Below are 72,089 nucleotides of genomic sequence, written 5' to 3' on the forward strand. Positions count from 1 at the left end.
AGGACTGCTTTGCTGCCTGGAGCCTGCCTTGAACCTTCAGAGTTCATCTCTGCTGAGGAGCCCTGCATCTTCACCTGCACCCAGGACTTCCAGAAATGACTACAAGAACTAGTTTTGCTGTTTTTCTGTTCAGAGCCACGGGGATATAACAAACTCCCACCATCTTGTACCTGCAGCTGGACCCAGCCTGAGTGAGTTTTGAACCCCCAAGAGGTCTCCGTCCAATCCTGCGACCTTGGTTGTCATGCTAAAGGTGCCTAGGTGTCAATTTTCCAGAATGGAGGACTTGCTATTTTGACCCTTACACTTTAAAAGTCCATACCCCTGGTTATACTAATTGGATTTTGATGGTATTAGGGTCAAATAGTTTATCAACATTTTCTCTTATCTTAATTAGTTTTTCGGTGGCAAGCTAACCAGGGTTAAGCACGGGTTAATACAGTAACGTTTTGTGTTTTAGCCTGCAAGGGATTGTGGCTGTTGCTTGACCAGGGGTTCACACACCAGTCAACCAACAGCCCAATGTCTCACAAATCTGACCAAGTCTGATGTAAAACAAACATACGGCAACGCCGAAAGGGAAGAATGGCCAAGAGAAAGTGAATTTAGCATTGAACCTAGTGAAAGTGACATCCCGGAAGTATGAGTAGGCCGTTTAACATTTGGCAGGAACCAAGGCCAATAAATCAGGAAAGAAACCACTAAAATTGGCAAAAAGATTCAGGGAGAGAAAGAGGAAGAGGAAGAGGCAGATATTGAGGAAGAGGATGCAGAGGAATAAAACAAGGAGAGTACAGCACAACAAAGGCAACAAGCCCCAAGGGATTCACAATCAGGGACCCAAAGATGGGAACATGGCAGAATAAAAAAATGTTGTACATCTATCTGACTGTACACTTGTAATGAAGAGCTTAGAGTTCTGAAACTAGGCCTTTTTTTGTCACTACTAATTCTTGTGAGTATGCCCAATGTTTCTTAGACTTGTACAAATTCACCAGGAAGTTAAAACTCCATTAGTGATACTGTTTGAAAAAGCATTCTTTCCATGTGATGACAACTAGTGTGAAACCCATTAATTTAACTATTAGTGACATCGATCTGCTTCATACTCTTGCTGAACGTGACCCTGAAAAAGATACTACAAGGGACAAGTTTCTCAATTTGGGCGATATGGATAATGACTTGGAGTTGAGTTGTCCAAGTGGTTTAAAGGCCCAATTCCCCTTATTCCTACCTTATCCTGTGATGCAATTGATGCCTTTGAAGCAGTGACCACGCAACAGCTAACAATTTGAGCTAAAACCAACTAAAGAAGAAATAGGTTGAGGGGTGACAATCTTGGCCTAAAAAAAAAGAACAACTGTAAAAAGTCTGCAGCCTGATAGCAATATTGTGATCATACAGACAGTCAGACAAAGGAGGCAACATTGTCATCCTATCCAAAGACATGTATTTGAAGGAGGATTATTAACAGTTGAATGTTAGAGACTGTAATGAAAATGTACAAAAAGTGAGATTTCAAAAGCCAATCATGTCTACTCTGGCAAATTGAGTTATTGGAGAGCAAGAAGTCTCTTTGAGTGGGAAGAATACAAATGGCTAGTGTTCAACCATCCTAAGAATCCCATTCTGTGGTTACTTCTGAAGACTCATAAGAATAAGACCAATCCCCTGGGAGACCTATTGTGTCCTCAATGGATTACGTGCTGGAAAACACATCTAAATATGTAAACGTTTTGCTACATCCATTCGTTTCAGAACTCCCTTCATGTATACAGGACACCAAAGATTAGCTGACATGCATTGATGGTATACACTGGGAACCAGACTTTGTACTGTACTGGTCACCCTTGATGTGAGAAGTCTTTACATTAGCATTGACCAGGAGGTAGACATATTGGCATGTAGAAACTTTCTTAAATCTAGATCAATCTCATTCCTTTTTTAAATAATGAAATGATTCTGGGAATTATTGGACTTTGTCTAAAACACAACTTTTTTCTGTTTGATGACAAGTGCTTTAGACAGAAGCAGGGAACAGCAATGGGTACTTGTTTTGGCCCTAGCTTCACAAACGTATTCCTAGGTTGGTGCGAAGAACAGCTATAGGCTCCCTAGATGCCTTTAACTTTCATGTGGTCCAATGGATCAATGTCATTGGTGACATCTCCATGATATAGAAGGGTAAAATTGAAGCTGAGGACTTTATAAATCTTCTGAATGTTAATGGGCTGATCTAAAAATCATGAGTATAATGAGTAAAACCTCCATCGATTTCTTAGACATCAATGTAAAAATCACCAAACACAGCATAACAGTATAACAACAAGCCTACATAGGAAAGCCACTTTAGGGAACACACTATTGCGTGCTCAGAACAACAACCCCAAACACCTCTTCCACAGTATCCCCTATGAGAGCTATTCAAAGCTTGTTGCAATTATAGTACTGAGGAAGGCTTCCAAAAGGAGAGTAGAACCATGCTGAGTAGGTTCAGGACAAAGGAATATACTATTTTTATACTACAGGCAGCAGTAGAAAAAGCTAGCTGGACTACTAGACAAGAACTTTGGATCCTCAAAAGAACGGATGACAGTGATAATGATAGTAGGAATATAAGATTCATTTTTAATAACAATTCCAAATATGTGAGACACATTCTGGGACAAAACTAATGGATCCTACGTAATGAGGAATGTCTCAATAATGTGATTAATGACCACCCATGATTACATACAGATGGAGGGTAAGCTTAAAAGATAGACTAAGCACCAGTGCCATCCAGGTAAACACATCATGAATGTCCAAGATAAGGAAGAGCTTCTATGTGTTATGGCAAATGCAAAGCTTGTAAAAACAGTCAATGCATAAGTAAATTTCCCTCACCCCTTCTAGGCGAAGAACCCTATATTGAGAAATATATGATCTGTGACTGAATTTACAGTAAATGTGCTTACCTGCCCCTGTAAAAAGTGGTATGTGAGGAATACTATTCATCCAGTTAAGAAAAGAGTTTTGGAGCATCTGAGGGCCATCACTCATGGAGACAGACACTACCCCGTAGCAAGACAATTTGCCTAATTCCATGACAGTGAGACTAGTTTTCCTAGCTTTATTGCCATCGACATGATTAACCCTACAGCTTGTAGTGCTGACAGGGGATTGGCTCTGTGGGAATCTGTCTCTCTCTATATTGTACCCTAAAAAGAAGCACACCATGCAGGGAATCCACTGGATCCCCAGTTGGTTTGCAGTGGCAAAAGTATATAGGACTAATGCTCTATTTTGTGATAGTGTGGGCACACAGTTAGGCATATCACAGAGTAGTGGTAAGCATTTGTTGTACTCACAGAGGCAATAAATGAAACACAAACTCGAAGAATAAATTCAAGACCAGATTAGAAAAATAAGAGTTATTTTTATATCTATATTTGAAACCCAAGAACTTCATTATAAGGTAAGGTCATTTTAAGCATAAATACTTTTTAGCTGCAAAAAATCAACACAGTGCAAGTTCAGAGTTGTTCAATGTTCATCTATGGAAGAAAAACAATGTCAGTAAATTAGTTGAGTACTGCTAATTGCAGGACTAATCTCCTGTGTTTCAGGTATCTAGTGGGCAAGGTCCAAGACAGCACCCACACTACACCCTCAGTGACACAGGGGTGGCCATGTGCAGGGTGCAAAACAGCATCGGGTGCCCAGTGCTTTCCTGTGGGGATCAGTCACTGTGAAAAGAGGCTGCAGGCTTGGACTGGGTGTCCTCTTTGGGTGAGCCACAGAGTGAGCTCAGGTCTTGCAATGCTTGGGGAGGTAGGGACACTAGTGGTCCTCCTCTACTTGGCCTGGGGCATCCTGGTGCAGAGGGTTCTTGGGCCATCAGGTATCATGCCAGTGGTGGTTGCGATGGAGGGGGGCTGACAGAAGAGGCTGCAAGCATGGACTGGGGGACCAGTCCAAGGGAACGAACAAGTGGGCTCACACCTCACGAGCAGGAGGGAAGTGGTGACACCAATGGTTCTCTTCTTCTCTTTCTGGCGCGTCCAGGTGGAGAGGTGCAGTGGACCATCAGGGTTACTGGCATCTGCAGTAGTTGAGGGGGGCCTGCACAAAGAGGCTACAGACGTTGGTGTGAAGGTCGCAGTGGGGAAACCCACGATGGACTTGTCTGCTGGAGAGGCTGGGGACCAGGATGGCACCATTGGCTCACTTCAACTTGGGCTGGGGGGGCTCGGGTGCAATGGTGCTATCCAGGGGTGGCTTTGGTGGTCTGGAGTTCTCTTCAGTGGTTCTTTGGTGCCTGCAAGGATGCAGGGGAGCAGCCCTGCTACCCCATGAGTGTTCCTTATGCTGGGATGAAGGCAGGCAGTCTTCCTGGGCTTTTGGAAGTTTCAGCAGCTGGAGGATGAGGCGTCTTTCTTGCAAATATTGAAGCCCACAGGCAGGCTGGCAGGGTTGGCATTGAGTCGGTCATGGATCTTCTGTTCCTGACTTTTGCATCTCTGGAGTGTCCTTCTTCTTCAGGTCAGCAGGGATCTGACTCGTAGGGTTCAGGGGTGCCACCTAAATACTCAATTTAGAGGCATTACTGGGAGTGACAGGTGGCAGCCAATGGGCTGCCCATCTTTAGGGTGGCTACACCCTTTCTATAACCACTCCAGCTAGGCAGTGGGCATAACTGTGACCCTAGTGCTCTAATTCTTACCAAACCAAGATGGAGGTATTTAAAAGGTAGTGTCCACTTCACCTCATCCACCTTAGGGGGTGGGACAGGCATGTAGTGGGCACATCTCCTAATTTGCCAAGGAGGATCAAGGACCCCAAAAACCTCACACAACACAATGTGACAGAACTTAACATAGAGTACTGGCCATCAATGTGGCGCCATGTACATACCACTGACATGCAACAGACTGCAACAACAGGCACATTATAGCCTGTGAGGAGGGAAAGGATGGTGTCTAACAGTATCAATTGTGCCTATGAGATTCTTGCTGCTCCGCTGGTGAGCCATAGAGCTGTCAATACATGGGTAGGACCTTATCAACTAGCCTCTCCAGCTCCTCCGGGGGCCTTTCACCTGCTGGACGTGGCATGGTTGCTCCCAGAGGCGACAAATAGCAGCTCAGGTCATAGAGGTGTAGCTGGCAGCAGTGTCAGGAGTCAAGTCAGTGAATTTTCACAACCTGGCGGTCACGTTAAGGAACAACATTAGCCTACAGCTGTGTCTGCCGTAGTTGCAACCACCTACCGTCCTGATTACTTTTGCCTGCGGTTGCAGGAGGTTCCTAATGTCCAGTGAAGTAGATCAGCATCCACCAATATGGTGCCCTGAATTGCAGTAGTAGGCTTTATAAACTGCGTCCCACCTACAACATATGTTTTGTTGCTTTCCAAACATCCTTATTCTGTCTTGTAGGTCCTTCTACTCAACCACCATTCGGTTTATTGCAGGGCACAGATGTCATTTAACAGCAGTCCATGTGCCACCACCGCTGACAGTCATTGTAGCAGCCGGAATATACAGTCACATTTCCAGAAACAATTGTGTAGCACTTCATTGAGTTTCGTCCAAATCCATGCTGTGGGCCCTTGTTAAAAAACAAGTGTAGTTGTCAGCAGTGATGTGTATCCAGTCAGAAATGCTTCGTCACATGATATTGTTGGCATGCATAATGTATGTTGCTGTGGACACACTGACTAATGTTACAAATCATGTCTTGTCACACATAGGTACCCTGGAAGAGGAAGGATGCAACAACCTCATGTCTACCGTCTACTGCTAGACCTATTATTATGTTATACCACCTGGCTAGGCAAACAATAGTGGACTTATGCTATCAGTTGGAGCCAGATCTGATGCCAGCTACTAGTTATCCAACCAGCATACCACCCCTGGTACAAGTCATGTCAGTACTGCACTTCCTAGCCACAGGGTCCTTCCAACATACAGTGGCCCTATATGTTGGCATGTCCCAATCTATGCACAGTCTGGTGTTGAAGGATTTCCTCCCAGCAATAGTGAAACACATTGCCAGCAATATCAGGTTCCCCCGACATGAGGACATAGGCAGTGTGAAGGCTGACTTCTATGGTTTTGGCCACCTTCCATGGGGTGGGGACCATTAATGGCACACATGTGGCTTGGTGCCACCTCAGGCCACTAAACAAGTCTATTGCAACAGAAAGAACCTACATTCCGTCAACATGCAAGTTGTCTGTTGGGCAGATCTCTACATCTCACATCTGTGCCCATTATCTGGGTTCAAACCCTGATTCCTACGTAACGTGGAAATAGCACCATACACCAGCTGATTTCATAACTGCACCCAGAGAGGGCCTGGCTGTTTGGTAAGTCACATCTGTCCTGACTGTGGGCCTCATTTCAACCTCGGCGGTCTTTTAGCAAGACCGCTGAAGTACCGCCGTGCTGATGACTGCCAGTGCAGGCAGTTTTCCGCACAATGTATCATGACTGCTGGCAGCCCTCCGCCCTTTTCCAGACGGAGAGCCGCCAGCAGCCATACTGGCGGTCGGCGGTGAAGTGGAGGCTGCTCCACCTCCACCGCCACATCATCAGAACACCGCCCACCAAATCACAACCCAGGATTGGGTGTGGCTGTGTTCTGGTGACGGAGAACTGGCGGCGGAGCAGCCCCCATGGATCCCGTTCCCTCCCGGAGGATCACCGGACCAGGTGAGGTGATCGTCCATTAGGGGAGGAGGGTGGGGGTTGTTGTGTGCGTGCATGGGGGTGCGTGTGCGACTGTGCGGCAGAGGTCACAATGGTTCACAGGAATCTTCTAGAACATCTGGAGGTGAAAGCAACTGATGACTCCTCACAAGTAGACTTCAGACATGCATGCCTCCATGCATGATAGGGTGTACAAAGTAACGTTACAGTTAGAAGGAGACATTGAGCGCACAATTGACGCAATCTTTTGGGACTGCGTCATAAACATATATGATATTCTACTGGACGAAAGCGATTGACCACCTGAATTTGTCCATACCTGCCCTTATGGGGAAGATGTTATCAAACCTTCTTTCTCGCCCTTGCTCCCAAGGAGCTTGCAGAGTCCTATGCCATCGATTGGGCATTGGCGCAGGCATCTGTGTTATATCGCAACCACGTAGGATAGGATAAAGACTCCCCCTATCATGTAATCCCAATTAAAAATCAACCACAACCACAAAATCTGATTAAACGTGATGCAAAAGCACCTGTGTGGGAAATCCTCACACAGCCTGAGTACCAGGGCATAATCAAACCCTGTGTCTTGCCAATTAATAATCCCTTATTCCCAGTAGATAAACTGGACCATTTGTACAGACTAGTTTTAGACTACAGACATTTAAACAGTCATACATGCACATATGCTACACAAAACTCACATAGCACAGCACTCATGAACCACATAGTGTGCAAAAAATACAAAACAACACTGGACATTTCCAATGGTTTCTTCTGCCAAAAATAGCACCTGAGAGTAGAGATTTAACAAGTTTCAGCACACTCGGCTCCCAGAACAAATTCTGTTGTTTACCTCGGGATACAAGAACAGTCCAGGACTGTTCACAGCTCAAGTGACTTCAATATTGCATGACATAGACCCTGAAGCATTGTCCTATGTAGATGACATTATCTCACGGATGATGAATTACTGCAACATTTAAGACCGGTAGCCCGCATTGTTGTAGGATTTGCCGAGGTCAGCAATAAATTCAACTTAAAAAAAACAAAAATAGCCTTCCTTAGCGTCCTTTTTTTGGGATATGAGTTATCAAGTGAAGGAAAGAACCTAGCGCCTCAATTCTTGGAAAAATGCACACAGTTACAACCTCCAAATACAATTAAAAAACTCCAATCCCTATTGGGTTTTCTCAGTTTTGGCAGAACTTACAATCCAGCGTATGCATCACGCATAAAACCTTTATATTACTTAACACGTCTTGATTTTTCAAGTAAATTTTGGACAGTTGAACACACGTGCATTCTCAGAGCTTTGCAAGCAGACATGCTTGCAGCACAACACACAAGGGACAACAAAAAACATTTGGTCATCAGAATAGTTGCTGGTGCCATTGGTTTCACCTATGTAACTTTTAATGAGGGTCAGACAGTCCTGATTGCATACAAATCACATTTGTATTCAGCAACAGAACAACACTTTGCTCCCACTGAGAAAACTCTCACTGCTGTTCAGATGGCCATCATTAAAGAAAGACCACTAGCCTAAGGCAAATGCATTATTGTTGTTTCCCCAATCCTTGTCCTTGAGGCTGTTACCAAAGCCAGCATACCTAACGCTAAAGCATTACACCCACGTTGGATTCAATGGGCAACGTCTTTGACAGCCACTGATGTTGACTACATTTTTGACCCAAAATTACAAACTCAAGAATTTTTGCAATATGAACTAGAATACCCAGTTCCAGAAAATACACTGCCTATTGATCAATATCAAAGAGTCATGTACACCGATGACTCAGCACAACCTGCAATTGGCACCAAGCATCAATATTCCACTGCTTGTGCAGTCGTAAGTGGCTACATGGAGAATAATCAATTTTGTCCCCAACATACATTCACGCAAACCCTAGGGGATTGCACAGCACAATTAGCACAGCTAAAGGCTCTGGTGATGGCACTGGAATATATGGATCTTGCACAATTAACACTGATTGTTTGTGATTCGTACTATTGTCTCCAGTCCTTCAATGAATACCTGCATTACTGGTGCCAGAATGGGTTCAGGGATTGCAAAGGCAACACCATCAAAAACAGGCTTCTGTGGGGCAAAGTAGTGGATCTGAAGGAAACGCTACCAAACGTCCATGTTGGACATACACTTGGACACCAGCGCGTTGAAATACACTTTGCTGGAAACACACTGGTAGATGAAGCTGGCAAATATGCAGTGGCTACAGCTGCTGTTGCTGCAGTAACCTGTTCTAAAACTAAACCGGACGATGACATGGGCTGCCATGAAAGCCACGACTGAAGGCAGGCCCTATCCAAAAACATTTCCTGCTAAATATTCCTACCGAATGGAAGGCTGCCTTGATGCCGAAGAAAAGAAACCAGGCATGGGGGTTTGAGTAATTCCCAACAAAGATGTAATATTAGAGTTGATTAAAGCAGCGCATGAGGGGATCATATTTGCCCATGCTGATATGGTGGCTACAATAGCATTATTGCGAGCACATTATTGGTGGCCCGGTCTATACATAAAGGCCAGTAAGTACGTCCTTTTTTGTGACATTTGCAGACAAATTAAGGGTTCCACGGTCAAACGCCCACCGCAGACACCACTCCTAATTTTTTTAAAAACATTACAATGTGTGTACTTGGACCATTGTGGTCCCCTAACACAGGACAGTGCATACAAATACATCTTAGTCGCTGTTGACTCTTGCTCCAGATTTCTATGGGTGTGGCCACAATGCTTAGCTAATGCTCAGACTGTTATTAAAAATTTGTGAGTCTTTATCGGTACATATGCAGTTGCGTCTTTCCACTCGGGCCAGGGCCCTGCTTTCGCCTCAAGGGCATTCAGGGATGCCACGGCTTCATTAGGGGTCCAACACCATTACTCGTCTCCATTTCATCCCAAGGTAAATAGTGCCATGGAGCGACAAACCCGTGATTTAAAGCAGTCCATAATAGCCAGACTCTTAGGTACGGATTGTAGTTGGCTTAAGCACCTGTATGGAGTCCAGAGAGCATTTAACAATCTGCCTAGAAGGTCCCTGGGGGGGTCGTACTTCATACGGGTGCATGTTCGGAACTCAAATGTATGTTCCAGATCTTGATGGTCCTGGCGTGGAGGCGGCAGAAACACCTTTTGACATAAATGAACATGTCACTGTCTTGCAGAAATTACAACAGTTCCGTGACGAAAATGCTTCTGCCAGTGCTGCTTCCACAGGAACTAGCGATGTACCATTAATACCTACCGGCTGGATTCCAGAAGTTGGGGATCTAGTACGTGAAAAGGTCACTGTTAAAAAGGAGTTTGGTCCTTCTTATCGGTCACCGGTCCCAGTCTTGGGAATACACGGTACCAGAACTGTCATTCTACCGCCGTTGGCTGGTGCTAAAGAAAATCGCTTTATATCTATCGACAATGTCAAGTTACACCATGTGGCCGATCCTGCACAGCAGACCATGAGGAGCAGCCAGTAGTTCCGGAATTCCTCTCAATACTGGTCAAGACGTCCCTCTACAAGTTTTAAGCAGAAATGCTGACACCTTCCCGAACTTGGGGAGGGTAGAAAATGATCTTGCATTAGTTCCACTAACATCTGTTACAACAAACAATACTGAAAGTACTGATCGGTTTGACACAACTACAATATAAACGGATGGCATAGTTTACTATGAATGACCGCAGGAGACCCCTACCAGTTCCCCTCCTACAAATACGCCTCCAGCTTTTGAACGAACTGCTTCTGGATACTTTGCCAACGTCAACGACACCTTCTCGGGCTAATTTTCCTCTTCTACATCTGAACTGCCAAAAACATGTAAGCTGATAAACTGGCTTAAATTATTTTTTTTTCCCATGGAACTATCTCTGGCTTTCCTTGCTGTATTAGCTTTCCTCCTATTGATTGGCTTTGTTATAACATTCTTTTTATTAATACATGGTCAGTTTTTTCCTGAAAGATCAACAGTCGAACTGGTGGATGAGGTCCTAAAACCCCATTTTTCTTCTCACATGGTCCGCTATACCAATTCCTGATGGGATTTTTTGGGATAAAGTCACATTTGATATGTACGGCCCTAGAGAGGTCATTCAAATACCATATGTGTTTAAACTTTCAATCAACGATGTAATAATACCTGTAGTTGGTTCTGATGACTCGTGTCAGTGAAAACTGTTGATTCTATGTTGACTGAATTGCAGTATTTGACTGTATTTGAAATTGAAGATGTTTATCAATCTAAAGAGAATTATGGTGATATGTTTTGCTATAATAATTATGGGCACCATTTCATTCACAGAGCAAGTATCCCAAAGATTATTTTTAACTACACACAATAGGAACATTGTCCAAGTCCACCACAAGGGAGTTCTAAAACGTATTCTGTAAAGTTTGCATATTTTGCTGGGCACAATGTTAAAAATGCTGAGTCATATTATTTTAAATTGCCATCAGTGGAAAATGTACACATATTATTGACAGATATGAAATTCATTTATTTGGATTCCTTTGTTTCCCCGTTGGCTATAGAAGGCTATAAATATTGGCTGAAGTCGATTGACTTAAAAAGTGTGTGGGGAACTAGAAAATGGCAAATAAGGGGGAAGGAAGCTTTATTTAGAGCATGCCTGATACCTGTTCAAATGATATTTTTAAATGAAACTGCACAACAAACTAGTTGTTTAGGCTTAGCAAAAATTATGGATTTGAATGCGCCCAGTATTCCTGCCCCTGCAAAATTTTACAAATGGCAAAAATATATAAATGTAAAAGAAGATCAGCTCGATGAATGGGCCCAAAATGGCACGTTTAATGCTTCACTGTCACGTCCTGGTGGGTGTTTATTGTGTCCAAAAGATACCAATGGGTTTCATAAACGCTTTATAAACTCCACAGGGGGTTTTAGAACTAGTAGGCCAGACCCTCGCTATATGTCATCCGAACATGCGGGTATAATAACAACTTACAGTGTAGGGAAACTATGTCAGCAATGTTGAAGAGTTCCTCACTAGATGCTCTTAGAGAACACCTCAGTCTCCTGTCTATTAACACTGATTTACAGAGCTTCCTGTCACACTCCAGAAAACAACGCAGAAAGTACTTCTTGTACGCAATATATAATGAAATTTGGAAGCTTTCTCAACAAGAAGCCGCTGCCTGGTTAAGGTAAATAGACCAGAAAAACTTACAGGAGGCATTAGCTGTTGTAGATAATGGGATTAAACCCTCTCCGACCGGCTATACACCTTACACAACATTGTTTCTTCTGCAATAGACATAATACAAAGTGATATGTCTTCTCTTCACCATGGACAGAGTAAACTAAGGTCCATTATGCAGTTGGGTTGACACTTCAAACACTGATGGCAGGTTGCAGTCCCTGGCAACACATTAGCACAAGGGATATATTCTCCACATTTAATTTAACACAACAACAACAACTAATGGCTAAAAAAGAAGCAAAGTATGTCATGTTAAGTATAGAAAAGTTGCCTTTTACTGTGTCTGAAATGCCATCTGCTGAGTGGTTAATACACGGGGTCATTAATCTGCCTATTTCAACACTTCAAATCACCTCCTGTTTAAAACACATTCCAGTAGGTAGATATGAAAGGCTGGGAGATAGTTACATCCATGAGGTGTGGGAGCTGCCCTTTTCGTACAAATGTCTCAGTGGAATGAAAGAGGTCTTTCTTAGCGATAGTGAATGCAAGACATCTGTCAGCCACTCAATGGTTTGTAAACAGATGTCCTTGCATGGGGCGTGCAACACTTCGGCAGTGAACTTTGCTTGTTATCTGAAGGGAGTTCCAGTCCCCTTGATTAGACCTGCATTCCAGGTGCTTTCAAATGGCAGCTGTGTCCTCCTCAATAGAGAAAACTGTTGTGGGATGCGAGCCGGAATAATTAATGTTGTTTTAGTCTCCAAGGTTGTTACATGCTGCGGGAAAGTAGCTGAGATTTGGCCCCATATTGCTACTTGCAATGTGAATTTTGACAAGTTGAGCAGACTCAAGGCTGTATTGTTCCAAAAACATGAGGTGCTCATATCTGCACGCGAGACCTACACACTTCAGGTGGCAAGGTCATCAGCAGAGATACAGTCATTTTTAAGTACTAACTTTCCGAGACACTTTGGTGAGCTTGTGGGACGAATATTTAATGAGTCCAGTACTACTGGAATCGCAAAAAGTTTTAAGGATGTTGGTTCTGGTTTCGTTCACACCTTCTCCTCTATATTCGGTTTAATACCATCGGCCACCCACTCAATATTCTCCATTATTTTGGGGGGATTTCCAATAACTTTGGCTATAATAGGTGGCATCTTGCTATTGCTACTTTTTCTGCGCAATGGCTGTCCAGCCACAACAAGGAGGACTGAAAGCACTCCCACCAGCGCAGCTGTGTCATGAACCCATGATACAGTACTTTGGAGCAACAATTGGAGTGTGACTGGTCTCTGTCATTCAGACCGGCTTTGCATTGTGTGCAGCCCATGTTTTGGTGCCTCTGGTGCTCCTTCGAACATGCACTGAAAGTTTGTCTTTCTACGCAGTGCTTGCTTTCATTGGACGCTGATCTGTTGATGTTCTCGCTGAGGGCTCATTACCAGATAGGCGCATTGAGGGTGCATTTGCTTTGGGAAGCTGCTTATGAGTTGCCCTTCATGGAGGATGCAGCCTGGACTCATTATGGGGGATGATGTCTTCCCAAGGGAACCTGAAGGGCAGAACTAGAACTTAGCATGCTGTGCTCTAACATAGCCTAGGTTGGAGTTATTTTAATAATTTTAGTGATAATTTGGTAGTGTTATTTTTATGCTTCACTCTCCTTGTCACAATTCTAATCCTGCCATGCTTTATCATCCTGGTTATTACAGTACATGCTTTATTATCTAAGATGCAGTTGCTTTATTAAAATCTTATTGAAGCATATACTGCCTTTGACTGCCCATGTATATGTGAGACTAATATAACTGAGAAAAACGGATGCGATGGACCATGATTTCCCTGAGGAATCAAATGTGTCATGCACTCTGCTGCCGAATCATCCCTACTCTCTGGTGGAGATGAGGCACTGCTAGTTAGCCAGAGCAAAACCCAGATTAGGCTGACAGGTGTCACCTGTAGTGGGTTAAACTCAGTCCCCCACACTGCAGGTGATGCTGCCACTCAGATCCAGTAGTCTCATTAGAATAATGAGAGCCTACGCGACACATGCGCCTATTCACGCACTTCAAGCTACCGCGTCAAATGCATGTCTTCTCAGCTTCAATTCTGCCACTAAAATGGGACTGATATCTCTGAACTACAACATGATTGCTAATCACAAAACAGTATGTCATTTCCCTTCACTGTTTCATGGATTGGGAAAGTTTAAGACCATGAATGTCAAACTTCATATCAACAAGGATATTCATTCTGTTGCTCAATGATATGCACAAATTGCACTTAATTTACAAAACGCTGTTGAGAAGAAGCTTGAAACATTACTAAAGCATGATATTATTGAGCGATCTACTGGTCCAGCTCCATGGGTTTTGCCCATAGTGGTAGTACCCAAAAAGGACAGTGAAGGAGCTGTATGCAATGGTATTATTATACGTCAAGCTAACAAGGCAATTGAATGAGAACAACATCCCAGTCCGCACATTGCTGACATGATCACGCGGTTAAATGGTGCCAAAGTCTTCTGAACAAAGGGTATCATCATTTGGAACTTGAAAAAAATTGCAGGAACATTACTACCTTTTCTACTAACGTTGGTCTCGTTTTGGTGTGTCATCAGCTGCAGAACCTTTTCAAGATGTCATTCAACGTATAATACAGCCTGCCACAAATGCTTTCAATTACAGTGATGACATATTAATCTTTGGTGCCACACAAAAAGAACAAGATAAAGCCCTTAGACAAGTTTGTTGACTACTTGCTGATGCAGGTCTAATCTTGAATGCAGAGAAGTGTGAGTTCCACAAAATAAAGTCAAATTCTTTGGCCACATCTTTTGTGATCAATGTATGATGCCGGATTGAGCTAAAGTACAAGTCTTGTCAGGTCAAATGCTACTATGTTACATACTTTCATTGGCTTGGCCAGTTACTGTTCTAGATACATACATGACGAAATGTTCCATTTTACTACTCACACAAATGTGAACAATGTTTCAGGAAAATCAAACATTTAATTGAAAACACAACTGAAATGACCTACTGTGATCCGAAGCTTTAAGCAGAGGTTGTTGTTAATGCAAGCCGGTCAGGCTAGGCATGAACCTTGCCCAACACAATGGACACCCAAAGGCTTGAAGGGATATTGTGGCATGCAAGCAGAAGTTTGTCATAAACTGAACGTGCCTATTCGTTACTTGAAAAAGAAAGTTTAGCAGTCGTGGACTTGTGTACATTGCCACATATACCTAGACTAAAAACCTTTCACTCTTGTAACTGGCCATCAAGCATTGCTTACTATTTGGCAACCCAAAAGCCAAGGTGTCTCCCAGAATTGATCCATCGTATTTGTGACTACAGGAATATGAGTACACTATCATGCATCCATTTGGGAAAGATCGAAAGCCTGCTGACTACTTTTCACGAGTGCCAGTACAGTGTCATGGTACACCTTACAAAGTGCCTGAAGCCTACATTAACTTAATCATAAAGTGAAACACCTCTACTGCTTTTTCTTTGGAGAAATTCTTACTGCAGGGTCAGTGACATGTTGATACTGAAGGACATCATTGCACATCAGTCCTGGAAACAACACACTTGACCTCGATGAACGGTCCATTACTCAAGAAGGGATTGTCTTACGAGGTTCCAGAACTGTCATACCAGAGGGTCTGCGACAACAAGCAATTGAAGTAGCTCAGAAAGGACATTGTAGAATTGTTGCCACTAAATGAGCTCTCTGAGACCTAGCTTGATGACAGAGTTGAAAGGGTTGTCCTTTGTGCAGTTGCTTATCTCCCAAAGTCACTCAACATATCGTGAACATGTCAGATTTACCAAAACAAGTATGGGAGAGAATTGCTGTTGATTTCTTTGGTTTTCTTGACAATGGACATCACCTGAAGGTGATTATGGATGAATACTACAGATTTCCAATAGTAGAAGATTTCTCATCTATTACTCAAGAAAAAGCAATTGAGAGATTAGATGGCATTGTTGTAATATGGGATGTCCCTTCAATTCTAAAGTCTGACAGTGGTCCACCTTAACAGTCAAGAAGTTTTAGACTTTCTTACTCATCTCAGTGTAAAGCATCAGAAAATCTCACCTTTTTGGCCACAAGCAAATAGTGCTGTTGAACAGTTTATAAGCTCACTTAAAAAGACTGTTCAGCATGCTATATTGTAGAAGCTTAATCTGAAATCAGCTCTCCATGCTACTCTTTGAGTTTATCAGTTGACTCTTCATTCAATGACAGGTTAAAGTCCTTCCACACTGATGTTTGGAGGAGACATTATGACCAAGTTACCACAATGGGCCAACAAGAGATCTACAACTGATGATGAACTTTGTCAAAAAGATTTAAACAAAATATAAAAGTATTTCCTGACACAAGTTGATGTGCCAAAAACATTACTTTCAATAAAGGAAATTGAGTAGCAGTGCAACAACAAGGAAAATGTAATTCTGATGCTCCCTTTGATGCTGAACCCTTTGAAGGTGTGACTAGCAAACAACACATTGTGACTGCTTGCCTTCCTAGAAAGTCCATTACGCAAGTCTCTTCGCACTTCAGGCACCAGTAGGTAGTTTTAGTTAGGACCTAATTTCCATTGAAAAAGTATTGTTTGACTTGCCTATATCTTTGGCACCATTTGAAAAATCTTCAAGAACGTTTCCAGCACCTTCTAGGGTCTTGTTGTGCCTAGAAGTTTTCAGATGATCTGTCAATGAGGGGCTGTGGAAAAGAAAGGTAAAAAAGTGCATTTCCCATATTAATTCCCATAGCCTCTTTAAACATGGCCGCAGCCCGAAGCTCTGGCATAGGGTTGGTGTAGTTAAAGGGGGACTCAACGAAAGGAATGAGAACAAGGTCTTGGAACAGGGGGAAATAGGAGTACCCAACAGAGACTCCATCAATGTGATTAATCTCTCTAATCTGGTACTCACAATCGATGGTCTGTCACTTCTCAGTAAAGGATTAGGTTTTTGCCCAGGAGATTTTGGTGATTTCCAGAGAACTAAAATTGACTTTTTCAAGTTTATTCGACGTCTCAAACTGAGAAAGTTTTTTGCCAATCACCCTGACCGCACAGGCACTAGCACCGTCTTTGTTGGTCATAATGACGACCAACATTTGTCCATTATGGATGTACAAGATACGGCCACTCTCCTGTCTATTGCGGATAGTGAACAGGATCCTAACACTATAACACGTATTCTATCAGATCTGGATATCCCATCTGACTCACTCCCGAGTGGTTTGAGGAGGAAATCAGATTGGATACCGACATTAACTAAGGACAACTGTGTGGATACTTTCTTTAGATTGGTCTGGCATGATTTAAATAAATTAGAGTTACACAATAAATCTCGCCAACATGTTTGGCATCAAAACCTTACTCAGATAGAAATGCAGTACTTAAAATCTTTACAGAATAATGAGGAGATTACCATCAGAGAGGCAGACAAAGGAGGCAATATTGTGATTATGAACACCGCAGATTATGACCAAGAAATATATACCCAACTCACAGATGCTTCCTGCTATGAAAAGATAGCTTTTGACCCTATCCCTGCTCTCGCCAATAAAATTAATAAGCTTATACACGATGGTTTGGATCGATCACTACTCAAAGAAGAGGAATATTTGTACTTACGGGTACACAGACCCAGAAATCCCTGTATATACATATTACCCAAAATTCATAAAAATCCCACTTCCCCCCCAGGGAGACCTATTGTATCAGGGATTGGTGGACCAACTGAAAAACTGTCAGAATATGTTGACATTTTTTTACAAACTATTGTGGGGAACTTACCATCATATATTAGGGATACGAAACATATTCTTAGCATACTAACAGATGTTACCTGGGAGCCAGGTATGACTCTAGTTACACTTGATGTAACCTCCTTATATACTAGTATTATTCATGAACAAGGCAAAGAAGCGCTACGTCATTTTCTTTACAAGAGATCAGCAGGTCTATATGGCCATACACAAATGTTGATCGATATGGTTGATTTGATCTTAAACAACAATTTTTTCCTTTTTAAAAATGACTGGTACCGCCAAAAACGTGGTGTAGCCATGGGATCTAAATTTGCACCATCCTACGCTAATCTATTTATGGGATTTTTTTAACATAAAAAGATCTGGAGCACCGAAGGGAGTAAATGGGTCTCAGATATACTATATTGGGGTAGATACATCGATGACTGCCTTATGATCTGGACAGGTGACCTACAAGAACTGGATAACTTCATAAACTATCTTAATAACAATGACTACAATATTCGATTCACTTCAGAACATAGTGATTCCAGCATTTCGTTTTTGGACGTAGAACTTTTTATTTTTAACAACAAGATTGAGAGTAGACTTTACAGAAAAAGTACCTCTTGCAATTCTATCTTACATGCAAGGAGTGCACATCCAGTCCATCAAATCAACTCTATACCGTTTGGCGAAATGATAAGAGCCAGACGGAATTGTAGTCTAGATGAGGATTTTGACGCATGTATAGAAGACATGGCCATGAGATTTAAAGTACGGGGTTACTCCACCCGAGTGATTGACAGAGCCCGTACTAGAGCCAAGCGTGTAAAGAGGTCTGATACATTGGGTAAAAAATCTAGAACTAGAGACTCTACAATCCGCTGTGTCACCAGTTACACCAAAACTGCCAATCTGTTACGTAAATGTATGAATAGACATTGGTACATCCTAACAGCAGACCCTACTCTCAAAAGAGTGGTTCCGGATACCCCGGTGTTCACTTATAGAAGAGGCAGAACTCTCAAGAACTTTCTATGTTACAATTATCGCAATAAACCCAATCCAATTAATTGGCTTACTAGCCGTGGTAAAGGTTTCTTCAAATGTGGCCATTGTGGAATGTGTAGATGGACCAGGTCTGGGATCACCACATTCACAAGCTCTACTGGGGTACAATACAACATTGACTATAATATCACATGTGACACCAATTTTGTCATCTACATGATCATCTGTAAATGTGGTCTTTATTATATAGGTAGCACCATCAGACCTCTGCGAATTAGGGCGAGTGAACATTTCAGAGCCTTACGACATGAAGACGAGAGATACCCTATAGTAAGCCATATTCGGCATTGCCGCAAACAGAATGATATATGTAGTTTCGAATTTTTTGGCTTTGACCGTATCAATAAAGATCCTAGAGGAGGCAACAGAGAGTTAGCCCTCAGAAAAAGGGAATGCCAATGGATCTTAAAACTCAGAGCGGTAGAAGATGGACTGAATACAAATTTTGAAATGGAGTACTTTCTGGGTGAATAGGATATTGATTAAAGTTGTACATATATATTTATTCACTGCTCTGTATATCATATTCCCCAATTTTGTTCTTTTTATGTTGATTTCCTCACTAACTTTCTTCTATGCTGAACTGTGTCCATATTTATTGGAAAATATGTTGTATCTTGCCCAACGGGGCACATTGTATATATGATGTTTCATCAATTTGTCTATGAACAATATGTAAACTTCTCTTTAGGGTCACACTATGGACTAACTTGGATGTATCATAGTAGATTATCAATAATACTGTTATATATTGACTACTAGTAACGTATTCTCTCAGAATTTGCACTTTTAGGTTATACACCTTGTGATTCTTGATTATTGTGTGTCCCTTACAACCAACGATTTTTGACATTTCATTCACTTGTTGTAATATCTTGTCTCTGATTTTCCCTCATTATTCTCGTGCCATATTAGGTAGTGGTTATTATATCATTACACTTTCTTTTCATTTCTAGGCTAGATATTGGGCTGAAGTCACTATCAGCCGCTCTTAAGGCTAGGCAAACCCGGAGTCTGCTTTAATTGTTTTTAGTGGGCTCCAACGTTAACGATGTCCCAAATAGATTAGTATTTGTTTAAGCAGGTTGTCTCTCTTCTTTTATATTGTTTATAGTTATTTGCTAGTGTTAATTTCTAATGGTCGTATCTTTACTATTCTGCAAGTGTTAGATACTAATTTTGGGCTCAGAAATAGGTTTTATTTGTTCGCTTACATATAATTTATATATTTACTTTATATCAACTCCCTTTCAAGATGGCGCCTGTTCTTTCACCAGCGCGCTGACTGTAGTCCCTCTTCTATGTTATCATTAAGAACGTGATCACAAACAAAAGCGCTGGTTCTTAGACGCTCGTTCTACGAGGATAGATCTCGGTTACAGGGAACGCCGTGCAATGATCTGACCACGGCTACGATGTTCCCATAAAGATACTAGCATATTTGATTAAGGTGAGCGTTCCTGAGGGGTGTTGTGTACTCAACTACTCGAGCATAACGTTGAGTAGTTTTTCTATTGAGTTGTTTCCTACTATATTCGGAATGATGGCATTCGTTTCCTCTATTTCGTTTCCAGATTATATATTAGGATTCCTGCAGTATTATACTGGGATGTGATAATTAACTGCGTTCATCATACGAGGTCAGTGTTAGACCGGATTGGTTATTATTAGACGTGGTGGCACGAATAATTCTACTAGACATCATATTATTATTAGTCATCACAATAGTCACTCGCACTTATTGCCTTTATAGATTTCCTAGACCACGATAAGAGTACCGTTAACACAGGCCGTACCTGACTTTAAGGTATGTCTCAACTCTGATGGGGTTCACAGTTCCGATATTATCATAGGTTTGGACACATTTTCGCGCAATATCATATCGGGTTATCTATTATTATAGGACTGGTACTTTATATCTATATCTATCTATGTTTATTTGTTGATCTTCCTGATACTTTGATAATGTATATCTGTGGGATAATAGGTCTTTCTCTCTCTTTCCTTTTTTCTCTCATTCTATATATACATATGCTTTGTTCTACATTCCTTACATCTCATTCTGGTGACGTTCATATTTATTTATAACTCTCTTCACACATCATCACTTGGTGATATAATTCCTATATGGTTGAGTATTGACTAGTTATGAGAACTTGACTCAAGATGTTTGACCCTTTATAAATGGATTGCAGCATATTTTCTATTGTCCAAATTTTGGGAGATTAAGTCACATATAGCATGTTTTGACTTGCACAAATTTCATGATAACTTCTGCTCTTAACTTGTCTGTCTGAGATGACATGTACTTAGATACAAATGTGTTCTCAATTTTACAGCCCTGATGAAGTCCGTGAGAGGGATCTCTCATTGGACGAAACACGTGTTGGCTGTGGAGGCTAATTGTACATGATTTCAAGGACATTTCCCTATTATGATTGAACTACTTCAAGAAATAAATTTATCCTGAACCAGAGCCTGGCGTGATTGCCTTTCACACAGAGGATTTATTACATCACCATACTCTTAAAACTTTACTCTTGTGAGTGCTCTGACAGCTGTTTGTTGTTACTGTCAGTTTCCTTTGAAACATTGGAGGAGTCAGGAAGATCCTCCTGTCATGAGCACCATGACATAAATAATCTGTGAACTCGACTGTATGGACTTACTGTGAGCGCCCGTTACCTATGTCCTTCTTCCTAGCGGCTTTTTTCTAATTTAGTAGTTAAAGGGGGTTAGCCGCAGGCCAGGCCCTGCAGCCAACCCCCACCATGCATGGCCAAAGGCCGTGTGTGGCACAGGGTTGGGTGGTTATAAGAGGTTGGCCACAAGGCCAAGGTGGTTCTATTAACCTATAGCAGTTAAATATACTTTAAGTTAAAAAAAACACAGAAATTCACTGGCCAAAGGCCGTGTGTGGCACAGAGTTAGGTGGTTATAGGAGGTTGGCTTCAAGGCCTGGGGGGTTGTATTAACCTATAGTAATTAAATATACTTTATGTTTTAAAAAAAATAGAAATTCACTGAAAATAACAAAGGTTACAGTGACGTTATAGTTAGGAAATAGATTTCTTTTAAACTTAGCAATTCAGCAGTTATAGTTAAAGTAATTTCAAGTAACTATAACTTGTGCCCTCACTATGCACTACTAATCACCCCATATATTACAGTATAACTGCTGAATTTTTATAGTTTTGTATGTTGAAAATGTGAGCCTAACTATAGTATCCCTGTAACCCTTGTTTTTTTAAGTGAATTTCTATGGTTCTTTTTAAATCTATTTAATAACTATAACATTCCCGTAACCTTTGTTGTTTTCAGTTAATATATATATATATATATATATATTCTTGTGACTTTCCACAGACAAAAAACAATCACATCCACCCCATCAGTGCCACTGCCTGGAAAAACAGGCTGTGGCTGGAACTTTTCTTACTGTACAAGACTGTAATCTGCTGAACCCAGGCTTTCATTTTATTTTTCTCTGATGCTCTGATGTGTTTTCTCCAACTCAGGGAAGAATCTTGCTTGCTTGCTCATGTTTGGAGGTAACTGAAAATCCTCCAGTTTGTGGAGAGAGCTATAAATACAGTACAAGTTGAGTTGGCAGTCCTCACACAGCATATATTAAAACAATGCTTTTCACTTGTAAAATAAAACTCCAAAACTAGTAATGACTGAATGATGCAAAAATGTGAAACCTATTTTTGAAACCAAACTTTGATGCTATTTAACCCCTTCAATGAAAATGCTTTACTCCATTCCCTGCTCCCCTGCTAAAACTATTTCAGATTTGTTCATGCTCTTGTTTGAGCTCTATGGCATTTTCTACAAATTAAATAAATACAACATTCTACTGTTTGTACCCACATGTTTATGCAAAGAAAATATACACATATCCTAAAGATGTGCTATTCCAATAAAATGTCAAAAAAATGTTGTGCACAAAGTTTGCCTTTTTTCTGACATGGCTATAAAATGTTTAGTATATTAAACATGCCCTATTTCAACCTTTCTAAAGTAGATTGAATCTATGGGTGTGTGACATCACAATGGACTGTAAAAAAAGAAGTAAAAACAGAAATAGGCTGTCAGTCTTCTAATTAATGCAAACAATGAACCATGAAAAGGTTGCCACAAACCTGATTCTCAAAGGTAAGAGAGGGCATTGTGCAGCACACATAGAAAGAGGAAAATGCCTCAGAGGATTGTTTCAGTGCAGTAAGGTGCCTCTTCCAACGCAAAACAACTTGTCTACAATGTAGGCACCCTTGCACCACGATGCAAGTGTGCCTGCATTGGCACTAGGCAACACATTGTGTGACAATGCAAGGAAAGGATGAGAATGCGCCATATTATGCTGAATGTGGTGCATTCCTGCCTTTCCCTTTTACGCAGAGCAGCAAGGTGGCCTGATGTGCTGCGTGAAATATTGATAAATCTACCCCAATGTGTTTCCAGTTTGCACATTATGCGTGGTTAGCATTTCTTTTCAGGTTATCGCACAGATACCTGTTCACCTTTTGGGGAAGGGGCAAACGAGTAGGTGCACTTAGCCAGGGTTGAGGAATACACTGAAACAGTGATTAAAATAATAAACATGAGTAATGAAAGGGATGCAAAGTTAGCAGCTCGAAGTTATTTCCATTGCTTTATGCTGCTCTCGTATCTGCTAATCACGTTCAATTTGTTGAAGCTGTCAATTTTGTACCTAGCCTTGCAATTTGGGCAGTTCCTGTAATCTCGCGAGGTCAGGGAACTGTCAGCCAATCCAAGTAGAGGAAAAGATTGATGATCTGGACCTCTCGCTCTCTATCACCCGCCCCTTCCAGCTCCCTGACTCTCTGACTCCCTCTTTATTCATTGCGTGCGGAGCGTGAGCTGTTTAGGGCTCCGCCACTTAATTAATAGCAAGTCCTTCCCGATCAATGAGGTGCACAATCTTTAATTCATTGACATGTCCTGAACATTATCGCCACTCAAAAAACACTTAGGGGCTATTAGTCTAAACTTCCGATCAAACACTGTCACGAACAAATCATACCAGCGCAAAACACACAAGTCCGCAAAACGTTCTGGGCTGTGCATGTTTTAAGATGCATTTCACGTTCTTCAACATATATAAAGGCCCAGAATGAACTAGTAGCCGCTAAAGTGCAACACTGGGGAGCACAGCGAAATAGCGAGAACGAAACAGGACTCATCTTGTCTCCAGAGCTTACTATAAATGGCCCTGTGCCGAAGAGGTACTTAAGCTCCTTGTTATGTTGTGCTTGTTTTATAAGCAAGGCGATTAGGAGACTTTTACATGACTGTACAAGCGCCCAATATTTCTGTATTGAGTCCCTAGGCAAATATAAAATCTCGTTCGCGGTACATATTTTTAAATGGTAGAGATACACCGAGAACAAGCTGTATGTACGGAATGAATGAAATAAAAATGATTCTGCATATAGATATCGGTAAAGCAGAAAAAAGCAGACAATGTTTGCATTGCAATAGAGATAACACCGGTCTTAGCGGGCAAAATGCCATTTGTTTGGGGGCGACAATCATTGCTGGCAATTGATTTATACACGCTCACTGAAACTACATGAACAAACACATACGTTCATACATACGATTATATCGAGCAGGAACAATAAAGAAACGGGGGGAAGGCAATGGATTGAACAGGTAGGAAAATGGTCTCAGCTTGCTAAGAGTGTTGACACCATCAGATAGTTTGAAATTTGGAATGGCATCAGTCTGCTAGAAATTTGGAATGCCACTGTCAGTCACAATGGAGTAGTTATCAATAGTGAGCAGGTGCGTGGTGTCATGGTAACCTCGCTAGCTGTTGGGCGTTCAGTTGGCGCTGCAGGAACCATAGGGTCATAGTGCCTAACTTCACCTGAAGTGATGTGAATGCGACTTCTCCAGAAGCCTGTTATAAGGGCTTAGGGCCATATGTACGAACACTTTTTCCCATAGACACAGAATGGGTAAAAACCTTTGCTACATCTGGCCCTAAGTTCCATACTGTTAGAAATGGGGTTTTTGGTTGGCAGTCAGGTTACCCTCTGTCCAAGCAAAATCCCTCACTCTAGTCAGGGTAAGTCACACACTATCCAAGATTATCCTGTGCCCACCCTCTGGTAGCTTGGCACGAGCAGTCAGGCTTAACTCAGAAGGCAATGTGTAAAGTATTTGTGCAATAAATCATACAATACCACCATATAGCACAACAAAAATACACCACACAGTGTTTAGAAAAATATATAATATTTATCAGGATAATTGTAGGTCAAAAAGAATAAAGTTGCAATTGGAAAATTGTAGAAATATCACAGGGAAGTGATATAAAGTGTCTTAAGTCTTTAGAATGCAATAAAGTGTCTTTCAAGCACAAAGTACCTGGTTTCTGGTGGGAAATCTCCTCAGAGGGCCACAGGAAAAGAGATGCGTGGAAAAAGGGTGTGTGCGTCGATTTCTCCTCAGCACACAAAGACTTGCGTCGTTCTTTTCCACGCGGGGAAGTCGGGCGTCGTTTTCCGGCGCGCAGACAGTCTCTTTTCGTGGATCGCGGGGATTACCAGATGTCCCGGGTCTGTGCGTGGATTCTCCTACTTGTTTTCCGGCTGCGCGTCGTTCTGCGGGACTGCGCGTCGAAGTTTCGATCTCACGGTAGGCGTTGCGTCGATTTCTCCTTGGAAGTCGGGCGGCGTTGACCTTGCGAGGCCGTGCGTCGAAATTTTGGTCTCACGGCAGGCGTCGCGTCGATTTCTCCTCGGAAGTCGGGCGGCGTTGTCCTTGCGAGGCCGTGCGTCAAAGTTTCGCGTTCACGGTAGGCGTCGCGTCGATTTCTCCTGGAAAGTCGGGCGGCGTTGTCCTTGCGAGGTTGTGCGTCGAAGTCTCGATCGTCCCGAGAGCGTCGCGTTGATCAGCGTCGGTGTGCGGTGTTTTTCTCGCCGCGAAACAAGCTGTGCGTCGAAATTTTCAGCGCACGGAGCGTCCAAGTGAAAGGAAGAAGTCTTTTTGGTCCTGAGACTTCAAGGAACAGGAGGCAAGCTCTATCCAAGCCCTTGGAGAGCACTTTCACAGCCAGACAAGAGTTCAGCAAGGCAGCAGGGCAACAGCAAGACAGCAGTCCTTTGTAGAAAGCAGACAGGTGAGTCCTTTGAGCAGCCAGGCAGTTCTTCTTGGCAGGATGTAGTTTCTGGTTCAGGTTTCTTCTCCAGCAAGTGTCTGATGAGGTAGGGCAGAGGCCCTGTTTTATACCCAAATGTGCCTTTGAAGTGGGGGAGACTTCAAAGAGTGGCTAAGAAGTGCACTAGGTCCCCTTTCAGTTTACTCCTGTCTGCCAGGGTCCCAGTAGGGGGTGTGGCAGTCCTTTGTGTGAGAGCAGACCCTCCACCCTCCCAGCCCAGGAAGACCCATTCAAAATGCAGATGTATGCAAGTGAGGCTGAGTACCCTGTGTTTGGGGTGTGTCTGAGTGAATGCACAAGGAGCTGTCAACCAAGCCCAGCCAGACGTGGATTGTAAGGCACAGAAGGATTTAAGTGCAAAGAAATGCTCACTTTCTAAAAGTGGCATTTCTAGAATAGTAATATTAAATCCGACTTCACCAGTCAGTAGGACTTTGTATTACCATTCTGGCCATACTAAATATGACCTCCCTGCTCCTTTCAGATCAGCAGCTGCCACTTCAACAGTGTATGAGGGCAGCCCTAATGTTAGCCTATGAAGGGAGCAGGCCTCTCAGTAGTGTGAAAACGAATTTAAGAGTTTTACACTACCAGGACATATAACTACACAGGTACATGTCCTGCCTTTTACCTACACAGCACCCTGCCCTAGGGGTTACCTAGGGCACACCTTAAGGGTGACTTATATGTAGAAAAAGGGGAGTTCTAGGCTTGGCAAGTACTTTTAAATGCCAAGTCGAGGTGGCAGTGAAACTGCACACACAGGCCTTGCAATGGCAGGCCTGAGACAAGGAAAAAGGGGCTACTTAAGTGGGTGGCACAACCAGTGCTGCAGGCCCACTAGTAGCATTTAATTTACCAGCCCTATGCACATAAAGTGCACCTTACTAGGGACTTATAAGTAAATTAATAGTCCAATCAGGTAGGATTCCAGGTTACCATGTTTTAAGGGAGAGAGCATATGCACTTTAGCACTGGTTAGCAGTGGTAAAGTGCGCAGAGTCTATAAACCAGCAAAAACAGTGTCCAAAAAAATGGAGGAAGGCAGGCAAAAAGTTAGGGGTGACTACCCTAAGGCTGTCAGGTCTAACACATACTAAGACATTTGCACCTTTCCTTGAACAAATCACGTTTTCGTGCAGCATTTAAGGATCGTTTATGACTAAAGTACAATTGTGTTCTTGAGCTCTATTCTTTCAAAATTACCTTGATTTTATACAGAAATAATTGTATCTAAATATAATTCACACATAAAGGCCGATTGTAAGACACCAGCAATATCGTGGCATACTAATTTTGAGAACAGAATATCGAGGGACAAAATATTGAAAAGTAAGTGCATATAGAGATGTATAGATTTACTATTCCTAGCTTCATATTTGTGTATCCTCAAAATATATGTGCCATGTGGGTACATAGATGAGGCGTTAGAAAATCTAGACTTGCATGTTGATATTTTATTGTCACTATTCTGCCCTCAATATTCTATCCCATAGATATTTTTGAGTTGATATTCAGGAGGCACTCCCTTAAAGCTTTATCTTTTTACAGAGTTGTGTATGTTTTGAATCAACCTAGGAGGTATATTAGATTGTTGCTTTTAGTACAAACAGGATCAGCTGTTTGACGGTATCCTGAGGGTGTGCTTCTGATTTCTAATCAAGGGCGGCTGCTCATCTATGGGGGAGTGCCCCCCCCGCCAGCAGCAGCAGCTGCAAAACTTTTACAGTAAAAACATCATAAACTATGCTTATGATGTTTTTACTGCAAAAGGGGAGGGGCATTGGCGTGATAGGGACAGAGGGGAAATGCACAACATTCCCCCTCAGTGCGCATTTATGTTTGGCCGGCCACCTCGGGCTGGCCAAACATAATGCGCACTAGGCCCTTCCCAACCCGGCAATGCAGTGCTGAATTGGAGAGAGCAGGCAGAGGGTCTGACTGTGCTTCAGAGCACCCTGGCTGGGCACTCCGTCCAACCCCACTGCTGCTTTCATGATGCCAGCACAATGACAGCAGCAGTAGGATTGGACCCAGGGCAGGCTGGGAACCTGAGCCTGTGCCTGCAGCTGAGAAGTGGTGCGGTGGTGGCGCAGAAGTTTAACTTTTTAAAAAATATTTCATTCTTTTTTTTGATTGCATAATGCACTAATAGACTCAATACAAGCCCTTTGAGAAACTTCTCAAGCAGGAATATACCACAAAGTCCAGTCTTTTTCCCTTTCTAAGGCAGAAGCAGCAGCTGCAGCTGCAGCTGCAGCTGCAGGATAGCCCAACACAGCACAGTCACAGGAAGGAGCAGCACTTCTCCTAAGCTCTTCTCCTGGCAGAGGTTGCTCTTGAATCATTGAAGTGATCTAAAGTCTGTGATTTTGGATCCAATACTTATACATCTTTCTGCCTTTGAAGTTGTCCAACTTCAAAGAAAAGTCTCTGTTGTTTACAGGATCCTGCCTTGCCCAGGCCTGGCTCCAGACACACACCAGGGGATTGGAGACTGCTTTGGGTGAGGGCTGGCACAGCCCTTTTAGGTGTAAGTGACCACTCCTCCCTCCAGCCTAGCCCCGATGGCCCTTCAGGATATGCAGGTTACACCCCAGCACCCTTTGTGTCGCTGTCAAGTGGACATGCACAAACAACTCAATTGTCAGTCTGATCCAGACAAGGAATCCACAAACAAGCAGAGTCACAGAATTGTTTAGGAAAGAAAATACCTACTTTCTAAAAGTGGCATTTTCAAACTAACAATCTAAAAGCCATTTTCACTAGAAGATGTATTTTTAAATTATGAGTTCAGAGACCCCAAGCTCCAAATTTCTATCTGCTCTCAAAGGGAAACTGCACTTTAAGAATATTTAAAGGCAGCCCCTATGTTATCCTATGAGACATAGACCTTGCAACAGTGAAAACCAAATTTGGCAGTATTTCACTGTTAAGACACATGTAAAAACACATCACTACATATCCTACCTTTAACATTCACTACACCCTGCCCATGGGGCTACCTAGGGCCTACCTTAGTGCCTTACATGTATAAAAATGGAAGGTTTGGGCCTGGCAAGTGGGTACACTTGCCAAGTTAAATGGGCAGTTTAAACTGCACATACAGACATTGCAGTGGTAGGTCTGAGCCATGTTTACAGGGCTACTCATGTGGGTGGCAAATCAGTGCTGCAGGCCCACTAGAAGCACATTCCCTGTACGAAGATGGACAACCCACAATAGTTTTGGATTCTCACCCCTTATCTGCATGAACCATCTGAGGGGCCTGTGGTCGGTCTGAACCCGTAAGTGAGTCCCAAACAAGTAGTGTCTTAGCTCCTTCAGCGCCCAGACCACAGCAAAAGCTTCACGCTCAATTGCACTCCACCTATGTTCCCGGGGAACCAAGGCTGCAGGTTGATCTAGGCCCTCTTCATTCAGGTGCAACAACACTGCTCCTACACAATGCTCTGACACATCAGTCTGCACAACAAATTCTTGAGAGAAGTTAGGTGCCTTCAGCATGGGTGCCTTGCACATGGCTACCTTCAGGCATCAAAAGCTGTCTGGCAAGACTCAGTCCAGATCACTCTCATTGGTTGTTTTTCTAAAGTTAACTCTGTTAAGGGAGCAACAATGATGCCATCCCCCTGAACAAACCTCCTATAGTGACCTGTGAGACCTAAAAATTATCTCACCTGAGTTTGGATCCTAGGGGACTCCCAAGCCAGAATAGTGTCAATCTTTGTTTGTAAGGGTGCAACCTGGCTACTTCCTATCTGGTTCCCCAAATACACTACAGAGCCCTACCCTATTTGGCACTTACTGGCCTTAATAATGAGGCCTGCCTTCTGCAGGGCCTCTAACACTTTACAGAGGTGCTGCAAGTATTCCACCCAAGTGGAGCTGAACACATAAATGTCATCCAATTAGGCTGCACTGAAATCATCCAATCCAGCCAACACCTGGTTAACCAGCCACTGAAAGGTAACAGGGGCACTTTTCAGCCCAAAGGGCATCATCCTAAACTGGTAGTGCCCATCTGGGGTAGAAAAGGAAGACCTCTCCTTAGCCCCCCCCCACCTAGTCAGAGCAATCTGCCAATATCTAGACATTAAATCAAATGTGTTGAGATATTTGGCAGCCCCTAAATGCTCAATGAGCTCATCAGCTTAGGGATTTGGTGCCTGTCAGTCTTTGTGACCGCACTGAGTCCCCGGTAGTCCACACAGAACCCCGAGTTCTGGAGTGGCACCAGGAGCAGCAACTTTTGGGACCAAGACCACAGGACTGGTGCAGGGGCAACTGGAGAACTCAATAACCTCAAGAGCTAACTTTTAGTATACCTCATCCTTAATGTTGGCCCTAACCTTGTCAGTCACTTTGTAAACTTTATGTTTCACAGGTGGACTGTCCCCAGTGTCCATATCATGTGTCCACGAATCGATTGAATCTCTTAACCAGATCGCTTCATTGGGGATGGTAAGGATTGGTAAACTTGAGGGTTATATTTTGGCCAACTAATAATTATTTAGCGTTGTGATAATGGTGAAGGCCGATGCGTTACGATGGGTCTTTTGGACGTTTACAATGTGTTGCTTTGATTAATACCGCATTGGGTGACGGTATGAATTAGTACTTCTGTTTTCTATTGACAGCTATTGAGGCACGTGGGAATACGATGGAGCTTGAGAAATGTGGGTCATGAAACTTATCAATTTAATCTAAATACTGTTGTTTTACCAGGTAGATTTTTGGTAGCATTCTCTTCTTTGATACTCACGAGGTTCTGTTGCACATGTGTGTGCATGGTGTGTCGCACTATTCACATGGAAGGTGCTGTGTAATATACAATATGGGTAATTATCTTATAGGTTGCACCATAGTGTAATTCAATATGAGGCATGTCACTATGTTGGTAATATTAAGGATCACAATAATGTTAGTTAACATTGTTCTAAATCTTTGAATCTAGTACTATGAGGTGATTTATTTTAACTGGTCTCCATACCTAGGGTATTTTGATGAGGGCACGAGTTTGTTGTATTTGTAATTTCTCTCTTTTACAATGGGATTATTTTGTTTGATGAAATTTTAGCCCTGAGGAAGTCGTTGGGTTATTTACCAAGGCAAAACACGTGTCGGCTGAGTCACAATTGAACCCCATATTCTGTATATACAGAATGACAAGAATTGTGTTGAATTGGATTCAACTTTAAACTGGTTAAACCACACAGAAGGACTGAAGTGTTATACATCTGTTTACCATCTGATCGGATCCTCTTTCGGACATCGTGATTTGGACTTTGGGGTTCACATTTCTATGATTAACACATTCATATGGACTGGAAGCCTGTAATGAATGATATGATTTAACTTTTTCTTTAGCGTGTGCCTCTAATGTCACTGCATTGTCTGACAATCTTTGGATTTTCAGGTTTGGGGAGGAGGGTGTTTCCCCTATGAGAGCACCGCTTAGTTGATATTTGTGCAATATTACATTGTTAATTGGGTCTTTGAGCACCAGATTCTGAAATGTCAAACACTCCCCTTATGTATGTAACTGAATAAAGGAGAGTTAGCTCAAGATCGACAGGGATATCATATAGTTGGATGTTCTCACAATGGATAGAGATAAAATAGCTGAGGAACTATTTGAGAATTTAGCTGGAGGTGGAACAGTAAAAGAGGCTACCAATAGTGGGAACCACCCACGGAGTGAGGGACTCAGAAGTACATTTATTAGACTGGAGAGACTAAAGAAAAATGAGTTATCGAAATGGTGGGATGGAGCCACTTTAAAACAATATAAGAAACTTAACCGTATTCCACGAGGTTTGAGGCCTTAAATATTCCCTACGTACGATGATTTAGATACGGACTTATTGGCCCAATGGGATAACAAATTGACATCTAGCTCTATGAGACTTATGGATATTCTCATAGTTAATGCGGATAGAAAAGTCTCCATACTCCAGTCAGAGATTGCCACCCTTGAGAGGGAAATTCAGGAATTGCGCTTAATGGAAGCCACAGATAAAAACTATAACATTTTAGGTGAAGTACTATCAGGTTTTCAAGAGGAGATTACACAAAGAAAGGCCAGAAAACTGAAAAGAGTTGAGAGGGACTATCTGAGTGGCAGGGTCTCCACCTTCTCTAGAAAGTATGATCATCTTGTTCAATTCAATTCTACACGTACAGGATCAGTAACTTCTGCTGCTTTGGACTCTACCTCTATGAGTGCTCCCACGTCCAGTGATAGCAATACGGACTGTGGGCCAGGCACGTCTTATCAACAGTTACCCACTAACAGGAGTAATTTTTTAAAAGAGATATTAAGAATCAAGCAAAACAATTGAGGTCAGAACAGAAGGAAGGCAACTGTAGGAAGACTAGAAGTGAAGGCAGGGGAAGAAACTCCCCCAAAAAGGGGTGGGATGAAGACAAGATTTTGGGACAAGAGAATATAGGTACCAACCTTCTATCCCCAGTCAATGTGATTAACATGTCAGATACGGGGCTGTCATTGGATATGAGATCACTTTTGGGGAAAGGCTTGGGTTTTTGTCCCACCAGTTATGGTGATGTATGTAGAACTAAGGTGGATCTGTATAAATTTGTTTGACATCTCAAATTGAAAAAATACTTTTGCATGAATCCTATTCCCAATGAGGATGCCACTTTCCCTATACAGGGTTTTGAACATAGTAACTTGTCGATTAAGGACATTTATGATACTGCAGCATTGTTATCGACTACAGAATGTGAGGAAGACCCTACTACCTTATCACAAATCTTAAGCGATCTTGATGCTGTACCGGATGTTAATGTAACCAGTGGCCTGAAAAGGAAACCCAGATGGATACCAAAGTCATCCAGTAATAACAATCTTGATGCGTTTTCTGAAATGGTGGTTAGCGACCTAGATATATTTATGTCTAAGGACAGGTTTCGGAGAACTGATAACAACTTGAGTTATGGTGAACAACAGGCACTTAAAACACTACAGAAGGATGAGGATTTCATAATCAGACAGGCTGACAAAGGTGGTAATGTTGTAGTTATGAATAGTTTGGATCACAATAACAAGATTTGCACACAATTAAGTGACGTGAATGTTACAAAAGTATTATGTTTAATCCCATTCCTGGATTGCTAATAAAATCAATAGCAGATTGAAGGTATGGCATCATCAGTGGCTACTTGATGAAGATGAATTTATGGACCTTAGAGTGGACCGTCATAGATTCCCCTGTTTATACACTTTACTTAAAATTCATAAGAAGCTATCTTTTCCATCTGGGAGGCTAAACGTATCTACCATTTCAGGACCGACAGAAAGACTATCTGAATATGTGGATTTATTTTTGCAACTATTTGTTATCAACCTTCTTACATTAAGGACACAAAACATATCCTGAGCATCTTGAGTGATGTAGAATGGGAGGGAAATATGCTGTTGGTGACACTTGATGTTGTCTCACTGTGTACCAGTATTGGACATGAACTAGGCCTGCAAGCGATACAGTGTTTCCTTAACAAGAGATCTGCTGGTTTATGGGAACACACAGAGATGCTGATTGACATGATTGATGTGATTCTAAATAACAACTTTTTTCTGTTTGGTAAAGACCGGTACAGACAGAAACAAGGGGTGGGGTTGGGTTCTAGATTCCCTCCTTCTTATGCAAATCTTTTCAGGGGTTGGTTTGAGGAGAAGTGGGTCTGGGGTCCGGATTCCACGCAGTGGCAGACACACATTATATTGGGGCCGTTATATTGACCAGTCTTATTATTTGGACGGGCATGTGGAACAGTTATTAAGCTTCTGTGAGTATTTGAATTCGAATGAAACAAACAAAAGATTTACTTACCACTTTATTCTCGAAAGGATTGAATTTCTTGATGTGGAGCTATTCATTGAGAAAAATAAAACACAGAGTAGACTTTTTCGAAAACCTACCTGGTGTAGTTCCATTCTGCATGCCTCAAGTGCTCACCCTAGACATCAAATGATGTCAGTACCATTTGGGGAGATGGTGCGGGCCAGACACAATTGTAGTAAGTATGAGGACTTTGAACAGTGTATTCAGGATATGGGTGAACGTTTTAAACTGCGAGGCTATCAGATGGGTGACATTGGAAAAGTACAACATAGAGTCATGCGTATCCCTAGGATGGAGACTTTAAAATCTACTAATACTTTTGGTGTTAGAAATGAGGAAAGCAAAGTCAGAGTAGTTACGGACTACACCAAAACATCCATAGCCCCAAGGAAGATGCTGAATAAGCACTGAGAATTCTGTCTTAAGACAATACTCTCAAGGATTTAATCTCAAGCAGACCTGAAATCACATACTGTAGAAGTAGATCCTTCAAAAATTTCCTTAATCCTAGTTATCCAGTACCAAGATTACGGGGTAACTGGTTGTCTGATCATAGAAAAGGTTTCTTTAAATGCGGGCAATGTGGGATGTGTTCATGGGCTTGTCATGGTAAGAAGGAGTTTACTAGTACTGTTAATCGACCCTTCAAGATTGAATCAGCTATTAATTGCAATACAACATTTGTTGTATATATCATAATGTGTAAATGTGACTGTATCGATGTGGGAAGTACTGTTTGTCTCCTTAGGATGAGGATCAGTGAACATGCAAAAGCACTCATACATGATGATGAGAGATATCCGATAGTGGTACACATGAGAACTTGCCGGGCACAAGGAGCCAATAAATCAGTTACATTTTATGGTATTGAACTTATACCGAGAGATCTTAGGGGTGGCAACAGGGAACTTGCCTTGAGAAGAAAGAAGGAGCTATGGATTATGCTCCTCAGAGCAGTTGAGGATGGTCTTAACACTGATTATGAACTGGAGAATTTCTTGGGTGATTAAACCTTTTGTAGTTCGAGATTGGAACTCCGTATAAGGATGTTCTGCAACTTGATCTTTGCTGTGTGCACCTGCTTATTACCATATGTACTGTATATATTCACTAGAAATGTATTTTATTAATTATATGCTTATCTTGAACATGCACACACATGGTTAGCCACAGACTTGGATTGATATTTAGAAAATAATTACTGTTTTGTATATGTTGAGTCTTTTACAATAATCTGTTGAATACTAATCTTGAACATGCATACACATGTATCGCAACAGACTTGGATTGATGGTTAGAAAATAATTACTGTTTTATATATGTCGAGTCATATATGATATTCTCTCGAATACTGATACGAGTTAACCATATATTTGAACTTGAAGATATGGTTTTGATCCACTATTTGGTTTATTGGATCAAGGTCTGCCCGCTATATATTATGGTGAAAACAGAGGAGTGGTTATTAGATATATACATGCTTAAGATGACAGATTGCTCCATTATTTGGTTGTTTGAACCAAGGTAAAATAACTTTGTCCGATATATATTTTGGTGAATACATAAGAATGGATATTCGATATATGTAATCTTAGGATGGCGGATACCTGGGGACAGAATTATAGTCCTCTGTCTATCTAAATGATGATCTAGACATATTTGATTATACCATTACCATTATGGTGTGTTTCCATGATGATTCCCTCTAACAATTATGGTTGTATATAACTTTTCTTAAGTTTAGTTGGGGATTTGAATACGATTTCTAGTGAGGGACATTATTTGTACCATTCATAGAGGATTCTAGACTTTGGACTGATGGGCGTTTGTGGTTCTAAGATGGTGGACACAGGAGGGCACATATTTGAGTCCTTCCTTTATTTTTATAGCATTATAGCAACATAAACAGAGGCTCTTCATGTGGGGCATTGTTGGCGTACTCGCGACCGATACTCGCAGCACCACATTTTCATATTTTTTGTACCCCGTCAATTACTGATCAGGTGAATATGACTTATTCTTAAATTCAGTTGGGGTTTTAAATATGATTTTTAGTGAGGGACATAATTTGTACTGTATCTAGAGGTTTCTTGACTTTGGACTGATGGACGTTTGTGGTTTTAAGATGGCGGACACAGGAGGGCATTTATTTGAGTCCTTTCTTTACCTCTACGGCATTATAAGCGGAGGCTCTTTCTGTAGGGAATTGTCAGCGTACTCACGGCCGATACTCGCAGCACTAATTCATTATATTTTGTACTCCGTCAACATTGATCAGGTTAGCAGATTCTTATATGTTTATGAATGTACTGGTGTTTTCTGCCATTGACTTGCGGTTACACCCTTTCTTCGTTTAAGTAGGCTAAACTTGATATTTTCACTATATTTTGGCCAACCAATAATTTTTTAGGGTTGTGATAACGGTGAAGGCCAATGCGCTACGAGGGGTCTCATGGACGTTTACAATGTATTGCTTTGATTAATACCGCACCAGGAGCAGCAGCTTTTGGGACTAAGACCACAGGACTGGTGCAAGGGCTACTGGAGAACTCAGTAACCCCAAGAGCTAACATTTTGTATACCTCATCCTTAATGTTGGCCCTAACCCTGTCAGTCACCCTGTAAACTTTATGTTTCACAGGTGGACTGTCCCCAGTGTCCACATCATGTGTACACAAATGGGATCAAGGAAAACAATGAGGCAAACTGTCCCAACACCAGGCGACAGGCCCACTGTTACTCTGGGGTCAATGAGAGGGAAAGGTTCAAATCCTCCACAGACCCATTTTTCTCTTTCACAGACAGGAGGTCAGGAAGTGTCTCACACCCTTCCTCCACCCCATTATCTGTTGCTAGGAGCATTGTCACTTCAGACCACTCAAAGTGAGACTTGAGCCGTTTCACATGCATGACCCTCAAAGGGTTCCTAGGAGTCTGCAAGTTCACCAGATAGGTGACATCACTCTTAAGCTTCACCACCTCAAAAGGCCCAGTCCACTTATCTTGGAGAGCACAAGGCTCCACTGGGGCAATCACCCACACTTTTTGTCCAGGATGAAACTCAACCAGAGTGGCATTCTGGTCATACCACCATTTCATATCTTTCTGGCTTGCTTCCTGGTTCTCTTGGTCGAACTTCCCGAAGTGAGAAGTCTGGTTCCTAAAAGCCAGCATGTAACTGAATACATCCTGAGGGGCCTTACAGGAGGCCGTCTCCAAGCCTTCCCTAACTAGATTTGAAGGTCTCCTGGCATGGTGGCCATACAGCAACTCAAAAGCGCTAAAACCAAGACCCTCTTGTGGCACCTCCCTCTAGGTGAACCGAAGGCATGGCAAGAGGACGTCCCAGTCATGCCTCAAGGCCCATAATCATGCCCTTAAAGGTGAGGTTGAATCTCTTAACCAGATCGCTTCCTTGGGGATGGTAAGGAGAGGTAAACTTGTATGTTATATTTTTGCCAACCAATCAATATTTAGCGTTGTGATAACGGTGAAGGCCGATGTGCTACAATGGGTGTCATGGGCATTTACAATATATTGCTTTGATTAATACCGCATTGGGTGGCAGAATGAATTAGTACTTCATTTTTCTATTGACAGCTATTGAGGCACGTGGGAATATGCTGGAGCTTGAGAAATGGGGTGATCAAACTTATCAATTTGATCTAAATACTGTTGTTCTACAAGGTAGATTTTTGGTAGCATTCTCTTCTTTGATACTCACGAAGTTCTGTTGCACATGTGTGTGCATGGTGTATCGCACTATTCACATGGAAGGTGCTGTGTAATATACAATATGGGTAATTATCTTATAGGTTGCACCATGGTGCAATACAATATCAGGCATGTCACTATGTTGGTAATATTAAGGATCACAATAGTAATAGTTAACATTGTTCTAAATCTTTGAATCCTGTATTATGAGGTGATTTATTTTAACTGGTCTCCATACCCATGATATTTTGGTGAGGGGCATGAGTTTGTTGTACTTGTAATTTCTCTCTTTTACAATGTTTTTTTTTTGGTTTGATGAGATTTCAGCCTTGAGGAAGTTGTTGGGTTATTTCCCAAAATGAAACACGTGTTGGCTGAGTCACAATTGAAACACATCATGTGTACTTACAGAAGGACAAGAATTGTGTTGAATTGGATGAAACTTTAAATTGGTTGAACCACACAGAAGGACTGAAGTGTAATACATCTGTTTACCATGTGATTGGATCCCATTTAAGACATCGTGATTTGGACTTTGCGGTTCACATTTCTATGATTAACACATTCATATGGGCTGGAAACTTGTAATGAATGATATGATTTAACTTTTTCTTTAGCGTGTGCCTCTCGTGTTACAAACTTGTAGGTTACTGTTGGACCTGGCTTTTTGACAGGGACATCCCCAAACATTTTGCCTCCTTCCTCCTATTTTTTCTGACCTGTTGTTGTTGGCTTTTGACCTCTGGGCACTTTACCACTGCTAACCAGTGCTAAAGTGCATATGCTCTCTGGGTAAATTGTACTACTGATTGGTTTATCCATGATTGACTATTTAATTTACTTGTAAGTCCCTGGTAGAGTGCACTACATGTTCCTAGGGCAGGTAGATTAAATGCTACTAGTGGGCCTGCAGCACTGGTTGTGCCACCCACCTCAGTAGCCCCTTAACCCTGTCTCAGGCCTGCCATTGCAAGGCCTGTGTGTGCAGTTTCACTGCCACTTTGACTTGGCATTTAAAAGTACTTGCCAAGCCTAGAACTCCCCTTTTACTACATATAAGTCATCCCTAATGTGTGCCCTAGGTAACCCCTAGAGCAGGGTGCTGTGTAGGTAAAAGGCAGGACATGTACCTGTGTAGTTATATGTCCTGGTAGTGTAAAACTCCTAAATTCGTTTTTACACTACTGTGAGGCCTGCTCCTTTCATAGGCTAACATTGGGGCTGCCCTCATACACTGTTGAAGTGGCAGCTGCTGATCTGAAAGGAGCAGGAAGGTCATATTTAGTATGGCCAGAATGGTAATACAAAATCCTGCTGACTGGTGAAGTCGGATTTAATATTACTATTCTAGAAATGCCACTTTTAGAAAGTGAGCATTTCTTTGCACTAAAATCTTGTTGTGCCCTTCAATCCACGTCTGGCTAGGTTTAGTTGACAGCTCCTTGTGCATTCACTCAGACACACCCCAAACACAGGGTACTCAGCCTCACTTGCATACATCTGCATTTTGAATGGGTCTTCCTGGGATGGGAGGGTGGAGGGCCTGCCCTCACACAAAGGACTGCCACACCCCCTACTGGGACTCTGGCAGACAGGATTGAACTGAAAGGGGGCTTGGTGCATTTTTTAGAGACTCTTTGAAGTCACCCACACTTCAAAGGCACAACTTAGTATAAAACAGGGCCTCTGCCCTACCTCATCAGACACTTGCTGGAGAAGAAACCTGAACCAGAAACTACATCCTGCCAAGAGGAACTGCCTGGCTGCTCAAAGGACTCACCTGTCTGCTTTTCTACAAAGGACTGCTGCCTTGCTATTGGCCTGCTGCCTTGCTGAACTGCCTGGCTGCTCAAAGGACTCACCTGTCTGCTTTTCTACAAAGGACTGCTGCCTTGCTGTTGGCCTGCTGCCTTGCTGAACTCTTGTCTGGCTGTAAAAGTGCTCTCCAAGGGCTTGGATAGAGCTTGCCTCCTGTTCCCTGAAGTCTCAGGACCAAAAAGACTTCTCTCTTCCTCTTGGACGCTCCGTGCGCCGAACTTTTCGACGCACAGCTTGTTCCGCGGCAAGAAAAACGCCGCACACCGACGCTGATCAATGGGACGTCTTCGGGACGACCGAAACTTTGACGCACGGCCTCGCAAGGACAACGCTGCCCGACTTCCCGGGAGAAATCGACGCAACGCCTGGCGTGAGATCAAAACTTTGACGCACGGCCTCGTAAGGACAACGCCGCCCGACTCCGCAGGAGAAATCGACGCGACGCCTGCCGTGAGATCGAAACTTTTACACACGGCCTCGCAAGGACAACGCCGCCCGACTTTCCAGGAGAAATCGACGCAACGCCTGCCGTGAGATCAAAACTTTGACGCACGGCCTCGCAAGGACAACGCCGCCCGACTCCGCAGGAGAAATCGACACGACGCCTGCCTTGAGATCGAAACTTCGACGCACAGCCCCGCAGAACGACGCGCAGCCGGAAAACAAGCAGGAAAATCCGCGCACAGACCCGGGACATCTGGTAATCCCCGCGACCCACAGAAAGAGACTGTCCGCGCGCCGGAAAACGACGCTCGACTTCCCCGCGTGGAAAATAACGACGCAAGTCCGTGTGTGCGGGGGAGAAATCGACGCACACACCCTTTTTCCACGCATCTCTTCCTTTGTGGCCCTCTGAGGAGATTTTCCACCAGAAACCAGGTACTTTGTGTTTGAAAGAGACTATGTTTACTTTCTAAAGACTTAAGACACTTTATATCACTTTTCAGTGATATATTTACAAATTCATATTGCAACTTTGATCGTTTTGACCTGAAGATACCCAGATAAATATTATATATTTTTCTAAACACTGCGTGGTGTATTTTTGTGGTGTTATGCTATGGTGTTGTATGATTTATTGCACAAATGCTTTACACATTGCCTTCTAAGTTAAGCCTGACTGCTCGTGCCAAGCTACCGGAGGGTGAGCACAGGCTGATTTTGGATTGTGTGTGACTTACCCTGACTAGAGTGAGGGTTCTTGCTTGGACAGAGGGCAACCTGACTGCCAACCAAAAACCCCATTTCTAACAGTTACCCACATGCCTTCCACAGAGACTTCATATATGTAGATATGAAGTTGGTACTCCTATCAGATACCACCTCCTTGGGGAACCCCATGTAGGTAAAAGCCCCAATCAATGCACTTCCCATCAGAGGGGCTGTGATTGTCCCCAGAGGGATAGCTTCTGGGTACTGGGTGGCATGGTCCACCAAGACCAGGATGAACCTGTTGCCCATGGTTGTCTTCAGATCCACAGGGCCCACAATGTCAATACCAACCCTTTCAGAGCGGATGCTGACTACAGGAAAATGTTGGAGGGGAGCCTTACATTTCCCCCCACTCTTGCCACTTGCCTGACAAGTCTGGCAAGACCTAAAGTGCACATCTGAGTGCCTGCGCATTTGAGGACAGTAATAGTGGGTAACCAGCCATTCAAAAGTGTTGTCCTGCCCCAAATGTCCAGCTAAAGCCACATCATGAGCCAGACCCAGTAGGAAGGTTCTGAAATGCTAGTATGCACACTGACTGATCCACCTTCAACAACCTAACCACTATATAGAAGGCCGTACTCCCAGTAGATCAAATTTGATCCAGACTCTTTGCCAGATGCTCGGTCTGCAGCCTGCTGCCACAAACTCTCCAGAGTAGGGCATACCTTCTGTGCCTCACAGAATGCATCCCTGGTGGGTCCCCCTTTCTGCTGCCACTGAGTCAGTTCAGATACCTCCCACAGTTCATCCACCTGTTTCCCTGTAGGCTTCAGGGCATCCCCCTCAGGTTTGGCCACCTCTTGGACCGTGGGAACTTCTGGGGCGAGTTCCCCACACCCCTTACGCTTCCTCCTTATGGCAGACACCTGGGCCACTCTTTCAGGCTCCAGGGCCTCCTGATCATCCTAAATGGCTGCCATTGACCGAGTGGGCACACACACCCTCCTAGGCAGACCCAACATCTCCAAGTGAGACCTGTGTTTCTCCTCCTTCCAAGGGGAATCCTCCAGGTCTATGCCAAGCAGACAATCTACAGGCATGGTTGGACTCACAGCTACTGTCAAGGCACATGCCCCCCCCCCTCATTCAAAGGGAACCTGCACTACTCTGCACAGGCACTCTGAGTTGCCTGCCACAACTACTTTGTGAAGCACATGGGAATCTACCTGCTCTTCAGATACCAGTTGACTTCTTACAGTAGCCACACTACCTCCTGTGGATCTCAGAGCTTCCACCCACTGTCCATTGATGGTCACCCACTGCCTGTATTTCTTAGTGTTTTCAGGCACAAGGGTCCTCTGGGCCATCTCACTGTCCCCTAGTGAGACAAGGGTCATCTCAGCTGGCTCCTACCCACCAGGAACCAACTCCTCCCCAAGCGCTACACTGGCCAAACCATGTGACTGAGCACCAGTGGGTGCTGGTGTCAACTTAGGACATTTGGGATCCCCCCTCACATGACCTACCTGGTCAAATGCATGACACTTATGGGGACCCCTCTTTGCAGGTTTCCCTGTAGAGACACATGGCTTCTTTTCAATGGGGGGGGGGCTGGGAATCAGGTGCTGGTGCAATGACTGTACAAGTGCTCCAAAGAAATTAAGTTGTAGAGCACCTCATAAGTTGTTACCTTACTGTCCTTCACCCAACCATTCAATGACCTACAAAAAGAGTCAACTCATTCTAACCATGTTTGGGATTCCTTCTTCTTGTAGGACCGAAACTTGTCCTTATACTGCTCAGGGGTGAGACAATATCTTGTGAGTAGGGCGTCTATCAAGATTGCGGAGGTGAGTCCCCGAGGATCCCTTAAGGATGTCAAGGTGTCCCTTCCTTCTACCTCGAAGTGCTTCAATAGACCCACTGCCCTAATGTGCTTCAGGGACCATGTCCATGTGGAGAGCAGACTCATACCCCTTAAACCACAAGTAGTTATCATCCTCCCTCTTATAATCCTTCACCAGGTGTTTAAGAATGTGCTCCATCTTCTTAGGCTGCACTGCGGCATTGCGGTACTGCTGCCACCATCTCTACTAGACTAGTTCCCATGATCTAGTTCTCTTAAACTAAGCTCATGAGCCAGCATTATCTTCTTCTCCTCAGTGGCCAGCCTCCTCTCCTCCATTTCCATTTTGAGCTTCTCTAACTCAAATTGGTGCACCCTCTCTGCCTGTCTATCCAGCAACTCTTCAGTAGTCAGACCCTTAGAGGACACAATGCTACCTGCCCTGGAGACCCTCCTCCCAGGCAGTACAGGTACCTCTATTGCGCCCTCATGGCTGTCTTGCACCTCCCCACCCTCAATCTCTTTCTCTGTGTGCCCCCCAACATCGTTGGCTGTCACCCAGGCCCTCAGTGCCTTTTGCAGCTCTTCCTTCCTGGCAGAGCTCCTAATGGGACAGGCAAGATCCTTAATGAACTGTTTTAGTTGAGCAACTATATATCTCTCAAGTTTCCCCAACTCAAAAACAGCTCCAGCTGGTGTATCTCCAGATTGAGACATTATGGCAGAAAAAAGATTTCCCAATGAGAAATTCAAAAGTCAACAAATGGAAGCAGATGAAGTCCAAGAAAAGAAAGAAGCAAAATCACAAAAACAAGTGGTATGTAACGTAACGGTCTTCACTGAAAATAGTAGTGCACACCTAATCATTGTATGTCAAGTACAAATACAGGTTCAATCCTCACCGCTGATCACCAATGTTAGAAATGGGGTCTTTGGTTGGCAGTCAGGTTACCCCCTGTCCAAGCAAAGACCATCACTCCCGTCAGTGCAAAGGAGAAACAAACCCGGTTAAGCCCCACTCACCCCCTTGGTAGCTTGGCACGAGTAGAAAGGCTTAGCCCAGAGACAATATGTAAAGTATTTGTACCAACACACACAGTAATTCAGTGACAACACTACAAAATGCCTCAACACCAGGTTAGGTAAATAGCCAATATTTATCTGAGCAAAACAAGACCAAAATGATGAAAAGCCAACATACACAAGCAAAGTTATGAATTTTTAAAAGATTAAACCTGAATGCAGCGCTTAGAAACACAAATGCCTCAGATTGGTGATATCACGGTGTCGTGATGGAGTCATTCCCAACAATCAGGCACTAATGGTGCCCATCACAGAGTGACATGGACCCCCATGTACTGTACCTTGTGAAGATGACGAAACAAGCCAGTGCACTGAGTTGGGATTGTGGCGCCTCTGGGTCCAGTGCAGGGTTGGTTCCGGTGCTGCAGAGCGAAGGAGTGGAGACATCACAAAGAGGCGCCAGGTCCTTGCTGCAGCGCGGTGGAGATGAGGCGGCGTCAGTGTGTAGCGATGGACCTGCACTTTTACGACAGAGTCTGTATACAGCAGTCACGGCATGGTGCGTGGTGGTTTTTCTTGGTTTTTCACTAGCTTCTCCTTTCAAGAGTCCAGGGACTGGATTAGGCACCACTTGGCAGGGCAAGAGTCTCAGCAGAAAGTCAAGGTGCTGGCAGAGGAAGTCTTTGGTGGCCCTAATACTTCAGAACAGGGGGCAAGCTCAGTACAAGCCCTTCTCAAAAACAGCAAGAACAGAGTCCAGCACATAGCAACAACCTGTGAAGTAGAGGCAAAAAGTTAGGGGACACCACGCCAAGGATGCCAGGTCTATTATTTTAAAATGTGATGTAATTTTTTTTCTTCACTAAATTATAATTACATTTTTTGTAATGAATTCTGCAATCGAAGTGCTTTGTAAGAAAGCGGAAGTCTGTCTCAACCATTATCGCTCTTCAACCCCACCTTATGAAAGTCTAATAAAATAAAGTGCCTTTCTCTCCCCACCATTGGCAAACCTACTCAAACTGCACCTGTCTCTTTAGTACTTTCTTAGTCAAAGGTGGCAGTGTGTCTACTATAGCCAGATTAAAGAAGGTAGCATTACACATATCTGGACCGTTAGATTGCAGTGGGGAGTATTGGATTTTAAAAGTGGTGGGTCTAAATGGTTAGACTCGAGTATAATGCACTAACCAATGCAGAAAGCATAACTGAGTAGAAAGAAGAGGTGTGAGATGAGTTCTCTCAACTAGGTGCAGATTGTTTATTTTACTGAATATGTTTCAATGCAACTTACTACAGTTTGTTTTCCAAAATGGTGCAAATGGTACCCTCCTGCACTCACTACGCTGCACATACAGAACCAAGCCTCATCCTGCACTGTGAGTAGTATAAAGTGTTACACATTTTACCAAGCATGCGCAGAGCCTGCAAGCAGTGTTCTGACAAGAGGAGCACTTCTTTGGATGTGTGGTGTGGTCTCACAGGAAGTAGTGCATTCAGTGTTGGGTCAGCTAATATATGTCTAAGCAAGCTGCTCATCTTGATTGTGACTCTGAAATGCATTTCTCCCTCTTATCCTAGAGAAAATGACACCTCGTACCCTAAAAACCTTGAATTGTATATATGTTCAAACACTATGTAAAATGAAAGAATCTGCACTGCTGCTGAACTTACCTTGCTTTCAAAAGACAAGGGGGGTCATTACAACATTGGCGGTAAAAGCCGCTTACCGCTGTGCAGAAGACCGCCAACACACCGCTGCGGCCGGGGAATTCCGTCACAGTCATTATGACCCAAAGGCCGTAATCTGCCAAAATCTAGACACCCACACAAGTCCTTCACACCAAAGGTCAGTGATAAACTAGCGATAAGAGATCCTCCACCGTCACACCAACAGGAATACACCCACACTATCATGACCCACGAATCCACGCAGTGGTCTTTCAACTGTGGTATTCCATTGGCGGTACACACCACTGCGCTCAAAATACACACACATTTACAAAACATTACCACATTGGACAATTCGAAATACACACACCTCATACACATACACACACACCACTCCCACACACCCAATACAATATAAAATACACACCCACAACACCCACAAACCCCTACGACAACTACAACAATTGCGACTGAAGGCCAGAGAGAGACACCACCATCTACAAACGAGCATCCACAGGCACTCAACACCATCACCCATATAACATCCACGCACCTCACACAACACACCACTAAATATCACCCCACACATCACAACACACACCACCCCACACATCACCCATACCACCCCATGGCACGGCAAAGACACCCAGGTTCTCTGAGGAGGAGCTCAGGGTCATGGTGGAGGAAATCATCCGGGTAGAGCCACAGCTATTCAAATCACAGGTGCAGCACATCTCCATAGCTAGGAAGATGGAGCTATGGCGGAGAATCGTGGACAGGGTCAACGCAGTGGGACAGCACCCAAGAAATAGGGATGACATCAGGAAGAGGTGGAACGGACCTACAGGGGAATGTGCTTTCCGTGGTCTCCAGACACCACATTGAGGTACAGGGGACTGGTGGCGGACCCTCACCTCCTCCCCCACAACTAACAACATGGGAGGAGCAGGTATCGGCTATTCTGCATCCTGAGGGCCTCGCAGGAGTAGCTGGAGGAATGGACTCTGGTAAGTCAAATCTTTCACTACTTCATCCCCCACCCTACCTGCCAAAGCATGGCCACTGCACATACCCATACACCCCCCTAAACCATCATCACATAAGGTCCTACACAGGAATGCAAGCACTTGGGTACACGGTCACCCACCCATTGCACACCATGGCACACACAGATGCAATAATCATGCTTTTACACCCCTGCAGGATCCCTACCCAACGTCACCGGACAGGAGGGTCCAGACATGTCCACTCCACCCACAGAAGAGGCCCACAGTGATGACAGCAGCTCTGTCCAACTGGATCTAGATGACCAGCCCGGCCCATCTGGGACCTCGGGACAATTGGTTACCCTCACACTGGCACAAGCCACTACAGGGCTTCCCCCCTCTGGAAACACCAGCACAGCACCCACCCAGCGGGCCCATACTTCCGTCCCCAGGACACGTCAACCAGCAGTGTGTCCACCACTACAGGGAACCCAGGCTAACCCACCACCCCAACAACAACAGGGACCTGGGGGCAGTGGCAGTGGGCAAACGGTTCAGGGGATAGAGGCCCAGGAACATAGGGGAACTGGGAGGGCTGCTATGCGACAGGGGGAGGACAGGCCCAGGGAACCCACTCTCCACGAGGCCCTCTCCAACATCATGAGAGCCTACCACCATTCCCAGGAGACGATGGCAACGGTAATGGCCAAGTTTCAGGAGACTCAGCGGCTGCAGGAGGAACAATATTTGGGCTTCAGGGAAGAACTCAAATCCATCAATTCCACCCTGGGCACCATTGTAGGGGTGCTGAAGGAACTCGTCAACACCAGGAGGGACACTGTGGCATAACAAGGGGCCCCTGACACTAGCCTGGACGATGAACTGCCCACCACCTCCGCCGGACCTAGTGGACAGGAGGCACCGCCACAGGACCACCACACCAGCACCCAACCCCCTGCATAGGCAGAACTACTCCGCAAACGGTCCCTGAGATCCAGGACAAACAGAGAACGATGCCAAGACCACCGCCAAGAAATGAGACCACCCTGATTGTCATCCATTTGTCCCACCTTGTCACCCTGTCCATCCTTAAACTGCCCCAGCTCCACTTCCTATGCCCCTTTGGACAATGAACCTGTGAGACTAATAGACTGGACTCTGCCGTGGACATTCCTCCACCATCACCCCTCACCATTTTACAACTCCCTCCAATATTGAGCACTTAAATAAACACCCTTCAAGCACAAAACAATCTGGAGTCTGTCTGTGATTTCGAAATAGTGTATTAGCAATTACAGTGCCAAAATGCTCTTTCAAATGTAATGTCAACATACCTATGTCACACAGCTCTAGTCCATGAGGAAAAAAAGCAGATGTCACACAGTGGGACCCACATCTGTGAAATCGTAAGGGAAAGTGACAACTCAGTGGCCATACACTGAGTGAAAATGACAGACAGTAGAGATGTATTAGATCTAAATTAGATGTAGCAGGCAGTGTTGTCTTCTTACCTGTGTCTCACTGGAAGTATTGCAGGATCACTGTGTTCCTGTTGTCGATGTCCTCTTCTTCTGCTTCCTCATCTTCACTGTCCACAGGCTCCACAGCTGCCACAACACCTCCATCTGGAACATCCTCCTGCAGAAAAGGCACCTGTTGTCGCAAAGCCAAGTTGTGAAGCATGCAGCAGGCCACGATGATCTGGCATACCTTCTTTGGTGAGTAGAATAGGGAACCACCTGTCATATGGAGGCACCGGAACCTGGCGTTCCTGGAGGCCGAAGGTCCGCTCTATAATACTCCTAGTTCGCCCATGGGCCTCATTGTAGCGTTCCTCTGCCCTTGTCCTGGGATTCCTCACTGGGGTCAGTAGCCATGACAGGTTGGGGTAACCAGAGTCACCTGCAAATGGCGAGGGACAACTGTTAGACGCACACCAACTCATAGGGACATCCAAAGACCCAGACAACTATTCCCACTGATTTGGGTCCATGTGCTCACCTAATAGCCACACCTGGTGCCTCTGTAGTTGCCCCATCACATAAGGGATGCTGCTATTCCGCAGGATGTAAGCGTCATGCACTGAGCCAGGGAATTTGGCATTAACATGGGAGATGTACTGGTCTGCCAAACACACCATCTGCACATTCATGGAATGGTAACTCTTCCGGTTTCTGTACACCTGTTCACTCCTGTGGGGGGGTACCAAGGCCACATGTGTCCCATCAATGGCACCTATGATGTTGGGGATATGTCCCAGGGCATAGAAATCACCTTTCACTGTAGGCAAATCCTCCACCTGAGGGAAAACGATGTAGCTCCGCATGTGTTTCAGCAGGGCAGACTACACTCTGGACAACACGTTGGAAAACATAGGCTGGGACATCCCTGATGCTATGCCCACTGTTGTTTGAAAAACCCACTTGCTAGGAAATGGAGTACTGACAGCACCTGCACTTGAGGGGGGATTCCTGTGGGATGGCGGATAGCTGACATCAGGTCTGGCTCCAACTGGGCACACAGTTCCAGGATTGTGACACGATCAAGCCTGCAGGTGTTGATCACATGTCTTTCCTCCATTGTTGACAGGTCCACGAGCGGTCTGTACACCAGAGGATGCTGCCATCTCCTCACATGCCCCAGCGTACGGTGCCTATGGAGGAGAACAGCGAGCACAGAGTCAACCAACTCTGAGGTACGTAAACAGAGCTTACTCTGAAAATATTCATAAATCGAAATTTGTCTGTATGAGTGTTTAGGCAAGGCTTAGGTATGTGTGACGCAGTAAAAAATAATGCCATGTAGGCCCCTGAAATGGCGGCTGCCTGACCTGTAAGGTGGGACAAGGGGATATGAGGTAACTGCGCTGGCGTTGTACACCGTTGCGGTAGGCGGTCGAAGAACGCGGCACAATTCTGCATTGGTTAACATTGGACCCTATGGGTCCCAGGAGCCAATGACGATGTACATCGGCGATAACGGTACGCACCACTGCGGACGTGACCGCCATTTTCTCTCTGTTCAATCACTCGATACCTGATTTTCGACAGGAGAGGACCTACACTGCAAGTGCTGCTGTGACCTCAGTCTGGAAGAGACAATGGCTCGTGTGTCTGGGGAAAGGGCCCTTGCCTTCAGCACGGAGGAGTTGGAGAAACTCGTGTATGGGGTCCACCCCCAGTACACGCTACTCTACGGTCCTCCAGACAAACAGGTAAGTACACTGTGAGCATGCTGTATGGGCAATGCCTGTGTGGAGTGGGGTGGATGAAAGATAGGGGGGTGTGAGAATGAGGCGTGCATGAAACGACGGTGAGTGCATGTGCATCATGGCAAGGGTAGGGATGCGGGCCAATGACTGTGACGGTGCAGTGAGTAATGACTTCTCTTTTTCCCCTGTACAATTCCTGTAGGTCAGCGCCCACCAGAAGAAGGACATCTGGTGTGCCATCGCCAAGGAAGTCCGGACCCTGGGGGTCTACCACAGACGGAGCACCCACTGCCAGAAAAGATGGGAGGACATTCGCCGCTGGAGCAAGAAGACGGCGGAGGCCCAGCTGGGGATGGCCTCCGAACGTGGGAGGGGTGCCCGTCGCACCATGACCCCCCTGATGTTCAGGATCCTGGCGGTGGCGTACCCGGAGTTGGATGGGCGCTTGAGGGCATCACAGCAGCAACAAGGGGGTGAGTACACTCTCATTCTGCTGATTCAGCGTGCATTGTAGGTGTCTGGGTGGGGGAGGTGGGCTGAGGGTTCCCCTAGGCCAGGGTGAGTTTGGTAGTTAAGTTCCCTTCTTCAGGCAGGCCCTGTGGCACCCCACCCTCCTGTGTACAGTGCCAACTACACCTAGTCAGGCTCCTGTGATATCCATGTGTTCAGAAATCGGCCATAGCCTTGTAAGCCATGTCCCAGGGATTGAATAGTGGACCCCAAGTGCGTGGCGTAGTGCAGGGGGCTTCTGTGTCTGTCGTGTCCGCCAACGGTAGCGGTATTGCATGCACTGAACATGTCTTTCTTCTGTCTCCCCCCCCCCTTTTGTGGTCTCCATGTTCTTGTGTGCATTAGCATCATCAGGCGGAGGAGCAGTAGCACCGGAGCAGGAGGGAGCTGCATTCCACATGGCCCTGGAGGGCGAGACTACGTACTCTGAATTCACCAGTGGGACAGAGGGCGAGGGGAGCTCCACGGCGGGGACAGGAGCTGACACCAGCGACACGGACTCCTCCTCTGATGGGAGCTCCCTTGAGGTGGAGGCCCCATCTGTATCCCCCGCATCTACATGTACAGTCGCCACCCCCCCTACCAGCACTGCCCTCCCAGCAGCCCCTCAGCGTTTGCCCCGTGCCCGCTCACCCAGGAGGGTGGGCATCACCTTCGCCCCAGACACCTCAGGCCCTGCCCCAGTCACCCCTGCTGCCCTCAGTGAGGAGGCCATTGACCTCCTCAGGTCCCTCACTGTTGGGCAGTCTACCATTTTGAATGCCATCCCGGGTGTTGAGAGGCAGTTGCAACAAACCAATGCATACCTTGAGGACATTCACTCTGCTCAGGTAGCCCTTCAGCGAGCTTTTCAGACTCTGACCTCAGCACTGATGGCAGCCATTGTCCCTGTCTCTAGCCTCCCCCCTCCAACTTCCTCCACCCAGACCCACACCCCTGTACCTCAGCCTATCCCAAGCACACCATCAGACCAGCATGCACACACCTCAACACACAAGGGAAGCTCTGGTAAACATGAGCACCACACATCCCACAGGCCCTCACGCAAGCATCACACACATGCAGACACAACAACATCCACTGGCTCCACTGTGTCTCCCTCCTCCTCGTCTCCCTCCTCCCTCCCTGTCTCGTCTCCACTCACACCTGCATGCACTGCATCCTCAGCCACTACGTCCATCACCAGCACACACACCACCACACCCGCTCATGTGCAGTCACCACCACCACTACCATTCACACATCCCCTGTGTCCTCTCCCAGTGTGTCTGTGGGGCCACCTCCCAAGGTACACAAACGAAGCCACACACCCACCCAACAGCCATCCACCTCACGACAGCCTCCAGCCCATGCACCTTCACCCCAAGTCAGCAAACGTACACCTCCTACGACTCCTACCTCTTCCTCCACTCCTAAGCCCCCTCCATCTACCCGTCCCAGTGTTCCTAAGAAACTTTTCCTGTCCACCCTTGACCTCTTTCCCTCACCTGCCCCACCCCGTCAGTCTCCTAGGGCCTGACTCTCCAGGTCCCAGCCTAGCACCTCAGCCACAACATCGGCGGGACCAGTGGTGCCAGTAGTCACCGGATTATGGAGTGCACCAGGAAGCAGGGCAGCCCGTGTGGCAAGGAGCCACAGCAGGGACAGTCCCCCACCTGTCAAGCACAAAAAGTTGGACAGTGCCCGGCGGGAGAGGGGAAAGAAATCAGCCACCAAAGCCGCTCCCAGGGGTACAGTTGGGAGTGTGGAGACAGCTGTGACACCATCCAAGGTGGGGAAGGGGCACAGTAAAACCGGCAAGTCTGGGAAGATCAGCACGGCGGACAAGACCACCAGCAGCCCCACTGCCCAGGAGACGACTGCCAGCAGCCCTGCTGCCAAAGACAGGACCGCCAGCAGCAGCCCCGCTGCCCAGGAGACGACCGCCAGCAGCCCCGCTGCCAAAGACAGGACTGCCAGCAGCAGCCCCGCTGCCCAGGAGACAACCGCCAGCAGCCCCACTGCCAAAGACAGGACCGCCAGCAGCAGCCCCGCTGCCCAGGAGACGACCGCCAGCAGCCCCACTGCCAAAGACTGGACTGCCAGCAGCAGCCCCGGTACCCAAGACAGGACCACCAGCAGCTGAACCGCTGCCCAAGATAGGACCGCCAGTAGCTGACCCGCTGCCCAGGACACCGCCACCAGCTGAACCGCTGCCCAGGACACCGCCGCCAGCAGCACCGCAGGCCAGGACAAGACTGCCACCAGCTGAACCGCTGCCCAGGACACAGCCGCCAGCAGCACCACTGCCCACGCTACTGAGTCCGCCACGGGCAGGATGAAGCAGTCTGGGCACAAAGCCCCCTCCAGAACCAGTGGAGTAACACATCCACTTCCTCAGTCCTTGGCAGGATGAAGCACTCTGGGCACAAAGCCCCTTCCAGAACCAGTGGAGAAAGACATCCACTACCTCAGTCCTTGGCCGGATGAAGCACTCTGGGCACAAAGCCCCCTCTAGAACCAGTGGAGTATCACATCCACTACCTCTGTCCTTGGCAGGATGAAGCACTCTGGGCACAAAGCCCCCTCCAGAACCAGTGGAGAACTGTTATCCACTTGACAGACTGTGGCTTTGCACTCCCCAGGATAAAGCAGTGGGCAAACCACCCACTGTAGAGACTTCAGAGAATGTGGCTTTGCACTCCCCAGGATTGAACAGTGGGCAAACCACCCACTGTAAAGACTTGTGAGACTGTGGCTTTGCCCTCCCCAGGATTGAAGAGTGGGCAAACCACCCACTGGGGAGACTTGTGAGACTGTGGCTTTGCACTCCCCAGGATTGAACAGTGGGCAACCCACCCACTGTAGAGACTTGTGAGACTGTGGCTTTGCACTCCCCAGGATTTACCAGTGGGCAACCCACCCACTGTAGAGACTTGTGAGGCTGTGGCTTTGCACTCCCCAGGATTGAACAGTGGGCAAACCACCCACTGTAGAGACTTGAGAGACTGTGGCTTTGCACTCCCCAGGATTGAACTGTGGGCATGGAGCCCCCTCGTGGATCTGGCGTCGTGCACTCAACCCGCTGAGGTGCCCCCCTTACCTTCCCCCTGTGGTGCCTGTTTTATTTCTAACTGATGCCCCTGCAGTGTTCTCTCCGTCTTGTTCGGGTATTGAGTGTGGGCTTCGCCCATGCCTTTTGGGCCCAGTGATCCACGGACTATGATTGTGGAATCCCTTGGACTTGTGTTCTTGGTGTATATAATTGTATATAGTATAAATGTATATATTTGTAAATATTGTTGATGTATGTAATTGAATATATCACAATTATTCGACTCATTTCCTTTTGTCCTTGCATTCTTCCATTTCCAGGGGGGGTTGGGGGCTGTAACTGTTAAGTATCAATATGTATTAGCATATGTGTTGTAGTGGGTGAGGGTGGGGGTGGGGGTGTTGCGTGTTGCGTGTTGCGTGTGTGTGTCACTGTTTTTTCCCTCCCCTCCCCTGTGTCGTAGGTGCAATACTCACCGTGGTCTTCGCCGTCGGCGTTCGTGCTCCTGGTAGGGGAGCAGGAAGATAAAGGCTGGCAGAATCTGGAGCTCGGGTTCCATGGCGTCCTGATTCCTCGTGGGGTGTGTAGAGGTGAGCGATTTCCCTTCGAAGTCCTGTTTCCGCCGTGTTTTTGTTCGCAGTGAATCCGCCCCAGAAAAGGTGGCGGATTGGTGGGTTGTAATAGTGTGGGCGGTACATTGTCCTCCGCCTGTCTGTTGGCAGTTACCGCTGCGGTGTTTGTTTGTACCTTTGTGGCAGTTGGAGTGTTAAAGTGGCTGTCTATGTTGGCGGTTTCCGCCACGGTCGTGATTCCATTTTGTTTTCCGACGGCCTGTTGGCAGTTTTACCGCCGCTTTAACACTGACCGCCAGGGTTGTAATGACCACCAAGGTCTTTTTACAGTCTTTTAAAGCTTAGTGCAGAGGGACTTCTCTGACAAGGCACTTAGGTTAGGTTAGATTACCCCTCTTTACTGTATTGGAAACATTCATGTTCTGTATTCATATGAAGTTTGTGAATGAAGTTCTGTTGTTTTCACTGCAGATGTAAGAAAAGGAGAAAGTGACTCTGATGGAGTGAAATTTGTACAGCTTACAACCTCCTTATATTGATTAATAAAAAACATATTAATCTGATTGTTAGACTTGTCATCCTTGCAGTGGTTTCCCCTACTGTTTTAACCTCTGACCTCATGTTGTTGTGACTTAATTTTTACTGGCTTTAAGATTCAGTGCACTTTACCACTGCTGACCAATGCTAAAGTACAGGTGGTCTGTAACCATGGTAACATTGGCTTATCCACAATTGGCATATTTAATTTACTTGTAAGACCCTAGTAACATGTACTATATGTACCCAGGGCCTGTAAATTACTAGTAGGCCTGCAGCACTAATTGTGCCACCCACCACAATAGCCCTTTAAACATGTCTCAGGCCTGTCCCTACAGAGTCTGTGTGTGCGGTCTTAAACTGTGATGTCAACCTGGCAAGAGTACTCACTTGCCAGGCCCAAATCTTCCTTTTTATTACACATAAGTCACCACTAAGGTAGCCCCTGATTAGCCCCAAAAAGCGTGCAGTGTATTTAAAATGTTAGACATGTACTTTTAAGTTTAACATGTCCTGGTAGTGAAAAACTGCTAAAATTGTTTTTCACTAATGCAAGGCCTATATCTCCCATGGGTTAACATTGGAGTTACTTTGAATTGCCCTTTCAATGTAACGTCCAACTGGGACAAAATATAAATCTGGAGTTTGGTGTCCATGGACTCTCCCGCTTCGATGGCTCATATGGCATAAGTACTGGACCCAAACTCCACCAAATAAGAACTCTACTGGAACCAAGGACATTCTGCCTAGAAGAAGGACTGCTGTGTTGCCCAGAGGGACTGCCACTCTGCAACTGCATTGCTGCATTGACCTACTGCTTGCTATATGCTGTGCTGTAGGAGGGACTGGCACTTTGCTATTTGCTGCCATGCGCCAAAGCAGGCACCCTTGCACTATGGTGCAAGGGTGCTAGCATTATGAGGATGATTTTTTTTGTGCAGGAAGGGACAACTTCCTGCACATAAACAATCATAAGAGGTGTTTTCCTCTTTCTATGTGTGTTGCAGAATGTAGCACACATTTATAGAGGAAAGAAAAAGGGAGAAATAAAGCTATTTCTCCCTGTTGCGCCATTCTTACACCACCCTGAGGTGGCGTCGGAATCTGACACATTCCCATGCCTCAGATTCCTTCAGGTTCAATGGGTGTTGCAAAGTTAGGGAAAACAAATACAGCCCTTTGAAACATCTTGAACAGGAGGCAACATTACAAATGCAAGTATTTTGACAGAAACAGGGAGATTGAGGACATCCCCCAAAGATGGAGGAAAGCAGTGTCTTCTACAACTGGCAACTTTGAAAACCATGCAAGTGGGGAAATTAATGTTTAGCAGGGCAGAATCAAATGCTGATTAACAGAAAACATCCATGAACAGGAGGAGTTGTAGGAAAGTACCCTCTTTCTTGGCATGGTTATCTCCCGTTTCTGCCTGATCTCAGTGTGCTTGACTGTGTTCACTGGGATCCTGCTAACTAGAACCCCAGTGATTATGCTCTCTCTCCCAAAACTCTGTATTTCACCCACAATTGGCATTCTGGTGCCCACTCATAAGTCCCTAGTACATGGTACCTAGGTTCCCAGGGCATTGGGGTTCCAGGGGATTGCTATGGGCTGCATCATATATTTTGCCACCCATAGGGAGCCCAAAGCAAAGGCTTCTGCAGGACTGCCATTGCAGCCTGCGTGAAAAGGTGCAAGCACACTTTCACTACCATTTTTCACTACACCAGGTCACTTATAAGTCACCCCTATGGCAAGCTTTCTAGCCCAGACGGCAAGGTGCAAAGTACCTGTGTGTGAGGGCACCCATGCACTCGCAGAGGTGCCCCCATGAACTCCAGGCCCATTTTCCCAGACATCGTGAGTGCGGGGACGTCATTATACGCGTGTACTGGACATAGGTCGCTAACTATGTCCAGTTACATAATGGTAACTCTGAACATAGGCATGTTTGGTATCAAACATGTTGGAATCATACCCCAAGGCTTTTGCAATATTGTTTGTATGATTCCATGCACTCTGGGAGCTCCTTAGAGGACCCCAGTATTGAAATTTCTGCCTCCTGACGGTTTCCAGGCAGCCTAAGCTGCTGCCACCTCCCAGACAGGGTTCTGCTCTCCTGTTGTTTGAAAAGCTCAAGCCCAGGAAGGCAGAACAAAGGATTTCATTTGGAAGAGGGGTGTTTCACCCTCTCCCCTTGGAAATTGGTGTTACAGGCCGGGGAGGAGTAGCCTCCCCAAGCCACTGGAAATGCTTTGAAGGGCTCATTTGGTGCTCTCCTTGCATAAACCAGTCTCTGCTCTGGCACAAAACTAGTCAAAGGATAGGGAAATGACCACTCCCCTGTCCATCTCCACCGCAGGAGTGTTGATCAGAGCTCCTCTAGAGGGTCCCTGAGTTTTGCCATCTTGTATTCAAGCTTGTCAGGGAACTCAGGGAGCATCTGAGTGTCCAGTGCCAGAAGGTGACATCAGAGCCATAACCTGATAGGTGTTTACCTGGTTAGGTGACTAATCCCCCTTTCAGAGCTATTAAGGGTCTCTCCTTTGGACGGTTACTCAGATTCGGATTGCAAGACTCCAGCATGAATCCTCTGCACACTCCACTTCAACTTCTCACCAAAGAAACTGCATCTGGACTCTTCAGGACCCTACAAGCTGCAACAAAGAAGCAAGATGCCTCCTGCAACATTGTATCTCCGGCTCCTGCCCGCAACTGCAACAGTTTCCCAGTCGTGAAACCTCTGAGGACAGCCCATCTTCAGCCTGCATCAGAAGGAAGAAGGAATCTCCCTTGGGATGAAGGAGTCACTCCCCTGCTTCTGCAGGCACTAACTGCAACAACGACCTGCTGTATGGATCCACTCTCCTGTTGAGCTGGGTGGATCCTGCATCACAGCTGTCCAACTTTGGTGGAGGTAAGACCTTGCCTCCCCACTCAAGACAGTACCCCCCTGCACCACTTCCTTTGCAGCTGCCAAGGCTTGTTGGCATCCTTCCTCCACAAGCTTTTTGCATCTTGAGGCTCTGGCATCCAGCACTGTATCCTGCAATGCACATCTCCCTGAGTGGTTCTCCGGCGGTGTGGGAGCCTTTGTCGTAGTGCTGCATGGGCCTCTTCTGCAACTTTCTTGTCCCCGTGCTGTGGGACTCCTGTGTGCGCTGCCTGGTCTTCTGTGGGCTCTCTGTGTTGTGGAGGGCATCCTCTGACCCCTCCTTGTAGGTTGAGTCTACCTGTTCCTTCCTGGTCCCATGCAGTGCCATTTTTTGCTAACCGTGAGCTTTCCGTGTGCCAAGGCTTGTTGGCGGAGTCCGACGACGCAAAACCGACTGCAATCCTCCATCCAGTGTGGGACATGACTTGCACCCTGCAGAAACACTACTTCATCTTCTTGATTGCCTTACTGACTTTTCTTATCCACCGGTGGTTCTCCTTTTGGACCTTCATCCAGGTTAGCAGGGGCTCCTGATCATCCTGGACTCTTCTGCGCTTCTTGGACTTGGGCCCCTTCTTCACAGGTCTTCTTGTCCAGGAATCCACTGTTGGTATCTTGCAGTCTCTTCTGGGTTTTGCATAATTCTTCTTCTCATTTCTGTGTGTGATCTGGGAAACTTACAGTGATTTACTCCTGTTTTCCTGGTCGGTGGGGTGGGTTGTGGTATTTACCTTTGGGCTTTTCTAGTACTCCCAATTCCACTCTACACACCACACTTGACTAGGTGGGGGACAGACTTTCATATTCCACTTTCTTAGTATATGGTTTGTGCTCCCCCTAAGGCCATTTCTAACTATTGTGATTTTCACTAATTGCGCTGTTTTTTAACTGTTTTTATGCCTATTTCTGCGTACTAGTGTATATAATGTGTGTATTACTCACCTCCGAAGGGAGTATAGCCTCATGGTATTTTTGATATTTGTGTCACCAAAATAAAGTACCATTACTTTTGTAACACTGAGGCCCTCATTACAACCCTGGCGGTCAGTGATAAACTGGAAATAATATCACCAACAGGCTGGTGGTAACTACCGCCAAATTATGAGCATGGCGGAAATATCTCCAAAAGAGAGCCAATGTACCACACCGACCGCCAGGACGGAAACAACTGGCACCACGGCGGTAGCCGCCTACAGCCAGGCTGAAGTCAATGTTCCGCCCACCATATTAAGACCCTGGAAACCGCCACCTTTTCCGGGGCGGTACCAACAACATCAAAAACCTGTCAGAAACACTGCACAGAGGTGAAAGGACTCACCATTCAAGACACAAGGAAGAACCACGCCGCATGGAGCCGGAACTGTGTGTCTTCCCCATGATCTTCTACATTCTGCTCCACCACAGACGACGACTGTGAGTACAGCCGCCTAGCACACAAGTGAGGGGGGGAGGAAAACAAGAGTGACACACACACACACACACCACACCCCCCTAACACCACACACACAATTAGCTGCATTACAAAAACAATTTGACCCCGTAACCCGAATGAATAATGCAAGGACAAAATGATTTAGAAAAAGGGAATGTAATGAGATCAACACAGCATGAAAAATAAGGCATGCAAGATAATGGATATATACATATGTACTCAAAAAGGGACAAAACCCAGTCCACAATGTTCGCAGGCCATATGGCCACAGGCCAAAGTCCAAGGCCACACATGTCACCTGCATCAACACGGAAAGAACACTGCAGGGGCATCAGTTGGTGAATAGGCAGACACCTCAGGGGGACGGGGCACAGGGGGGTACCTCAACCGGGAGATGGAACAAGACCACTGGTGTCTGGAGGGGGCAACGTGCCCTGTGCCTGGTCCTGGGGAGTGCAAGGCTACAGTCTCTCAAGTGGGTGACTTGCCCACTTGGTCTGGAGGGGGCAACATGCCCTGTGCTTGGTCCTGGGGAGTGCAAGGCCACAGTCTCTCGAGGGGGTGAATACCCCACTGGTACTGGAGGGGGCCTCGTGCCCTGTGCTCTTGATCCTGGGGAGTGTTGGGCATGTGGGTGTCTTACCCACTGGCTCTGGAGGGGGCATCGTGCTCAGAGCTCTTGATCCTGGGGAGTGTTGTGCATGTGGGTGTCTTACCCACTGGTTCTGTGGGGGGTCTGTGCCCTGTGCTCCTGATCCTGGGGTGTGTTGGGCATGTGAGTGTCTTACCCACTGGTTCTGGAGGGGGCATTGTGCCCTGTGCTCTTGATCCTGGGAGTGCAAGGTCACAGTCCCTCAGGTGGGTGTCCTACCCACAGGATTTGCAGGAGGCAGGCTGCACAGCAGCCCATGGAGACAGGATTACATACCGTCTGCCTGCGGTGATGGCTGCTCAGTGGATGTGGTGGTGCTGCTGGGGGGGGAGGCTCCTGCCCATCCTCTGCAACCTCAGACGGCTGCTCAGTGGAGGTGGTGGTGCTGCTGGGGGGAAGGATCCTGCCCATCTCCTGCAACCTTAGATGACTGCTCAGTAGAGGTGGTGGTGCTGCTGGTGGGGAGGCTCCTGCCCATCCCCTGCAACCTAGGAAGGCTGCTCAGTGGAGGTGGTGCTGCTGCTGGGGGAGAGGCTCCTGCCCATTCCCTGCAACCTCTGATGGCTGCTCAGTGAAGGTGGTGGTGCTGCTGGGTGGGGGAAGGCTCCTGCCCATCCCCTGCAACCTCAGACAGCTGCACAACCATGGTTGGTGGTGGGGGCTCCGTCACAGTTCCTGTCCCAGGCCCCTTGGTCTTCCTGCCTGCTGGTGCAGGCTCCTTGCTCTTCCTGGCAGCTGGGGCAGCCTCCGTTCACTTCTTGCCTGCTGGTGCAGGCTCTTTGCTCTTTCTGGGAGCTGGTGCAGGCTCCTTTCCCTTCTTGCCTGCTGGGGCAGGCTCCTTCACTTTCAGGACATGTGGCCTGGATCCTTTTCGACCACGATTGGATGTGGTGACCACTGGTCCCGTGGACTGAGTGGCTCAGGTGCTTGGCTGGGTTCTCCCTACCCTGCCCATACGTGCAGGATGGGGCTAGGGGTAGGGAAGAGGTCAATGGTGGATAGGAACAGTTTCTTAGGGACATTGGGGCAGAAAGAGGGAGAAGGAATGGGAGTGGAGGAAGAGGGAGTGGTTGTTGGAGGTGTCTGTCTGTGTCTTTTGGGTGCAGGTGCATAGGCTGTATGCTGTTGTGAGGTGGATGACTGTTGGTTGTCTGAGTGCTTGCGTTTGTGTACCTTAGGAGTGGGGGAACAGACACAGTGAGAGAGGACACAGGGGATGTGTGTATGGCTGTTGTGGAGGTGTCTGCCAGTGAGGTGTGTGTTCTGCTTGGTGTGGTGGTGATGCTGGTATTGGATGATGATGTAGTGCATGCAGATGTGAGCGTGGATGTACCTGGGTGGGAGGTGGAGGAAGGAGGAGGGGGAGACAGTGGAAATAGTGGATGTCTGCATCTGGATTGTGTTTGTGTGAGTGCCTGTGGGATGAAGTGTGGTGCTTGTGTTTGTCTGTGACACTCTTGGGTGTTGTCGTGTGTGCATGCTTGTCAGGCTGTGTACTTGGGATGGGTTGGGTTGAGGAGAATGGGCTTGAGAAGAGGAAGTTGGAGGGGGAGGGTAGAAACAGGGACAATGGCTGTCATCAGAGAGGAGGCCAGAGCCTGGATTGATCTCTGTTGGACGGCCAATCCAGTGTGAATGCCCTCCAGGAATGCATTAGTCTGTTGCATCTGGGCTGCCAGCCCCTGGATGGCATTCACGATGGTTGACTGCCCTACAGAGATGGATCTCAGGAGGTCAATAGCCTCCTCACTCAGGGCAGCAGGGCTAACTGAGGCAGGGTCTGAGGTGCCCACCGTCCTGGGTGAGCGGGCACGGGCTGAGGGGCTGCTGGGAGGGCGGTGATGGTACAGGGGTGGCGGTGGTACCTGTGCTGGGGTGGTCACTGAAGTGTCCGCCACCACCAGGGAGCTCCCATTAGAGGAGGTATCTGTGTCAGAACTGTCCCCTCCAGTCTCCACCGTGGTGCTCCCCTCGCCCTCCGTCCAACTGGTGCCCTCAGCGTCAGTCGATTCTGCCTCCTGGGTCCTGTGGGATGCAGCTCCCTCCATCGCCGGTGCATCTGCTCCTCCCCCAGATGATGGTAATGCACATAAGGACAGGATGACAAATCAAAACGGGGGGAGAGACAATGGATACACTTGGTCAATGGATGCACCAACACCACTGTTGGCGTACACAGCACCCTCACACACAGGGAACAGACCTCTACAATATGCCATAGCACTACCAGAGAAATATTTAGCAGCCAAGGCATGGGGAGGGGCACACACCGCCAGCTGCAGCACACCTGGGACCGACGCAGCCCTGACCAGTAGTTGATGCCTACGAGCTAGGTAGCAAGATGTGCCCTTCTGAACCCTAGCCACCAGGGGTCCTACGCTGCAATGTCAGGCCTGGCCTAGGGGCACCCATTGACACACATCCACCACCCAGATACCACCCCACCAGCAATAAGTTGTAATGATGGGCACTGCACTTACCCCCTTGTGGCTGCTGTGATGCCTCAGGCACCCATCCAGCTCAGGATAGGCCACCGCCAGAATGCGGGCTATCGGGGGTCAGGGTTCGACAGTCCTCATTGGGATGCCATCCCCAGCTCGGCCTCCGCCGTCTTCCGTGCCCAGCATATCAGGTCCTCTTACCATTTGCGACAGTGGGTGCTCCGCCTGCCATAGAACCCCAGGGTCCACACCTGCTTGGCGATGGCACACCATATACCCTTCTTTGATGGGCGCTGACCTGCAGAGGCAATACACACAGGAAAATAGAATTAGACAAACAGTCCTGCCTCCTGGCCCAGCACACAACCTATATGCCACCCAGAGGATATCCACCCACCCCCTTTACACAAGGCCTTCACACACATCACTCCATGCATTCATGCCACATGCATCGTGCAAACAGTGTACTCAGCTGTTGGTCTGGAGGCCCATACAGCAGTCCGTACTTGGGTAGGACTCCATCCACCAGTCTCTCCAACTCCTCCAAAGTGAAGGCTGGGGCCCTTTACCCAGTCACATGGGCCATGGTAGATTCCAGGCACAGGTCACAGCAGCACATGCAGTGTAGGTCCTCTCCTGTGGATGATCAGGTAGCAAGTGAGGGATCAGTTAGAAAATAGTGGTCACGTCCACACCAGTGCATAGCGTCACTGCCGGCATACATCACCATTGGCCCTTGTACCCCATAGGGCCCAATGTCAACCAATGAGGAATTGCACGGCGATTCCCGACCGCCTCCCGCAACAGCGCACAACATCAGCGGAATTACCTCAGAAATTGCTGTGTCACTGGTGATATTAGGACACAATGGACATATCACACTTACCCATTACAAGTTAACAGCATGCAAAGTTCTGTTGTAGCTCCATTGTTCAGTTTGTGACCGGGTCCTTACTCTTTTGCCCCATAGATTCCTACCGCTGGGGATGAATAGGAGATGGAGACATACTTCTGTGTACAGAGCCCTGGTGGACTTGGCAACACTGGAGGACAAGCACATTATTCTCACCTATAGACTGGACAGGGCCACAAATTGGAGCCTGACCTGATATCTGCTATCTGTCACACCACTGATATTCCCCTCTCTTGTGCAAGTGCGATCAGTTCTCCATTTCCTGGCAAATGGTTCTTTCCCAGAGGCAGTGGACTTGGCAGCAGGAATGTGACAGACAATGTTCTCTATAGTGCTGACAAGAGTGTTGTCTGCCCTGATTAAACACATGTGCAGCTACATTGTATTTCCCCAAGTTGAAGATTTGGCCACAGTGAAGGCTGAGTTCTATGCAATGAGACATATCCCCAACATAATTGGGGCGATTGATGGAACACATATTGCATTTGCCCCCCCTGTTAGAATGAACAGGTGTTCAGAAATCAGAAGAGTTGCCACTCTATGAATGTACAGATGGTGTGGCTTGCGGACCAGTACATCTCCTACGTCAATGCTAAGTATCCTGGGTCAGTGCATGATGCCTTTGTCTTAAGGAATAACAGCATCCCAAATGTGTTGGGCCAACTACAGAGACACAGGGTGTGGCTTATAGGTGAGCCCTGGTTCCCACCCAGTATATGTTGGTGTATGCCTATGGTGTTGGCCATATAGGATAGTGTGTGGCTAAATGTTGTCCCTCAATATTGGAAGGTGACTCTGGTTACCCAAACCTATCATGGCTGCTGACCCCTGTGAGGAATACCAGGACAAGGGCAGAAGAACGTTATAATGAGGCACATGGGCCAACCAGAAGGATAATTGAAAGAACCTTTGGCCTCCTGAATGCCAGGTTCTGGTTCCTCCATCTAACAGGTAGATCCCTGTGCTACTCACCCAAGAAGGTCTGCCAGATAGTAGTGGCATGTTGCATGTTGCACAACCTGGCCCTGAGATGCCATGTGCCTTTTCTGCAGGAGGAGGCTGGGGATGCCCGTGTACCAGCAGTGGACGCTGTGGACAGTGAGGATGAAGAGGCAGAGGATGGGGATGAGGACAACAGAACATCAGTGATCAGACAATACTTCCAATGACACACAGGTAGGACAGTGTTACTTCACATTTCAATAACATTTGATGGAATTTGGGTGGCACTGGCATGCTGATATTTCCCATTTCTATGTCCACTTACAGTTCCCTCTGACAATTAATTTTGCAGATGTTGGTGACCTCACAAAAACCTCTGGTGCAGCCAGCTACAGGTCATTAATCTATGCTCATTTTCAGTACAGTTGAATTGCAATGTTTGCACCTGTTTCAATGAATACATAATTGAAAATATGACATACTCCAGAAGGGTGTTTATTGAAGTGCTAAAATTTAGAGGGGCAAGTGCAATGGGGTAGGGTGATGATGGAGGAAAGTCCAGAGTATTGTTCCAGTCTGTTTGTAGCACAGGTGCATTGTCTAAGGGGACATAGGAAGAGGAGCAATGGCAGTTCAAGGTGGACAGGGTGACAGAGTGGGACAGAAAGGTGACAATCAGGAGAGTCTAATTTCCTGGTGGGTGTCTTGGCAAGTGTCTCTGGCTTCTGTCTGGATCGCAGGGAACATTTGCTGGGTGGTTCTCCTTCTGCAGGGGAAAGGGTGCTGGTGGCCTGGGAGTTCTGAGGCGGGGCCTCCTGGCCACTAGCGGCAGTGGAGGTGGAAGGCTGTTCAGATGTTGTTGTGTGACTGCCTCCCTCATAATGTTGGCCATGTCTGCCAGCACCCCTGCTATGGAGATCAGGCTGTTGTTGATGGCCTGCAAGTCCTCCCTGATCCCCTGGTACTGTCCCTCCTGCAGCCGCTTGTTCTCCGGCACGTTGTCCAGGATCTAGCCCATTATGTCCTGGGAATGTTGATAGGCTCCCAGGATCTCTGCAAGTGCCTCCTGGAGAGTCGGTTCCCTGGGCCTGTCCTCCCCCTGGCGCACAGCACTCCTCCCAGTTTCCTTGTTGGCCTGTGCCTCTGTCCCCTGAACTGTATACCCACAGCCACTGACCCCTGGTGCCTGATTGTCTTGGGTATGAGGTGTGGCCTGGGCTCCCTGTAGAGGTGAACACACTGCTGATTGATGTGTCCTGGGGACAGAGGTGTGGGTATGCTGGGTGGGTGCTGTGGTGGTGTTTCCTGATGGGGGAGGCTCTGTGGTGGTGTGTAACTGGGCCTGGGTAACCGGCTGTCCAGAGGTCCCTGATGGGCCAGGTTGGTCTTCCAGATCCTGAAGACCAGAGTTGCTGTCATCACTGTGGGCCTCTTCAGTTGAGGGACTGGGTATTGCTGGCACCTTCTCACCGCTGACATTGGCTGGGATACCTGTGGGGATGTAAATGATGTGTTATGGTTTCTGTGTCTGACATATTGGGCATTCGTGGCTTGCTCTCTTTGGTTGTATTTACCCTGGCAGCTTTCACTTGTGTTTGTTGGTGTATGGTAGGATTGTTAGTTCTCTGTGGTATGCATGCCTTAGTGATAAATGTCCATGCAGGGCTGTGAGTGGTGTCCATGCATTGGTAGAGCATGCAGGGCTTGGCATTGGGATAGGTGAGATGTGATGGTGGGGTGTGTGGAAGGTGGTGGAGTGATGGGAGTGAGGGTGAGGTTGAGGGTATGTGATGGCATGCATGTAGGGGGATAGTAGTAGTAGAGAGTTGACTTACCAGAGACCAGTGTTCCTCCTTCTCCGGCCAGGCCCTCAGGATGCAGGATTGCCATAACTTGCTCCTCCCATGCTGTGAGTTGTGGGGGAGGAGGTGGGGGTCCACTGCCAGTCCTCTATACAGCGAGCTGGTGTCTTGCTGCAATGGAACGTACCTTCCCCCATAGGTCGATCCACCTCTTCCTGAGGTCATCCCTAGTTCTTGGGTGCTATCCCACGGCGTTAATCCTGTCCACGATTCTCCACCATAGCTCCATCTTCCTAGTTATCGACATCTGCTGCACCTGTGCTCCAAATAACTGTGGCTCTACCCTGATAATTTCTGCCACCATAACTCTTAGCTCCTCCTCTGTGAAGCGGAGTTGTCTTTGTGGTGCAATGGGTGTTGTGTGAGGTGTGAAAGTGAGGGTATGTTGGGTAAAGTGTTGGGGTGTGTGATGTGGGGTGCGTGAGTGGTGTATAAATGTGTATAGTGTGTGGCTCTGGTTGTGTGAGTGGTCTTGATGTCTCTCTGCTGGCAATTATTTGTAATGGTAACATGGGTGTGAGTTTTATAGTGGTGTGGTTGTGGTGTGTGTATGGGGGTCTGGTGTGTGTTGTTTGAATTGTCCTATGTAGTGTTGTTTTGTTTGTGTGTGTCTATTTTGAGTGCAGCAGTATGTACCGCCAATGGTTTACCGCCGTTGAATGTCTGCCGTGGTGATTCGTGGGTCATAATGTGGTGGGCATAGTTCTGTTGGCGTAACGGTGTGGGTTTTGATACTGCCAGTTTATCATTGACCTTTGGTGTGGCGGATTTGTGTGTGTGGCTGAATACTGACGGATTGGTGTGTGTGTGTCATAATATGGAGAATGGATATCCGCTGCGGCAGCGGTAAGTTGGAGGAAGTCAGCGTGTCGGTAAGTGGGATTTACCGCCAATGTCACAATCAGGTCCTGAGTGTTTTCTTTCATGTGTGTGAGTACTGTGTGACTACAGTGGTATTGCACAAGCTTTGCATATCTCCTAGCCTTGGTTGCTCATCCACAGCTATCTCCAGAGAGCCTGGCTTCTAGCCACTGCCAACACTATACTAATAAGGGATAACTGGACCTGGTATAAAGTGTAAGTACCATAGGTACCCACTACACACCAGGCCAGCCTCCTACAGGAGTGTGACTACAGTTATTAAGGGATCTGAATTCGGCTACTGCACACTCAGATCTATCTTATAAATCAAACGAAAGCAAAGTGAACCGTGAAACTCCTGAAGCAACATCCTTCAGGGAATGATTGGGGTGCTGAGTGGGCAAGTAATCCATGGGCTGGGCTCCAAGTGAATAACGTCCAACTCTGTGCTGACATTTGGAGACAGATTTCATAACATCCTGCAGTAATTTTGTGTCACAAAAGCGCAAAATGTTAATTTGGGATTTATCTTCCAGTGCAAAACTTTTTTTTTACACTGGAAAGTAGCACAAAGTAGCGCTATCACTGCTTTGTGTTGCTTTTGCCCAAAGGGGCGTGCAGTGGGTGATACATGGTTTTTCTCATGCAACTCCAGTGGTTTTTTTCCTGAAAAACTGTATCAAATAACATTTGTAGAAAGGGCTTTGCTCCAAAAAAATAACACCTCTTTGAGATTGGCATAAAACATTCTCTTTCAGACTTTGCACGTGTGCTGCACTGAATATTTATTGTTAGGGTACCCAAAGTCTCTGCTAAACATGGCATAGCCCCTTTGCACTATTTACCCTACCCAGTAAATACTGATATTTTGTGTGTGGGGTATTAAACATGTGAGGTACATATCACTAAGAACAGGTTTTGTTGGAGAAAGTGAGGAATTACATGCCGAATCTGTGTTTGCAGCAGCTACTACTGCGGATATTGCATTTGTTTTCGTAGATATCTTTTCCCAATAATTTTTGCCTGGTTTGAAATATCAGAATCTCACATGGGAAAATGTGAGCTGTGATCTTTACTCCAAAAATCAGACTTCCAGTCTCTGTGTAAACTACAGTTTACAAAGGTGCAGCAAATTCACCTTTTCAGAATGGTCAACCAAGAAGTTTTGCCTTTTTCTGGACCCTGTTATTGCTGGTAATAGGACCAGTACCACAGTGTGTGGTCTAGGGCCCTAAAATGGTATTAGGAAAATTGGTTTCAACCAGTTTGATTATTAAACTTTCTTGTAAGGTCATAGCAGATGACAAACAAAATGCACTAATTGTATGAGAGCTAAATTTAATTGTGGGCTCAAGTGTGTATTTGAGCCCCCACTAATGTGACCAAAATATATGGCTGTCTGAAGCACCATTGTCCTGTGACTGGGCTGAAGTTGAAAGGCACTAATACATGGCAAGGAAAAGTGCCTTTGCCATATTTATACATTGATAAAACACTCGAAAGGAGCATGCTGTAACTACACAAGCCAGAGTGCTTAATATACAAAAAGGTACTACGTATTTATAAAAGTGTTAGCATTACACAACAAAATGCTTAAAAGCTGTTCCGACATCGTATATTCAGCTACATTTGCCATGAGACAGGTCTAGGTGTGAATAAAACATGTATTTTGCATCACCACTTTGGAGGACGCCAGATAAACCGTACAAAGTAACATTTCAGTCAGTTTTCAAAGCCTGATTCAATTGAGAAATTGGATATTTTTGATTACTTTAACCTCTTCACTGTGTGCGTCGACCACTGGCCCATGCACGTACACTCTCCCTGGTGCGGGTCACGACCAGTGGCCAATGCCAGGTAGGGATTTTAAAAATCCTCTGGTGCTTTGCACTAGAGCATTTTAAAAAAATTGAAAAATCCCTCAGGAGACACAGAAGAGCTTCTGTATCTTCCTATGACCTCCCTCCCGCCCCTCTGTGACGTCAACTCGTCGCGAGGTGCACTGACATCACAGTTTGTTTTCCCCACTGGAGCAGGAAGCAGCAGGTAAGGCTGCTTTCTGCTCCAATGGGGAACACGGGCCTGAAAGGGCCTCCCTAGCCTTCAGGAAAGCATTGTTTGAAAAGGGAAATTCTCCCCTTTCAAATGAGGCCTTCCTGAAATGGTCCCACTAGACTCCAGGGATTACACTTGGGGGGTGCCCCCTCTGAAAATGAGCTGACACACCCTTGGGCATATTTTTTTAGAAAAAAAGTTAGTTTACCCCTGGAGGGGTGCGATATATATAGAGCTATATATTTATACATCTATGTATAAAGATCTCTCTCTACAGATATATATCTAAATATATGTCTGTATATACAGATTATCCATCTATCTATCTATCGAACTATCTATATATATATATATATATATATATATATATATATATATATATCTCTATATAGATATATATATCTATATATATCTATATTACCCCGCCCAAATCGTATTGTGGAGACATCAAAATTATCTATCACAAAACAACCTGGTTTTGTTAGGCAGGTACCTGCGTTTTTGGTCCTTGGCTTGGCGGCCATATAGGGGAACCTACCAAACCCAGACATTTCTGGAAACTAGACACCCGGGGAAGTCCACGGAGGTGTAACTTGTGTGGATTCTCCAAAGTTTTCTTACCCAGAATACCCTTCAAATGTGAAATGTTGAATCAAAACTCTATTTTTTTCTTGCATTTCTGTCACACAAATTACAGGAATATGCTGGGATCCACAAACTTCCTACAACCCAGTGTTTCCCCACCTGTCCTGATAAAAACACTACCCCACTTGAGTGCCTGTACCAAGTGCCTTCATCAGGAATAGGGACAACAGTTTCCCTCATGTAAGGAATAACATTGACCGTTGTGTGATCCATTCCTGTAACGGGCACTAGACCAACCCACACAAGAGAGGTACCATTTTATTGGGAGTCTTGGGGGATTATTGGTGGAGGAAAGTTTGTGACTCCCCTTAGATTCCGGAACCTTCCATCGCCGAATTGTGCAGCAAACATGTTTTGTTACCAAAGTTTGAAGTTTGAAAGGCATTCTAGGTGACAGAACCTGGTGAGTGCCCACAAGTCACCTCATTCTGGATTCCCCATGGTATCTTCTTTCCATAAATGTATAGGTTTGGCAGGTTTCACTAGGTGCCGGCAGAGCTATAGGACAAAATCCAAAGCTAGGCACTTTGCAAAAACACATCCGTTTTCATTAAAAAAATGTGATGTGTCCACGTTGTGTTTTCGGACATTTCCTGTCACGGACACTAGGCCTACCCACACAAGTGAGGTACCATTTTGATCGGGAGACTTGGGGGATTGCTGGGTGGAAGGAAGTTTGTACCTCCCCTCAGATTCCAGAACTTTGCAGTACTGAAATGTGAGGAAAATGTGTTTTTTAGCCCAATTTCGAGGTTTGCAAAGGATTCTGGGTGACAGAACCCAGAGAGAGCGCACAAGTCACCCCATGATGGATTTCCCCACGTGTCTACTTTCCATAAATGTATAGGTTTGGTTGATTTCCCTAGGTGTCGGCTGAGCTACAGCCCAAAATCCACAGCTAATCCCTTTGAAAAAAACAATATTTTTCAATGGAAAAAGTGTGAAGTGTCCATGTTGCGTTTTGGGGCGTTACCTGTCGCAGGCACTAGGCCTATCCACTCAAGTGAGGCACCATTTTTATCAGGAGACTTGGGGGAACACAGAATAGAAGAACACATGTTATTGCCAATTGTCTTTCTCTACATTTTTGCCTTCCAAATGTAGGGCTGTGTGTAAGAAAGAAGGCATTTTGAGAAATGCCTTGTAATTCACATGCTAGTATGAGGACCCCCGAATTCAGAGATCTGCAAATAACCACTGTTTATAAACTCCTTATCTTGTGCCCATTTCGGAAATACATAGGTTTCCTTGATACCTATTTTTCACTCTTTCTATTTTACCAAATGAATTGCTGTATACCTGGTATACTATGAAAACCCATTGCAAAGTGCAGCTCATTTATTGGCTCTGAGTAGCATGGTTTCTTGAGGAACCTACAAGACCTATATATCGCTGTAGCCAGGAAGGTCCAGGAAACATAACAGTACATTGTTTCTGAAAATTCATCTTAGTTGGAGAAAGCTACGGAAGAAAACATAATCAGAAAGGGCTGTTTTTTACAACTAAATTTCAATATTTTTGTATTTCAACTGTTACTTTCTGCAGAAACATCTTGAAGCATCTACACAAATGATCCCTTGCTGAATTCATAATTTTGTCTATTTTCTGAAATACTTAGCTGTCTGGGATCCACCCTTGGGTTCACACCCATTTCTGTCACTAACTGGAAGAAGGCTGAAAGCACAAAAACATAAAAATGAGGTATGTCCCAGTAAAATGGCAAAACTGTGTTAAAAAATGTGGTTTTCTGATTCAAGTCTGCCTGTTCCTGAAAGCTGGGAAGATGGTGATTTTAGCAATGCAAATCCTTTGGGTTTGGTGCCGTTTGCAGGAAAAAAACATGCTTTCTTATGCAGCACGTTTCTCCCATTTAAACAAAATTAGCTGTATTTTGGAGAATTTCTTGGTCTCCTCAAAGGGAACCCACAAACTCTGGGTACCTTTACAATCCCCAGAAAGTTGGAAAAAAGGGCACAAATTTGGCGTGGAAAGCTTATGTGCAGAAAAAGTTATGGGGGTCTAAGCACAAATTACCTCAAATAGCCAAAAAGAGTGCTGCTAGAGTCTTTGGCTACTCCAGCAAGGTCACCATGGGGGTCATTCTGACGTTGGCGGTCCTTTCACAGGACTGCCGAAGCCGCTGCAGGCCAAAGACTGCCATTACTGGATGATTTTGCCCACCATATTTGGCGTATTCCACTGGGCCAGCGGCCGAAAACAGCATTTCCACCCGCTGGCCCAGCGGAACACTCACCACAATCTTGACGCCAGCTCATAATTGAGCTTGAATCAATGTTGTGGTGCGTCGAGCGTGACATTTCAGTGCTTGTAAGATGGGGCTGTGCATGGGAGCCCCTGCACTGCCCATGCAAGGAGCATGGGCAGTGCAGGGGCCCCCAGGGGCCCCTGACACCTCCATTCCACCATGGAAAGGTTGGCAGATGGGGACTCGGAATCCGGAGGTGCTGTCCTGAAGTCAATGTTCCGCCCACCATATTAAGACCCTGGAAACCGCCACCTTTTCCGGGGCGGTACCAACAACATCAAAAACCTGGCAGAAACACTGCACAGAGGTGAAAGGACTCACCATTCGAGACACAAGGAAGAACCACGCCGCATGGAGCCGGAACTGTGTGTCTTCCCCATGATCTTCTACATTCTGCTCCACCACAGACGACGACTGTGAGTACAGCCGCCTAGCACACAAGTGAGGGGGGAGGAAAACAAGAGTGACACACACACACACACCACACCCCCCTAACACCACACACACAATTAGCTGCATTACAAAAACAATTTGACCCCGTAACCCGAATGAATAATGTAAGGACAAAATGATTTAGAAAAAGGAAATGTAATGAGATCAACACAGCATGAAAAATAAGGCATGCAAGATAATGGATATATACATATGTACACAAAAAGGGACAAAACCCAGTCCACAATGTTCGCAGGCCATATGGCCACAGGCCAAAGTCCAAGGCCACACATGTCACCTGCATCAACACGGAAAGAACACTGCAGGGGCATCAGTTGGTGAATAGGCAGACACCTCAGGGGGACGGGGCACAGGGGGGTACCTCAACCGGGAGATGGAACAAGACCACTGGTTCCTGGAGGGGGCAACGTGCCCTGTGCCTGGTCCTGGGGAGTGCAAGGCTAGAGTCTCTCAAGTGGGTGACTTGCCCACTTGGTCTGGAGGGGGCAACATGCCCTGTGCTTGGTCCTGGGGAGTGCAAGGCCACAGTCTCTCGAGGGGGTGAATACCCCACTGGTACTGGAGGGGGCCTCGTGCCCTGTGCTCTTGATCCTGGGGAGTGTTGGGCATGTGGGTGTCTTACCCACTGGTTCTGTGGGGGGCCTCGTGCCCTGTGCTCCTGATCCTGGGGTGTGTTGGGCATGTGAGTGTCTTACCCACTGGTTCTGGAGGGGGCATTGTGCCCTGTGCTCTTGATCCTGGGGAGTGCAAGGTCACAGTCTCTC

The sequence above is a fragment of the Pleurodeles waltl genome, chromosome 9, assembly GCF_031143425.1.
Source record: "Pleurodeles waltl isolate 20211129_DDA chromosome 9, aPleWal1.hap1.20221129, whole genome shotgun sequence".
Lineage (NCBI taxonomy): Eukaryota > Metazoa > Chordata > Amphibia > Caudata > Salamandridae > Pleurodeles > Pleurodeles waltl.